Below are 72,089 nucleotides of genomic sequence, written 5' to 3'. Positions count from 1 at the left end.
GACCAAGGGAAAGAGTGCAGAAACAAAATATGTGGCATTGACAGGGACTGGGGAAGTGCGAAAGATACAGTCAGATCAGAACATGCACTGCTGGGGCCTGCTTTTTGTGAAGCTGGTTCTGATGGCTATATTTTTATGTTGCAATACAGTTTACAGAATGGCATTATTGTTACAGACTCAGCAAGCCAGAGGTTCACATTGTTTAAGCACATATTCACCCGTTTCCCATTTTTCAGAATATATTTTTGTGATTTATGGACTTTCTTGAATCAAAGACAGAATTTTAAGCAACTATTATAAAGTGCTTATTGAAAATGAATTTCAAATTTGTTCAGACAAGGAGAAGAAATATGCTTGGAGGAAATTTGGGACATGCACAAACATCCCTTAAGACCAAACACAGTCTGAGAGTTGGAAATTACACAAGGGACTAAATAGAAGTTCTTCAGCAAATACTTTTGTGGATAATTGATTAATAGGAAAAGTGCTAGAATCTCATTCATTAACAGGAAAACGTATTTGCAATGATATATTTACCCAGGTCTCTTCAGGATTATACAGCAGCATAGCCTTTAATATGATAAATCGAATTGTGCCCTGCCTAGAGGGACCTACTGTATGCAACAGTGCAAAAAATTCAGGTGGTATTTCTTGTCATCTTACTGTACTCTAAGAGGGGCACCAAAAGATGGAGGGATCATAGTATAGGCTTCTCAAATGGTCTCCTATTTAAGGAGAATACTTAATTGAGCATATGTCTTGGAGACTCTAAACAATTTAACCTTACATTTTTGGACTAAGAAAGAACAGCATGGCTACTGAAGGTTAATACCCCAATACTGTGATTTTTCAGGGTTGCTGCAATAGCAGTAGAACTGTTCATCTGTTCAGGAAGCCTTCACTCTGAATTGGCTTCATTCATCCTAGATGCCCTCTGACTGATTATGGATTAAAATGTAACCATTCCCTCAGTCTAAATCAAGATGGTTTCCCTCAGCAACATCAACCTTTAGAGATTTTTTAAAAAATAGATATATGCAGATTCACATACACATATGTAGATTGACTTTCAAAGCCTTTTGTTGTCTCTTCTCCGCCTCCCCCCCCCCGGAATCAATAACTGTTTATAGCAAATAATTCAGAAGCACAGAGTTTTAGCGTAACTGTGATGAGGTGTTACCATTCACCATCAAACTACCAAAAGGTGAATGCTTTGTGTCATAAGGACACTGGAGTTGGTTACTAGTTCCCAGTTCCCAATTTGCTTGAAACTTCAAAATACTAAAAAAAGAAGAAAGGTTCAGAGGTACAGCAACTCCAAAGCAAAGTTAACTTTGGTGAAGATGAAGAGGGAATCCCGTCGGAAGCCTCCTCCTTCCTGCAAGATCGAGCCGTCAGTCTAGAAGCCGTTCTCCTTAATCCCAGCAATATCCAATGGTGAGGGGAAGACACTCTGCACATGCCTGTGTGGTGTAGTGGTCAAAGCACTAGACTAGGCCGGGGGGGAGCAGGGTTGAAACCCCCGCTTGCCGCCCCTTTGTCACTTGCTGCTGTGGTCGGGACGCCGTTGCCGTTGCCGTCGCGTGTGACCTGCGTCATCTTGTGTCGCCGCGGCCCCTGCTTGCTTGCTTGTTGTTGGGGGTTGTGCTGCCCCGGGGCCTGTTGTTTCTCTTTCGCCACGGCTGTGCCCTGCCTGCCTGCTTGCCTGGACTTCCTGCTCGTGCGTTGGGCTGCCATCGCGGGTTGGCCGCTGCTGGGGCATCGGGGCGTTGCTGTCGCCGTGCTGCTTGCCTTTTGCCTGTTGCCTGACGCCATCGTTGCTGCTGTGGGCCGTCATGATCACGGGGTGCGCTGTTGGTGGGACGCTATTTACATCGCCATCGTGCTGTCGTCGTTGCCGTTACTTGCCCGCCCATGTTGGCTAGGACCTTATCGCCGTGACCCGGACCAAGTATTCCACAGACCTGTTATTACAGCTTCAATGCTTTTGCTCTGATCTATCATTGCGGCCGGCTGCGACTACTATTCTGGCCGGCTATCACAACCCAATTCCTGTTTTAAATTGGTGTATGTATGGATGTATAGTTGTATGAATGTGTGAATGTGTATGAATGTGAATTGGACTGAATTATATTGATTTAGTTAATTAATTTAATTTGATGTAATTTAATTAGTTTAATTAATTAATTAATTGGTTTAATTAATTTATTTTAAATTAGTAAATACTGCTGCTATAGGGTACGGAGGCGGGTCTCCGGACTAATTTTATTAGGGTGGGTGGCCTGCTGATAAGCAGATAGGGATAGAGGCATGTGCAAGCCGGAGAGGGAGGTGGGGGGCCAAGTTATAGGAAGTTTGGGCGGCAGGCGCTGGAAGGGTGCTGCTAGCAGACCACGCCGGAATAGGGGGACACGGGACAGATGCATTATATCCATCCCATGTTCTGGGTCTGCTCAGAACCAGACGAAAACTGGGGGACGCAAGGTTCCTACTGACCTTCGACTGCTGTTATGTAATGCCAGGTCTGTGGCTCAGAAAACCTCGCTCATCCATGATATGATCTTGGATGGGCGCGCAGACCTGGCATGTATTACGGAAACTTGGCTGGACGAAGCCTCTGCTCCAATTCTTGAGGCCATGTGTCCGCCAGGTTTCCGTTACGCACAGCAGCCGAGGGTGGGAAGGCGGGGAGGGGGTGTGGCAGTCATCTATCGAGAGTCCTTGGTTTTTGCCAGACCTCCCCTCCATAGGACTCAATTTGTTGATTGTATGTACTGGAGGTTGGGCCCGAAGGGCAGTTTAGGGATCTTGCTGGTGTACCGCCCACCCCGCTGCACGGCAGATTCCCTGACCGAGGTGCTGGAGGTGGTCTCGGCTGTACGGGCATTGTCCCCAGAGCTGTTCTGGGTGACTTTAACGTGCATGCCGAGGCCGCTCTCATAGGAGCCCCTCGGGATTTCCTGGAAACCATGGCTTCCTGGGAACTGTACCTAAGTAATACTGGGCCCACCCATATAGCCGGTCATGCTCTCGACTTAGTATTTGTCCTGGGAGAGGAGAGAAGTGGTCTGAAGTTGGGAGTGATTCTTGCCACTCCTGTGTCATGGTCAGACCACTACCTGGTAAATATGGACTTCTCGTTGCCATGCCCCCTCCGCAGGGGTGAAGGACCTATTAAAATGGTCCGCCCCAGACGCCTGATGGATCCGGATGGATTCCTGACTGCGCTTGGGGAATTGGAACCTGCTGAAGGTCACCCGGTCGAAACCCTGGTGAAGGAGTGGAACATGGGGATCACCAGGGCATTAGACCGGGTGGCTCCGAAACGTCCTCTCCCCCTGAATAGAACTCAGCTAGCACCATGGTATACACCGCGGTTGCGTAGTCTGAGACAGGAGGTGAGACGACTAGAGCGCCGGTGGCGGAAATCCCGCTCCGAAGATGTCCGGACACAGGTTAGAGCAGCAGTAGCTGCCTACCAAGTGGCAATAAAGGTAGGAAAGAAGGCTTTCTTTGCTGCCTCTATTGCATCTGCGGAGTGCTGTCCCAGGAGGCTGTTCCAGGTGGTCCGAAGCCTGGTCGGTCCAGTTGCTCAGGAACCCTTGGAACAGTCAAAGGCCTCCTGTGACTTATTAGCAAAACACTTCGCCGATAAAATCGAACACTTACGGAGCTCGATCCCGTGCGCCGTGGACACAGTGGATGAACCAGAGTTGGCCAGTTGCATGCCGGTAAATTGGGATCGGTTTCGGCTTCTCCCTTCTGAGGAAGTGGACAAGGTGCTTTCATCTGTGAAGCCAACCACTTGTCTTACTGATCCTTGCCCTTCATGGCTCCTTGTGAGCTGCAGAGAGAAATTGGGCGAGGGGATCAAAGCGGTGGTAAACGCATCCTTCAAAGAGGGTGTGATGCCATCAGCCTTCAAGGAGGCAATTGTAAACCCCATCTTAAAGAAGCCCTCCTTGGATCCCCAAGTATTCGATAACTTCCGCCCAATTTCGAATCTACCATTTCTGGGCAAGGTCATTGAGCGAGTGGTGGCCAACCAGTTGTCAGCACACTTGGATGAAACGGATTATTTGGATCCATACCAATCGGGTTTCGGGACTGGTCACAGAACTGAAACAGCCTTGGTTGCTCTGGTAGATGATTTGAGGAGGGCATTAGATAGGGGAGAATCCACCTTTCTTGTCCTCCTCGATCTCTCAGCGGCTTTTGATACTGTCGACCACAGTATCCTTCTGCTTCGCCTGGAGGGATTGGGAATTGGAGGCACTGTATTACAGTGGTTCCATTCCTTTCTCTCCGACAGGTACCAACAGGTAGCGTTGGGGGAGGAGGTGTCAGACCCTTGGCCTCTCAATTGTGGTGTGCCACAGGGCTCTATCCTCTCTCCCATGCTATTTAACATCTATATGAAGCCGCTGGGGGCAATCATCAGGAGATTTGGGCTGCAGTGTCATCAATATGCGGATGACACTCAGCTCTATCTCTCGTTTAAATCTTCACCAGAGTTGGCTGTGGAGACCTTGTCCAAGTGCCTGGAATCCGTGAGTGGATGGATGGGAAGGAACAAGCTGAAGTTGAACCCTGATAAGACCAAGGTACTACTTGTGGGGGACAAGAGAAGGTTGGGCGACATTGACCTGAAGTTCAACGGGGTGAGTCTACCCCTAAAGGACCAGGTCCGCAGCCTTGGGGTTGTGCTTGATTCCAGACTGTCCATGGAGGCTCAGATTTTGGCAGTGAGCCGGGCAGCCTGGTACCAACTACACCTCATACAAAGGCTGCAACCCTACCTTCCTGTTCACCAGCTCCCACTAGTGGTACACGCCCTGGTCACCTCTCGTTTGGACTACTGTAATGCGCATTACGTGGGGTTACCCTTGAAAACAGTCTGGAAATTACAACTGATACAAAATGCGGTGGCTCGACTACTTATGAATAGTCACCGCCGAGATCACATCACACCAGTGTTGTTCGACCTACACTGGCTACCAGTTGCTTTCCGAGCCCAATTCAAGGTGTTGGTATTGACCTTTAAATCCCTACACAGTTCCGGCCCAGTTTAACTCACGGAGCGCCTTCAACGCCACCAATTATGCCGCCTAACAAGATCGGCCACACAGAGCCTTCTCTCAATCCCGCCAACAAAAACAGCCAGATTGGCGGGTACAAGAGAGAGGGCATTCTCAGTGGCGGCCCCCACTCTTTGGAACTCCCTCCCACAAGATCTCTGGCACGCCTCTTCCCTAAATGTGTTTCGGAAAGCCTTAAAGACCTGGCTCTTTCAGCAGGCCTTTGGGGTATCCGGGGAGGGTTAATTGTTATAACTGTAATGCCTCCTGCCCAATTTTAATATTGTTGCTGCAGATGTATTGTTTTTATATTGTATTACTGTATTTTATCAATTGTATTTTAACAATTTTGTAAGTCGCCTAGAGTGGCCATTGGCCAGATAGGCGACGAAGAAATTAAATTTATTATTATTATTATTATTACTTATTATTATTATTACTTATTATTAATATATATTTAAACCCACCCGTAGTATGGAAACTGTCAGGGTAGCTAACAACAAAAACAAAGTTTTAAAAAATCCATAATAATTTTTAAACACAGGAGACTTAAAAGCAGAGCAGCAGATAACATCAGTTTCAGGTAGTGTCAACAAAAGCTGCTGCACATAAAAGTGTTCTTTGCCTGATGTCAAAAAGACATAAGGGTAGGTGCCAGGCAAACCTTTTTAGTGGGAGCATTCAATAAATGGCTCATCACAGCTGAAAAAATTATTTCCCATGTTGCTACCTGCATGCTGCTACTGACAGCAGGGGCTCCTGAAGAAGGGCCTCTAATGATGATTATAACCGTAGACAGTTAAATACAGGAGCCATAGCAAATCAAACTACCATGTATTATATCAATATTATTCCATTGAGTACATGATTGTTGATTGGCTGGGATCATTTTAGGAAGAAAAAAAAAACCCTAGACAGGAAAATAACGGTACCAAAGCAACAGTAGATACAATTAGATCCAGTGCCTGCAAGGGGAAGAGGACCATCACCGCCCAGGGAGGGAGAGCCATCTGCCTGCTTGTGCTGCTGCTGCTGCTTGGCTAACATCTCTGCTCTCTCCTTCTTGGGCTCCTGCTCTGCACGTGGGCACCTTGCAGGACCAGGCCCCAGGTACTCAGCCAGCTGTGCCTGATACTGTTCCACCTGTCCCTTCTTTGGAGGGGATATATAAGCCGGGTGGCTGAGGGGGCTTGGGAGACCCACTGCCTGCAAGGGGAAGAGGACCATCACTGCCCAGGGAGGGAGAGCCATCTCCCTGCCTGTGCTGCTGCTGCGCTGCTGCTGCGCTGCTGCTGGATAACATCTCTGCTCTCTCCTTCTTGGGCTCCTGCTCTGCACGTGGGCACCTTGCAGGACCAGGCCCCAGGTACTCAGCCAGCTGTGCCTGATACTGTTCCATCTGTCCCTTCTTTGGAGGGGATATATAAGCCGGCTGGCTGAGGGGGCTTGGGAGATCCAGTGCCTGCAAGGGAAGAGGACCATCACCGCCCAGGGAGGGAGAGCCATCTGCCTGCTTGTGCTGCTGCTTGGCCAACATATCTGCTCTCTCCTTCTTGGGCTCCTGCTCTGCACGTGGGCACCTTGCAGGACCAGGCCCCAGGTACTCAGCCAGCTGTGCCTGATACTGTTCCATCTGTCCCTTCTTTGGAGGGGATATATAAGCCGGCTGGCTGAGGGGGCTTGGGAGATCCAGTGCCTGCAAGGGAAGAGGACCATCACCGCCCAGGGAGGGAGAGCCATCTGCCTGCTTGTGCTGCTGCTTGGCCAACATATCTGCTCTCTCCTTCTTGGGCTCCTGCTCTGCACGTGGGCACCTTGCAGGACCAGGCCCCATCTGCTATCATCTGCCGTTTGCCTGGAACTGAACTGCCGCCGGTGCTTTGGCTGTGGGCGCTGTTGCTGTTGCTGCTACAGCCTTTGATCGCTTTGCCATTGACCCGAGTGTGAACACTGCCATCATCATTTGTTATTTGTTATTTATTGTTGCTGTGTTGTATGAGTGAGGATTGTGTTGTGTGTATGTTAGTGTGTGTATGTGTATGAATTTTTTGTGTTTTTAATATGTGCCTGGGAGAGAGGATTTTATGTGTACTGGGGGGACTTTTGGGGCCCCCGATTAACGTAGTGACGGGTAATGGGAGGTATGGCGTTAGGAGGAGAACATGCCAGGTAAGGGGAACTCGTTCCAGACAAGTCGTGTCTATACCTTGTTCCGGTTCTCCTCATATCCACAGGATTTCGGGTTGTCCTATCAGCCAGCTCTCAGATCTCCAAGTGCTGCTTTTAAATGCCAGATCGGTATATAATAAAACCTCCCTTATCCATGATATAATTGTGGAGGAGAGTGCCGATCTGGCATGTATAACCGAGACCTGGGTGGGGGAGCAGGGAGGAGTTGCTCTTTCCCAGCTTTGCCCACCCAGGTACACGGTGCAGCACTCTGGTAGATCCGAGGGCCGGGGAGGGGGGGTCGCCATGGTCTATAAGAGTTCTTTTCTTCTCACTAGGCACCCTGTCCAGACGGTGACTGTTCTGGAGTGTCTCCACCTTGTGTTGGGCCAGCGAGACAGATTGGGAATTCTGTTGGTGTACCGCCCACCTTGCTGCCCAACAGCTTCCCTAGCTGAGCTGACAGAGATAGTCTCGGAGGTGCTGTTGGGATCCCCTAGACTTTTGGTACTGGGGGATTTCAACATCCATGCCGAGGCTGTCTTATCTGGGGCAGCTCAGGACTTCATTGCCTCCATGACAACAATGGGGCTGTCTCAATTTTCTACTGGCCAAACGCATGTGTCGGGACACACTCTTGATTTGATCTTCGCCACTGGACATGGAGATGGTGACCTGCAGGTGGGGTGTTTTTCATCTACCCCATTGTCATGGACAGATCACCGCCTACTGAGATTTAGGCTTACGGCGACCCTTTCCCTCTGCACAGGTGTGGGACCTATTAAGTTGGTCCGCTCCCGGAGACTAATGGATCCTCTGGGTTTTCAGAAGGCTCTGGGAGATTTTCCGGCTGATAAGACTAGTGCTCCTGTCGAGGCCCTGGTCGAACTGTGGAATACGGAAATGACCCGGGCTGTTGACACGATCGCTGCTGCGCGCCCCCTGCAATGTAGAGCTCATGCAGCTCCGTGGTATACTCCGGAGCTGAGAGTGATGAAACAAGAGAGGAGGAGGCTTGAGTGCAAATGGAGGCGAACTCCAAACGGATGCAATTATGCCTTGGTAAGTGTCTCCACTAAGTTGTATATAAAAGCGGTAAGGGCAGCAAAAAAGTATTATTTTGCTGCCACTATTAGATCATCTTTATGCTGCCCAGCAGAGCTTTTTAAGATAGTACAAGGACTTTTACACTCTGGCCCTCAGGACATCACAGAGGCATCTGAAGCCCGCTGCAACGAGTTTGCGGGGCACTTCCAAAATAAAATCGCATGCATCCGTAGGGATCTCGACTCTAATGTTAGAACAGTTGAATCTATTGAGGTACCCAGATCACGATCTTGTCCTCAATTATTGGATGAGTTTCAGTTGGTGCAGCTTGAGGAAGTTGACAAGGTGCTTGGACTGGTGCATGCGACCACGTCGGTACTGGACCCTTGCCCCTCTTGGCTAGTAAAAGCTAGCCGGGCTGGAACTGCCGGATGGGCCAAGGAAGTGATCAATGCCTCCTTGAGAGAGGGAGTTGTCCCCTGTTGTCTCAAGGAGGCTGTAGTGAGGCCTCTTTTGAAGAGGTCCTCCTTGGACCCAGATAATTTGAACAACTATCGACCGGTAGCGAATGTTCCATTTCTGGGCAAGGTCTTGGAACAGGTGGTTGCCGCCCAGCTCCAGACGCTCTTGGATGAAACCGATTATCTAGATCCGTTTCAATCCGGTTTTAGGCCCGGTTTTGGCACAGAAACAGCCTTGGTCGCCCTGTATGATGACCTCTGTCGGGAGAGGGACAGGGGGAGTGTAACTCTGTTGATTCTCCTTGATCTCTCAGCTGCTTTTGATACCATCGACCATGGTATCCTTCTGGAGAGACTCGTGGAGTTGGGAGTTGGCGGTACTGCTTGGCAGTGGCTCCGCTCTTACTTGGCGGATTGTCTCCAGAAGGTAGTGCTTGGGGAGCATTGTTCGATACCCTGGACTCTCCATTGTGGAGTCCCTCAGGGATCGGTTCTGTCCCCCATGGTTTTCAACATCTACATGAAGCCTCTGGGTGCGGTCATCCGGAGTTTTGGAGTGTGTTGCCATCAGTATGCTGATGACACGCAGCTCTATTCTCCTTCTCATCTTCTTCAGGTGAGGCTGTTGATGTGCTGAACCATTGCCTGGCCACAATAATGGACTGGATGGGAGCTAATAAACTGAAACTCAATCCAGACAAGACAGAGACGCTGTTGGTGAATGCCTTTTCTGCACAGATGGTGGATGTTCATCCTGTTCTGGATGGGGTTACACTCCCCCTGAAGGAACAGGTTCGTAGTCTGGGGGTTCTTTTCGATCCTTCCTTGTCACTGGAGGCTCAGGTAGCCTCGGTGGCTCGGAATGCGTTCTACCACCTTCGGTTGGTAGCCCAACTACGCCCCTATCTGGACAGTGACGACCTCGCCTCAGTTGTTTATGCTCTGGTGACCTCTAGATTGGATTACTGTAATGCACTCTATGTGGGGCTGCCCTTGAAGACGGTTCGGAAGCTGCAGCTAGTGCAAAACGCAGCAGCCAGACTGTTGACGAGGAAAAATCGGTCCTCACATATTACACCTGTTCTGGCCCGTTTGCACTGGTTGCCGATTTGTTTCCGGGCTAGATTCAAGGTGCTGGTATTGACCTATAAAGCCTTACACGGTGCGGGTCCGCAATACCTGATGGAACGCCTCTCCCACTACGAACCTACCCGTGCACTTCGTTCGACATCTAAGGCCCTCCTCCGAGTACCGACTCATCGAGAAGCTCGGAGGGTAGTGACAAGATCCAGGGCCTTTTCGGTGGTGGCCCCCGAATTGTGGAATAGTCTCCCCGAGGAGGTATGCCTGGCACCTACGTTGTTATCCTTTCGGCGCCAGGCTAAAACCTTTCTATTCTCCCAGGCATTTTAATTCATGTTAAAGTATTTTAATGTTTTAATGGTTTAGTGATCTTAATATTACATTATTGTTATTATGTATCTGTATTTTTTATATTTTGTGATTTTTGTTGATTTATTGTATTATCTTATGTTGTACACCGCCCAGGGAGCCGTTGGTTATGGGCGGTTTATAAATGAAATTAAACTAAACTAAACTAATTAGGAATGTACCAAAAAGATAAACATCCACACATTTAAGAGTTCCATTGAAAATATTTATTTCCACCCTCCCATACTTTTAAATCAAAAATCAAAATTTGCAAACATCTGCCACAGCTTTGTGTGAAATATGACAAGATGGAGATTTCCAAAAAGTCTTCATTTCATAGGCTTACAGCGCTACCCACTGTTTCTTCATCAGTACTGAAATATAAGTTCTGGTGTAGGATTTCAGCACCAGCATGTGGGGGACAGATCATCCCTTGCTACTTAAGACATGACTCCTGTTAAAAATGGAAATGGACTGCCTTCAAGTCGATTCTGACTTATAGCAACCCTATGAATAGGGTTTTCATGGTAAGCAGTATTCAGAGGTGGTTTACTATTGCCTTCCTCTGAGGCTGAGAGGCAGTTACTGGCACAAGGTCACCCAGTGAGCTTCATGGCTGTGTGGGAATTCGAACTCTGGTCTCCCCGGTCATAGTCCAGCACCTTAACCACTACACCACACTGGTTCTCCGACTCCTGTTAAGGCAGTGTAAAATCAAAAGTGTTGGTTTAGCATGTCAGGTAAGCTTCAATTCATTCTAGCAGTGCTGGGCAAAAGTTTCTTTAGAGACTGAGGGGTAGACAGAGGATAGATTTGGTGCTAATTAGAGTCAGATTTCTTTGGAGGAGACTATTGTAGACTACAGAAAATTTATGCATGTTCCCTTGAAATGGATGATAGGAAAAATGCTAACAAAAATAGCTAATATTTAGGTCAGATTTGCAGTAGTGGCCAAGAAAATAAATGCAAAAAAATTACAAGGGGCTTTAGGCATTCCCTCTTCTGAAGCCTGAACAACCGGTAGGTTTGGAGAATGGAGAATTCCAGTGGTAGCCACATACATATCTATGTTTGGGGAATACAGGCTATGTTGCTAGAATATATACTAGTGGTGAATCAGAAACTAAACAGAGCAACACTGAACATTTCATAAAAGCTCATACCCCTTCAACTTTGGTATATGATCACTATCAGCCATCAGGAACAATTTCAATGTTATCCAGGTAATAAAGCCTCTCTCATTCAGAGTGAAGAGCAAGCACTGTTGTGGTGACCTATGAAAAGGCATTATTTCACGTCATGTAAAATAATGGTACCTGTTTTCATTGTACAAATGTTTGAGGGAATCAAGAGTTATGGGTGTTTCCAGACAGGGTTTTAATATTGTAAATGGATCACTGAGGTATCGCAAACGGGTTGTTGGCAATAGGGTTTTTAATCTTTTCTGGCATTTTGATGACATCATGTGGATGCTGCAAAAAGCTTGCATGTATAACGAGCACTGATGCCACAATAAACACGCACCTAGAAGCATCAGGTTCTATTCAACTAAGTCCTAAGTTAGTTATGTCTATTATCTCCAGTGGGTGTACTCTGAGTAAAACTAACATTGAATACCACCCATCCTACATTGCATTCACTCACAACCACTGAATACAGAAACATATAGGCCAGGAATAGGGAACCTGTGGCCTCCATGTGTTGTTGGACTCCCATAAGCCCTAGCCAACATGGTCAATGGTCAGGAAAAATGAAAGTTGTAGTCCACCAACATCTGAAGACCCACAAGTTCCCCATCCCTGACACAGGCCCTACAAAAGACAGAGCTTGTTTTTAATCCTAAGAGATATATACATGGGATGAGCAAGAATTTTATTTATTTATTAGATTTATATCCTGCCCTTCCTGCCAGTAGGAGCTCAGGGCGGCAAACAAAAGCACTAAAAACTCTCTAAAACATCATAAAAACAGACTTTAAAATACATTACGTCCTTAAAAACATATTAAAACAAAACATCTTTAAAAACATCTTTTTTAAAAAAGCATCTTTAAAAACATATTAAAAAGCAATTCCAACACAGATGCAGACTGGGATAAGGTCTCTACTTAAAAGAATTTTGATTCAGTTCGTATTAGAAGTCTCTCATGACAAGCTCAGCACACTACAAGTTCAGCATGATGATCTCTGTATCCAAAGTAGGGATGGGAGAGAAGTTTGATCCAGTTCACATTTCAAGCCAAATTATCAAATTTGTACTTTTCAAAACAATATGAGAGCCGAAACACAGCTGTCCTTCAAAATTCACTTATTTGAGTTTTGTGATGCAGTTCACAAACCAATGCATATCTTTAAAAAATGTATATATTAGTGGAAAGTGCACATAAAAATGTATATATGAGTGAAAATAACATGCAAAATGCATTATATCACAGAAAATAGCTTGCAAAAATGTGTACACTAGTCAAAATTGCCTATAAAACTTGTTTATTAGGAAAAATTCACACTAAAATGCTGGACAATTTTCATTAGGATTTTTTAAAAAATAAATTTGCAAATTGCTGTAGAAATTTGGAGAACTGAATTTAAGATCAGAAAAATGAGAAACTAAAAGAACTGAAATTGACAGATCTTTCCATCCCTGTATCCGTATGTATATGTATATCTTTTTCATTTATTAGTCAAGATTTTTCTGTCAGTCAATCCCCTTATTTTATTTTTTAGATTAAGAAAGGTTTAAAAGCCCATAAAGAATAAATCTTTAATCAATCATGCTTTGTTTATAGCTCAACTGGTGATCACACATACTGCAGTCTGAAAATAACTTCAAAGTGCTCCAGCACTTTCTACCCCCACACATAATGACCTACAGGGATAAATGTGCCAAATGTGCCAGTCTAGGCATTGCTTTTGATTTACAACACCTTCTATGTGTGTGTGTGTGATGGGGACAATGAAATAGCAACAGAGTGTACTTGTAAAACCTTCAGATAATTTTAAACCGGCTGAATCATGAAGTAGGGGAGATACTGTGGGGAGATATGATAGCACTCTTCAAGTACATGCAAGGTTGTCACACAGAGGAGGGCTGGGATCTCTTCTCAATCATCCCAGAGTGCAGGACACATAATAATGGGCTCAAGTTGCAGGAAGCCAGATTTCGACTGGACATCAGGAAAAACTTCCTAACTGTTAGAGCCATACGACAATGGAACCAATTACCTAGAAAGGTAGTGGGCTCTCCGACACTGGAGGCATTCAAGAGGCAGCTGGACAGCCATCTGTCGGGAATGCTTTGATTTGGATTCCTGCATTGAGCAGGGGGTTGGACTTGATGGCCTTATAGGCCCCTTCCAACTCTACTATTCTATCATTCTATGATTCTAGGTGCACTTCTTTCTAAAGTGAAATGATTATAATGCAGCTTATGGCCGACCTTCAGAAAGTGTGGTAGCAAGCAATTCATTATCTCTCCAGCTCCACGTTACTAATTTCTCATAATTGTAGTATTTGTATTTCTGTTTACTGGCATTAGTAAAGTCTGCTGCCAATTGTTTTTGCCTACCTTGAGCAGCAAAGTGCCTCTAAAAAGTGCTACAAGTTCTGCCCACTATGCCAAACCACTTCCACTATACCTTTCCACGGCTCCACTCAGCCAAAGGTACTCCTACAGGCTCCACCCAGGCTCCACCAATGTCCATGGAAGGTCTTCCTATATGTTTTGTTCAGAAAGTGTAAATGTGAGCATCCCAGATGCTGGTGACAGAGAGAGAGAGAGAAAGAGATTTCAGACATGTAAGTGCACCAGTGCATGCCACTGCTCAAATTACATGATGATACCATGTAAGATCAAATCTGGATATAAGCAGAATATAAAGCATGGCAAATGGATTAGGAGTTGGAATGAAAGAACAAAATTTAAAGAGGACACCACACCTCAAACTTCGAGGATCTCTTTGCAAAGTCTGAGATGCCTGTTTTGGGTCAGCCCTATTTAAAATAGGCAATTGCTGTCTCATCCCATTGACCAGTATCATATTAAGTTATAAGCCTGCCTCCAAGACTCATCTCTATTCCACAGTGCAGGTACTTTTATGCCATTCAGTTCTAGTCTATGACTCGCGTGGCAATCCTTGAGAGTTCTTTTTGTGCTCCTACTGGTACAGTTTAAAAATCATGCCAGGCACATGCATAAGCTTTTCTTTATTCTGTGTAGTCACACCTCTAAGCCATCAAAAGAAGGCAGACTAAAAATTCCTCAATGATCCCTAATTAAATTAAACTGGCAAACTGTGATGACTGATAGCGGCTCAGCCTGTGAACTCACCAGCTTACTCTGTTCAGGAGTGGGGGGAAGTCACATGAGCAAGATAGCGTATTTAAACTTGCTGTCTGGAGCTGATGGGAGCTGGAATCCAACAGCTTACAGAGGGCTATAGGTTAGCCATTCCTGAGTTAGAGGGTGCAACTTAACAACAGATACAGGGAATAAACTGGATTCAGTTTGCATTTCATTGTGAACCTACCTAAGTCAGACTTTCTGTAACAGAACATGAACCGAAACACAGTTATCCCCTGAAATTTGGTGATACAGTTCTCCAGTCAAATAATGTGCACCAAAATGTATATACATAAAGTGTACATAAAACTACGTTGAGAAATGTGCACAAAAATGCAGAAAATGTTCTTGAGAACTTTTTTTTAAAAAATGTAGGGTTGTATCCAACATAGCTCTAAATAAAGGTCCTGTCAGTGCAAGGATTTCTGCTTGTGCAGTAGGACCTTCCCCCCTCACTTTCCCCCATGTGCTCCTAAATCTGTTGTAGGGGTTGCCCCAGCCTTCCAGAACAAATGTAGGGAGGGTGTGGGGCATGCATGGGGGGAAGAAGAAGTCATTAGTTGAATACTACCCAAACTGAATGTGGAAATGTGATTAACTAAACTTGATTGAAAAATGGAGAAATTGAACGAAACTGAAATTAACAGATTTGTCCATCGTTACCCAACAGGAGTGGGAAGGTACTATTCCTTACCTCCAGAAATACTTCCAGATAAGTCTTGCTTACTAGAAGACTCTGGTTTATATGCTCCACTCTGGTTATAGACCACTTTCACCTTGCTTCCCTTTTGCTTTGGTCTTGGGCTGCTTTCAGACCTGGGGCTTGTTGCGTTAGTTTAACGGATTAGAATGGTAGTGCTTCTTTCCCGATTTCTAAAATTCCTTTCACACTGCAGTACCTGTTGCATTAAGGAACAGTAGCTTTTTCAACCACTATACTGGCATTTTGCACAAATGTCTTTCACATGGCTGCAATCAACAATGTCTTTGCTTTCATCCCTCACCCATTATACTTATGTGCCCTGTAGTTCCCCACTCTGTAGGAGGTCTAAGATCTCATCCCATCACCATGCAACCCCTCTTTTTTTAGTGTCTGACATATTTTTTGTTGTTGTATAGACATAGGGTGTGTGTGTGGGGAAATGCTGCTGCTATCCACATCTAAGCTGGAATACCGGAACAATTTTTGTCATGCAAAAAAACCCCTTGTGTGCCTAAAGGGTGGGAGAACACTGCATGCTGGGATGCATGTTATGTGAGAGGCTGCAGCTGGTGAACACCCCCCCCAATCTTCCAGTTTCCCAAGCTTGCAAACAAATTATTTCTGGTATTATTTATCATGAAAATTAGCACTAAACTTTATTTATTTATTACATTTATACCCCGCCTTTCTTTTCAACATAGAAACCCAAGGCGGCTTTACATATAGTTCCCAGTCGGTCTCACATCCAGGCACGTACCAGACCTGACCCTGCTTAGCTTCAGCAGGATGCTGGCCTCATGTGTCTTCAGACCATTGCCTGGGACTTGCACTATATTCTTGCACTATATTCTACAAGATTTCTGGAACTCGTGTGAATTATCAAATATAATAAAATATAAATTATACTTCTAGGAAGGCAATCACAAGATGACTGTAAAGTTGGATAACTGTGTTAAAGAGATATCGGAAGCACAGTTTCTTTCACTTGCATTGATTTGAATTCCAGTTATGACATGACCTATAAAACAATTACATTCTTTCCCATTAGCTTAGTTTCAGCCCATCAGACTCTGATATAATTCAAAACCAAACATGGCCATATTTAGCCAGGGAAGCTTATTATGTCGCTTGATTCAGTGCACAGGCAGAATTTAATGAAATCTGCTTACCGAAGACATAACATTCTTTTTGTTTAAATTTAAAAAATGAAAATCTTATTATCTTTCCTTTCTGTTTTAGAAAGATGTAAGTCACTTATACAATGCTTTACAAAAGAAAAGCAATCACATTGCATAATGTGACTGGATAAGCCAAATGGAAATAAACAAATAACTTTAATTAAAATGTGAACACAACTTTATTCATCATATAATTATAAATAGCTAAACAAATAGTGAATGCCAGATACCCTACTGCAAGCAGAAAGGCTATCCTTGTATTATAGAATATGACCCTCATGAGGACTTGAGGAGTAGATTTAATTTTTATCTCCAGTGTCAAACCATATGACAATCCTAAAATAACAACAGCAGTGGTAGGAAAAAAAACTATTTTATAGTAATCTGTTTACAAAATATTTATTTTCTCATATGAAAAGTGGAAGCATAATTTAAATTCAGTTGCCACAATCTGAGTGTAAGATGTGCTCTGATGCACATACATGAACACTGTGCAATGTGTCCCACTGACTTCAGTGGTATCAGTAGCAATTCCACATCACAAATGGAGTATAATGCAGAGTTGTCCCCTTGACTAAAATAATGGACAAGCTTTCAATGTCAGAGACATCTACTGTGCCCATATCTGCTCCTGCAGCAGATCTTTGGATTTATTTTATTTATTTATTTATTATCATTATTTTTACCCCGCCCTTTTTCCAAAACTGGAACTCACGGCAGCTTCCAGATAAAAGCACACATATAATTAAAAACATACAAAAGTCTAGATTAAAATCAAATTAAACAATTTACAGTATTAAAACCATTCATACACACAGTTAAAATAATTCAAACTCAGTTTAAAATAATACAATTAGGCAACAGCAATGCAGCACCCTTCAAGACCTGTCCTTAACAGCTTTCAGTTCCAAAGGCTTGTTGAAATAAAAAAGTCTTTGCTTGCCGACGGAAGGACTGCAAGGAGGGGGCCATTCTTGCTTCCCTAGGAAGGGAGTTCCAAAGCCTGGGAGCAGCCACCGAAAAGGCCCTATCTCGCGTCCCCACTAGCCGTGCTTGTGAGGACGTAGGTATTGAGAGAAGGGCCTCTCCTGAGGATCTCAGGGCCCGGGCAGGCTCATATAGGGAGATACAGTCTGACAGATAGCCTGGATCTAAACCATATAGGGCTTTATAGGTCATCACCAGCACTTTGAATTGTGTCTGGAAACAGACTGGCAACCAGTGGAGCTTTTGTAACAGGGGAGTTGTATGGTCCATGTAACCAGCCCCAGTTAACATTTTGGCTGCAGCACGTTGCACCAACTGAAGTTTCCGAACAGCTTTCAGAGGCAGCCCCACGTAGAGCGCGTTACAATAATCTAAACGGGATGTAACTAAGGCATGTGTCACCGTGGCCAGATCAGACAGCTCAAGTGCGCAGTTGGCACACTAATCTTAATTGTGCAAAAGCACTCCTGGGCACCCCAGAAACCTGGGCCTCCAAATTTAAAGCTGAGTCCAGGAGCACACCCAAACTGCAAACCTGCGTCTTCAGGGGGAGTGTAACCCCATCCAGCACAGGCTGAATCCCTATTCCCTGATTTGCCTTTTGACTGACCAGGAGCACCTCTGTCTTATCTGGATTAAGCTTCAATTTGTTTGCCCTCATCCAGTCCACCACTGATGACAGACACCGGTTTAAACCAAGACAGCTTCCTTGGAGTTAGGTGGAAAGGAGAAGTAGAGTTGGGTGTCATCAGCATACTGATGGCACCGAACCTCAAACCCCCGGACAACCTCTCCCAGTGGTTTCATGTAGATGTTAAATAGCATGGGGGACAAAACTGAGCCCTGAGGGACCCCACAGGCCAACAGCCAAAGAGTCGAACAGGAATCCCCCAGCACCACTTTCAGGGTTTGTCCCTCCAGGAAGGAATGGAGCCACTGTAAAATAGTGCCCCCAAGTCCCATCCCAGCAAGGCAGCCCAGAAGAATACCATGGTCGATGGTATCGAAAGCCACTGAGAGGTCCAGCAGAACCAGCAGGGACACACTCCCCCTGTCCAGTTCTCTGCGTAGGTCGTCCACCAAGGCGACCAAAGCTGTCTCTGTCCCATAACCAGGCCTGAAACCAGACTGAAATGGATCTAGATACTCCATTTCATCCAGGAATCCCTGGAGCTGGGAGGCCACCACACGCTCTACTACCTTGCCCAAAAATGGGGTATTGGACACTGGCCGATAATTATCCATTATGGAGGGATCCAGGGAGGGCTTTTTCAACAAAGGCCTTACAACTGCCTCCTTTAGGCACACTGGAACTCTGCCTTGTTGTAAGGAGGCATTGATCACTCCTTTCACCCACTCAGGCAGTCCCTCTCTGGTGCATTTAATGAGCCAGGAAGGGCAGGGGTCTAGAAGACATGTGGTGGCTCTCACCTCTCCAAGGATCCTGTCCACATCCTCGGGCTGTACAAATGGAAAAGAATCCATTATTATTGGACAGGCAGGAGCCAAAGTTACATCCACTGAGACTGTATCAACTATAGCATCCAAATCGGAACGAATCTGAGTGATTTTATCTGCAAAGTGCCATGCAAATTCTTGGCAGCAGTCTGTTGAATGGTCTATATTATTCCTACGGGGGCCAAGATGTAAAAGACCTCTGACCACTCGAAACAGCTCCGCTGGACGGCTCCCTGCAAACACAATAGTGGCAGAAAAGAATGCTTTCTTTGCTGCCCGTACTGCCACGGAGTAGGCCTTCAAATAAGCTCTAGCCCGTGGTCGATCAGATTCTCTCCGAGTCTTCTGCCAACATCGCTCTAGTCTCCGTCTCATTCGTTTCATCACTGCCAGCTCTTTGGTAAACCAGAGGGCTGGTCTGGCTCCACTTCATGAGAGGGGATGCTCAGGAGCGATCATGTCCACCGCTCTGGCCATTTCCCCATTCCAGAGGTCAACCAGAGCTTCGACAGAATCTCCTGCCGAGGTGACAGGAAAATCCCCAAGAGCCATCAGGAAACCATCCGGATCCATCAGCCTCCTGGGGCAGACCATCCTAATCTGTCCCCCACCCCTGCAGAGGTTTTGAGTCCCAGTGAGTCTAAACCCAACCAGGTAGTGGTCTGTCCATGACAATGGAACTACAGAAAGTTCCTCCACACCAAGATCACCATAATCCCCCTTCACACAGAAAACAAGGTCCAGGGTGTGGCCAGCAACATGAGTGGGGCCAGATATTACTTGGGACAGAACCATGGCTGTCATGCAAGGATTTTACCTGCGGTAGCTAGAGGAAAAATGCTTCAGTAGTTCCCACAATCTGTTCTATCACCCTTCTTGAAAAGAGTGATAATTATGGCATCCCTAAAGTCTTCCGGGATCTCCTCCCTCATCCAGATTTTTTCGATGAGCTTATGAAGTTTTTGTGTAAGTTCAGGCCCACCTTCTTTAAAGACTTCAGCAGGAATCCCATCAGGTCCACTAGCTTTGTTTAATTCTATTTTTAATTGTATATTTCTGTATGTTTTAATGGTGTTGTTTTTTAGTTGTAAGCCGCTCTGAGTCCTATTGGAAAAAGGGTAGAAATAAAGTTTATTATTATTATATTACCGAGGCATCTCTATTTCAGCTACCGCAGGTAAAATCCTTTCAAGGATCCTCACAAATCACCTCCTACCTATCTCAGAAGACATCCCCCTTGAATCCCAGAATGGTTTCCGCCCTTCCAGGGGGACAGTGAACATGATCTTCACTGCACGACAGCTTCAAGAAAAATACAAGGAGAAAAACTGACCTCTGTATATGGCGTTTATTGATCTGACTATGGCCTTTGATACTGTAAATCGAACTGCTGTCTGGACCATCCTTCTGAAAATTGGATGCCCTGATAAATTTGTGAATGTTTTGCGACTCCTCCATGACAACATGACGGCAACAATTTTGGATAACAATGGCGCTCAAAGTGATCCATTCAAAGTGGGATCAGTCATCAAACAGGGATGTGTCATTGCTCTTACCTTATTTGCTATTTTCATCGCCATGATTCTACACCTTGTTGAGGGGAAACTTCCCACTGGCATGGAAATCACTTATCGAACAGATGGAAAGCTTTTTAATCTCAGTAGTCTGAAAGCAAAAAGTAAGGTAATTACAACCACTGTCATAGAACTTCAGTATGTCGATGATAATGTAGTCTCCGCACATTCAGAGGAAGTTCTTCAAACTATCCTAAATGTCTTTGCATAAGCATATGAAAAGCGTGGCCTCTCGCTTAACATCAAAAAAACCAAAGTGCTTCATCAGCATGTGCGAACCAATCCCTCTGTAGTGCCATCAATCCAGCTTAATGGTGTGACGCTGGAGAATGTCGATCACTTTTCTTATGCAGCCATCTCTCTGTAAAAGCTGACATCGATGCTGAAATTCAGCATCATCTGAGCTCTGTGAGTGCCACATTCTCCTAAATGAAGCATAGAGTGTTCGAGGATCAGGATATTCGCAGGAGGACCATAATGCTTATTTACAAAGCCATTGTACTACCAACCTTACTGTATGCCTGTGAAACATGGACCATCTATAAATGCCACTCCCAACTTCTTGAAAGATTCCACCAACGCTGCCTCTGGAAAATTCTGCAAATTACTTGGGAATATAGGCAGACTAATGTTAGCATATTGGAAGAAGCAAAGACCACCAGTGTTGAAACAATGATCCTCCAACATCAACTTCGCTGGACCGGCCATGTTGTTCGATTGCCTGATCACCGTCTTCCAAAGCAGCTACTTTACTCCCAACTTAAGGATGGAAAACGGAATATTGGTGGACAGCAAAAGAGGTTTAAAGATGTTCTCAAAGCTAATCTAAAAAAATGTAACATAAGCATCGAGAACTGGGAAGCCTTGGCCCATGAGCATCCCAATTGGAGGTCGGCCATTATCAAAGGTGCTATGGACTTTGAAGAAGCATGAGTATAGGGTGAAAGGGACAAATGAGCTAAGTGGAAGGCACGTCAAGCAAATCCTCATCGTGACCATCTTCCATCTGGAAACCTATGTCCTCACTGTGGGCGGCTGTGTGGATCCAGAATTGGCCTCCACAGTCACTTACGGACCCACCATTAAAGACCTTATTTTGGAAGACAATCTTACTTGGCCATGAGTGATAGCCAATGAATACACACACACACACACACACATATAGGGAGTGGTACTAAAGGGGACTATGCTATGTTGGATACAACCATGGTGCCTGGTGTACTCTGGACTTGGTAGGGCTGTGTGGGCAAGGCCCAAGAGGTCATGTGGGCAGGGATCAAGAGGGCATGTGGATGGGGGCTCAGAGGCTTCTGGGCCCTAATAACCACACCCTTGCTATTAAAGTTGCAGAAAGTGCAACAGTACAGGTATATTAATTTAAATAAGCCTACAAAGAATGTGGTTCAAGTGTGAGCAGGCATGGCCTTTCGGAAACGATTCTAAGCATGTCCCAAACCAATGTATGATTCTAATATAGGCGAAGACTACCAAGTGGGGCTGTTCTTGAATCAGTCCAGACTCCTACCTGACTCCCCCTTGATTCTTCCCTATAGTGACTGTGTTGGATAGACCTCATAACAATAAATGGATTAGGAGCTTTGCTAGGAAGACTGACAGTCAAGCAGACCAAGGGGAGCACCTCTTTGCCATAGCTACATTTTTAGGTTAAGATTGGCTAAGTGATACAGAGAGCTGACTGGCCAGAGAACAAGAATTTGATTGACAGGAGAACAGTAAATGTAAATGTACTGCCTTCAAGTCAATTCCAGCTTATGGTGACCCTATGAATAGGGTTTTCACGAGGCTGAGTGGCAGTGACTGACCCAAGGTCACCCAGTACACTTCATGGCTGTGTGGGGATTCGAACCCTGGTCTCCCAGGTTGTAGTCCAACACCTTAACCACTACACCACACTGGTAGAACAGTAGATTCACAGAAATGTTTACAGCGCTTCTCTGAGTTCAAATGTATTTAGTTTATTTATTAAAATTTATACACCACTTGATTGTAAAAAAAACCTCTAAGTGGCTTACAAAAATAGTACAAAATGTGTGTGGAACAATAATAATAATAATAAACTTTAATTTATAGGCCGCCTATCTAGCCAGTGGCCACTCTCGGCGGCGTACAATAAAACATGATAAAATACAATAAACAATATAGCCAGTACAGTACAATGTAAAAATTACAGTATTTAGTAGATTGTTCATATTACAGTTCTAGAACTAGTTCACCTTGGAAGTCTCAAAGGTCGTAAAGGCCTGATGGAAAAGCCAAATTTTCAGGCCCCGGCGAAATATATCTAGGGAAGGGGCATGTCGAAGATCCATTGGGAGGGAGTTCCAAATCATGGGGGCTGCCACAGAAAAAGCCCTCTCTCGAATCCTCACCAACCTAGCCACTTTAGTCGGCAGAACCGAGAGAAGGCCCTGAGTGGCAGATCTTGTAGGGCGGCACACTTTATGACGTTGTAGGCGCTCCTTCAGGTATACTGGGTTGAAACCGTATAGGGATTTAAAGGTTAATACCAACACCTTGAATTGAGCCCGGAAAATAACTGGAAGCCAGTGAAGATTGTATAACACTGGGGTAATATGATCATAACGGCAGCTATTCGTAAGTAAACGAGCCGCTGTGTTTTGTACCAGTTGTAATTTCCAGACTGTTTTCAAGGGTAACCCCACGTAGAGTGCATTGCAGTAGTCTAAACGAGAGGTGACCAGAGCATGTACTACGAGTGGGAGCTGGTGGACAGGAAGGTAGGGTTGCAGCCTTCGGATGAGACGCAATTGACCCCAAGCTGCCCGGCATACCGATGAAATCTGAACCTCCATGGTCAGCCCGGAATCAAGGATCACCCCAAGGCTGCGGACCTGGTCCTTCAGGGGCAGTTTTACCCCATTAAACACCAGGTCAATATTTCCCAACCCTCCTTTGTCTCCCACGAGCAGTACCTCCGTTTTATCAGGATTCAGCTTTAGCCTGTTTCTTCCCATCCATCCACTCACGGAGTCCAGGCACTTGGACATGGTCTCCACAGCCAACCAACTCTGGTGAGGACTTAAATGAGAGGTAGAGCTGAGTGTCATCCGCATATTGGTGGCACTGCAGCCCAAACCTCCTGATGATAGCTCCCAGCGGTTTTACACCGCAGTTGAGGGGCCAAGGGTCTGAAACCTCATCTCCCAATGCCACCTGCTGGTGTCTATCGAAGAGAAAGGAATGGAACCAGTTTAATACTGTGCCTCCTATTCCCAATCCCTCCAGACGATCCAGTAAGATACTGTGGTTGACGGTATCGAAAGCCGCTGAGAGATCAAGGAGGACCAGAAAGGTGAATTCTTCCCTATCTAGTGCCATCCTCATATCATCCACCAGAGCGACCAAGGCTGTTTCAGTTCCATGTCCAGTCCTGAAACCCGATTGGTATGGATCTAAATAATCCGTTAACAAAACAAGAAAGAGTGTGTGGCTTTGAGACTTTTGGAGGATTTTTTTTAAAAATTGCTTGACATTGTCAGTAGAAGGACTGTGCCTCATTAGCCCCTGTGGACCAGCCTTCACTGGATACAGCCCATGAAATTCATAAAAACCCACAAAGCAACCTCCAATAACAGTAGAAAAAAATATTTGGCAGCACAACTAACATTAAACAACATCAGTGTAGACCAACAAAGGTCTGGGGGAAAAGGAAAGTTTGTCCCTGGCACTGAAAAGGTGTCCATGAATGTGCCAGGCAGATCTCATTGGGAGATCATTTCACAAATGAGAGCCACAGCTGAAAAGGCCTTCTCCCTTAACATCACCCTCAGAGCCTTCCTCAAAGGAGGGATGCAGAGAAGGGCATTACATGAAGATGTAAGGGTCTAAGCAAGTTGAGGAGAGGTGTTCCAGAACAGATTGGGTTCCTGAGCTGTAAAGAGCTTTATCAGTCCAAACCAGCATTCAGAAGCATATAGCTTAGATCCATAAACTTACACCTGAAGAGTCAGTGATTTATGTTGCAGATTATTTATTTATTTATTAAATTTATATCTCGCCCTTCCTCCCAGTAGGAGCCCAGGGCGGCAAGCAAAAACACTAAAAACACTTTAAAACATCATAAAAACAGAGTTTAAAATATATTAAAACAAAAATATCCTTAAAAACATTTTTAAAGCTTTAAAAAGTCTTTTAAAAAGGTATAAAAACATATTAAAAAGCAATTCCAACACAGATGCAGACTGGGATAAGGTCTCTGCTTGAAAGGCTTGTTGAAAGAGGAAGGTCTTCAGTAGGCGCCGAAAAGACAACAGAGATGACACCTGTCTAATATTTAAGGGGAGGGAATTCCAAAGGGTAGGTGCCACTACACTAAAGGTCCACTTCCTATGTTCTGCAGAACAGTTCTCTTAATAAGATGGTATCTGCAGAGCATACTGATCTGCTGTTGCATTTTGCACCAGGTGCAGCTTCCGGATCAACCTCAAGGTGAGCCCCACATAGAGCGCATTACAGTAATCCAGCCTGGAGGTTACTACTGCATGGACAACAGTGGTCAGGCTATCCCGGTCCAGAAATGGTTGCAGCTGTCTTACCAGCCAAAGCTGATAAAAGGCACCCCTAGCCACTGAGGTCGCCTGGACCTCTAGTGACAAAGATGAATCCAGGAGCACCCCCAGACTACGGACCTGCTTTTTCAGAGGGAGTATGACCACATCCAAAGAAGGCAACTGACCAATTGTCCAAACCCAGGAACCACCAACCCACAGAGCCTCCATCTTGCTAGGATTCAGACTCAGTTTATTGGCTCTCATTCAGTCCACCACCAAGTCCAGGCAGCGTTCCAGGGCTTGCATGGCCTCTCCCGATTCAGATGTTCAGAGAAATAGAGCTGGGTATCATCAGCATACTTCTGACACCACGCTCCAGATCTCCTGATGACCATTCCCAAGGGCTTCATATAGATGCTAAACAGCATGGGGGACAAGATGGTACCCTGCGGCACCCCACAGCACAACTGCCAGGGGGCCAAAAGACAATCACCCAATGCTTTTCTCTGAAAATGGCCCTGGGAATAGGATCTGAATCCTATTTCAGTGCCTCCGATACCCATCTCACCTAGAAGGATACCATGGTCAATGGTATCAAAAGCCGCCAAGAGATCAAGTATGAATAACAGGGTCACACTCCCCCTGTCCTTCTCCTGATAAAGATCGTCCATCAGGGCAACCAAGGCTGATTCAGTCCCATAAACAGGTCTGAACGCAGACTGGAATGGGTCAAGATAATCTGTTTCATCCAAGAGTACTTACAATTGCTGCGCCACAACCTTTTTAATCAACTTCCATAAAAAGGGGTTATTTGTGACCAGGCGGTAGTTGTCGGAAACCAATGGGTCCAAAGTGGGCTTTTTCAGGAGTGGTCAGATCACTGCCTCTTTCAGGGCAGCTGGAACCACTCCCTCCCACAACAACATGTTGACCACAGCTTGGATCCACTCACTCAAATTCCCTCTGCAAGCTTTAATAACCCAAGAAGGGCAAGGGTCAAGAGGACACATTGCTGGTCTCATAATCGCAAGCACCTTGTCCCCATCATCAGGTCACATCAGCTGAAATTGATCCCAAGAAGTTGCAGTAGACGTTGCACTGGACACCTCACTGGGGACCACAGTAGATGTGGATGGGGCATCAAGATTGCTATGGAGGTGAGAAACTTTACCCTCAAAGTGTCTTGAAAACAATTCGCAGTGGGCCCCTGAAAGGTCTAAAACTCCATTTTCTGGAGTTGATGTCAACAGACACCTGACAATAGGGAAAATAGCTCCACTGGACAGCTACTTGAGGATGTGATGGTGGCAGAGAAGTGGGCCTTCTTTTTATAATTGTCAGATAGATGGTCATACATTTGATACGACATGAAAAAAAGATGGATAACCTAGACCCCCTTGCAGGTCTGTTGTGCAACTGGAACACCATAATTAGAAATCACGTAGAATATCTACCTCTGTCTCTAATAATGACTTCATGATATGTAACTCATTAATAAAGATTAGGCAACCTAAAAGTCTTTGATGCAAGAATGGAAAATAAACACATTACAAGACAGAGTAACATCTTATAATTTATCTTTAAAAATAATTTACACCCATGAATTTAAATCAGAATTAAAACTACAGTTCTTTTTAAACTCTTAAATTCTTTTATTGATTAGTTTTAATAATATGCCTGATATACATCAATCTAGAATACAAACCTTGCACTTCAATCCTAAGCAAGTGAATTTCAATGGCACTTAGGACTGAAACAAAATGATTGATCCCAACGGACAAAACAAGTGCATTTGAGACTGAGGTGTGAAGCTATTTAAATTCAAATGCTTCAGTTTAGATGGATTCTGAATTGCTCTATGAATAAGAATAAGAATAAAAAGCTTTTTGGAATGATAAGAATAAGGATATATGAGTAGGTAAATATAATCCCTATTAAAAAGGATTCTTCAGCCCTATAGCTATATTTATTTATTTTTAATTTTATTAATATTCTTTGGTAGTCTTTTCTCCCAGTTAGTCTAGATATGTTGTTGAAAAGACAAAATGACAAGAAACAAGTTGAAAAACAACCAATTAAAAGGTAAGATGAAGACCAGACCAGCCAAAGATAGGTTTTGTAAAATCTGTAATCATCATTCTACTTTCATCTACATTTAGCCAACCAAGTATAGCGTACATGACAGTGATGAAAAGTGGGACTTCAGTCCAGAATAAATCTATTTAATCAGTGTCAAGAATATCAAGAGAAAAGAACAGCTCTTCATCAATTTCTATGCAATCAAACAAAATTGCAAAGATTGGAAGTAGAAAAATTTCTCTTCTGATATTTAGAGTTAAACAAGCTTGAACTGTATATATGCTAGGATTCCACCCACCCATCCAACCCCAACAATAAATCAGAATAGTCAACTTTGACAGCTGTTGTGCACAAATGTAGAAAGAATAAAAAACTAATGGGAAATACTTGAATTCATGTTTACAGCCTCATAGACCACCAGTCCTCAAGCTTTCTGTTAGATCAGTAAACATTGTATCAGTCTTGCAGTTGTTTCATTACTTCAATGTATCAGAAGAGTGTTACAGTGAGACTCAGAATTTGGCCCATTAACCACTATCCCTGTGCAAGTCTGTCTTGTTTTTCTAAAAAATCCTAAAGTATTTTATAAAACTGGTACCCTTATACTAAAGATATTTACTTGGAAGTAAATCTCATATATTTTATTGCAATTTCTACACAAGATTTACAAATGAAATTTCACCAAACTTAAATTTGAGACAAATTTGGTTTCTCTCAAGCATATGAGAAATAAGGATAAGACTAGCAAAATGTCTAAGGTGGTATTGCATATCCCTACATTGAAATAAATATTAACTGCCATTAACCAAGATGGCTGCCAAGGTTTCCCTAAGGGACTAAAGCCTTCACCACCGTTTTGGTTGATGGCATGCATGCGTGCTACGCGTGCTCATCCCTGCCATCAACCAAGATGGTTTCAGGGGCATCAGCACCTTAGGAAAACCTCAGCTGCCATCTTGGTTAATGGTAGCCCTGCGCGCACAGCCGCAAAAGACAGGAGAGACAGGTAAGTGGAGCCAGTGGACGGGTGGGTGGCTTGGAAGCTCCCTCCCTGTGCAGATCGTAGAAGGTGAGTGCTACTCTTCCCCCACCCTGTCGAGAGGCCCCTTAGGGGCCCTTGTGACTCAGGGGCCCTCAGCCAGGGCCCTACCTGGCTGCCCTTTGGTGCCAGCCCTGGGTGTGTAGACACATTAATTAAAGGTATCTTATGTTCTTAAGCTATGTCAGTAAAGACCATGCCATCTTCCTTTTTTTATGCAGCATCTCAGCTCACCCCCCTCTTAGGGAAGAAACACACCCACTCTTCTGCCAGTTCCAGTGTGTTTTGACCTCTCCTTTCTGAAACCAGGACACACGGTACTAGTCAACCCCCACCGCTTTTTACTGTAAAACCTGGTGGGAGCAGCTCTAGTGCATTTTTTTAAAAAAAAATCAGCTTCAAAGAGATTTTGCAACAGATCACCAGATCAACCCATTCCCCCTCCAGATGTGGCTAATGGACACTTTGTTCTGGCAACTTAGATAGTTGACTTACTGACAACAGAATTAACTCTTAAGTTACACACTGAATGATCTCTGCTGTTGCAGTTGCAATACCCCTTCTTAGTGGCAGGTGTATCATTCTGTGAAGTTTATTCCTTTCAGGAGTTTGCAATTCATTTACAACTTTGGAGACCAGGGTTCGAATCCCCACACAACCATGAAACTCTGTGGTGACCCTGGGCCAGTCACTGCTTCTCAGCTTCCGAGAAAGGCAATGGTAAACCACCTCTGAATATCACTTACCATGAAAACCCTATTCATAGGGTCACCATAAGTCAGAATCGATTTGAAGGGAATCCATTTCCATTTCCATTATTTATTGAATTTATATCCTGCCCTTCCTCCTGAAGGAGCCCATGACAGCTAAGAAAATAATTTAATTTAGACCAGCAGAATAAAACTAATCAGTTTTTTACTATTAGTAGCACGTATTACAATCACATGTTTTTGGAAGGATCTTGCAGGAGCAAATGCCAAATTTTGATATCGGACAGTTTGGGACATAGCACTCCTAGAGAAACATACAGATAATTTTAGGTTGATATTAGAGCAAGGGAAGGGAGGTAAATTCTTAATGACTTGGCTAGATTTTATTAATACACAAGATGGAGGACCAGCCCTCCCTGTAGCATTCATTCAAATTTGGAATTACTAAATAATTATTCCTCACCCCTCACTTGTTCATGAAGTGAAGAAAGTAAAGAACAGAAATTAATGACTTTGTCAAAAAGAAATGTTATTAGTTTTCAAAAATGTAATGAATTGTTAAGCCTGGTATTAATGGAATGTTACTCTTCAAAGATGATGCATGTGAAGTTTTTGGTTTTAATGTTATGTAATCATTGTTTTTCGTATGAATAAAAATGAATACAAATTTATGGAAAAAAAACAATTTAACAACAAAAAAGCACTCTAAAAACAACTAAAAACATTCTGAAAACAAATTGCAAATAAAAATATTCTTCCATCCAGTGATATCCAGGTTGCTAGGAACAGTCTCCTTCAGCCATCAAATGCCTGTTTGAACAGAAAAAAAAAATCAAATTCATCCTAAAAGTCATTAATGATGCATCTGTAGTTCCCTGGGAAGAGGAATTGATTGTTAAACCACTATGGGAATTGTACTTCTGTGATGAGTACAGGAGTCTCTTAACAACTTTCAGTATCCTTAACTACAGCTCCAGCCATGCCTGCTTAAATTGAATAAAAACACTTTAAATGAATAGTGCAGATGGAGCCTTAGGCCACATTCACACTATGTTTATTCCACTATTACTCCACTTTAAACAGTCATAGGTTCCCCGAAAGAATCCTGGGAAGTGTAATTTGTGAAGGGTGCTGAGAGATGCTAGGTGATCCCTATTCTCCTTACAGAGCTACAATTACCAGAGTGGTTTAACAGTCAGTCCTTCTTCCCAGGGAACTCTGAGAAGTGTAGGTCTGTAAGGGAAATATGGCTTTCCTAACAACTCTCAGCACCCTTCACAGACTACATTTCCCAAGATTCTTTGGGGAAAACCATGACTGTTAGTGGAATAAGAGTGGAATATATGTACAGTGTGAATGTGGCCTTACTAGCACCTTGCATGTCTTGGGCTGGAGAATTCTATAACCTTTGCCCTTCTCACTGTACTCCACCAGTATGCCTTCAATTCCTCTGTCTTCGAGTTATGAGTGCTTTTTACATAAGACAGGCATGTAGGCACAGCATCTAAACACTTTGATGCAATTTGCACTTGGTTTTGGTTCTAATGAGGTCAGGCAGAACAAAGGGCACACCACCCCGCAGGCTTCCCTATACAGTAAAAAAACAAAGTGCCACCTTTTAAGTGACTTACAGGAACAAGGAAATATAGAGCACTTGTATTGTCCACTGGAGGAAATGGCTGCAGATATACTAACTAAGCCAGCCTTTCCCAACTAGCGGGCCACCAGATGTTGTTGGACCACAACTCACATCAGCCTCAGCCAGCATTGCCAATGGTCAGGAAAGATGGGAATTGTGGTCCAACATCTGGTGGCCCACTAGTTGGGAAATGCTGGACTAAGCCATTACTGAGGGACTACTATTGCCATTTCCAAAAAGGAATGAACCTTACAGAAATACTGCTTTGTCCCTTATACACCAGCCATATCGCTGCAACCAGCTGAAGAAGCCCTCCTGACTATCCTACAATTATAACACATTAATTTATTTTTTATGCAAACTATTGGTTTTTAGCATAGTGGCAACTGTGTTTCAGAACACTGTTTCCATTGAAATCAGATAGGTACCCATAATCCCAATATTTTGCCTCTTACTGAAAACATTTCTGTTTGTCAAACATTTTTAGAGAATAAATTGGAGTTGGTATTGGTCATTTGTTCTTTATTTTATTGGTTTATATTTTGTGATGTTTTGATTTTTTTATTGTACATCACCATGATTTTTTAATGAGTTGATAGTTTAGAAATACTTCTGTAAATAAATAAATATTTAATCTTGCTAATTTTAATATCCTTAGCTCTATATCCTTTCTCTGAAATGCTACCGGTTCCACGCGCAGGACCAGCCAGACAGGCCCAGCTTCGCAGTCTCAATGCGTGGATGAGACGATGGTGTCGGGTGGAAGGGTTTGGATTTGTTAGGCACTGGGGAACATTTTGGGACAAGCCGAGCCTGTACAAAAGGGATGGGCTCCACTTGAACCAGAATGGAACCAGACTGCTGGCACTTAAAATTAAAAAGGTGGCAGAGCAGCTTTTAAACTGACTGAGGGGGGGAAACCCAACAGGAGCTGAGAAAGGTCCGGTTCGGAATAAACCTCCCCCCTGGGATAAAAACCAAAGAAATGATGAAATTTTAAAAGGGGTAGGCCTAGAAGTAGGCATTGTGAGAGCAGGGGCACAGGATATAAATTCAGAAGAGCAAAATTACCACAGGCCTAACCACAAGTGCCAAAGACACTTGAAGAGAGACACTGCTTACAAGTGCCTGTACGCTAATGCTAGGAGCCTGCGAACCAAGATGGGAGAACTGGAGTGCTTGGTCTTAGAGGAGAGCATTGATATAGTGAGCATAACGGAGACCTGGTGGAATGGAGAAAACCAGTGGGATACGGTTATCCCTGGATATAAACTATATCGGAAGGACAAGGAAGGACGTATTGGTGGCGGAGTCGCTCTATACGTGAAAGAAGGCATTGAATCCAGCAAGCTCGAAACCCCAAAAGAGGTGGACTCCTCCACAGAATCGTTGTGGGTGGTGATACCATGCCCCAGGAGGGACTTAATACGGGGAACGATCTATCGTCCCCCTGATCAAAATGCTCAGGGAGACCTTGAGATGAGATATGAAATTGAGGAGCATCCAAACTAGGAAATGTGGTAGTAATGGGTGACTTCAACTACCCGGACATAGACTGGCTGCATATGTGTTCCAGTCATGACAAAGAAGCAAAGTTTCTAGATATTCTAAATGACTATTCCCTAGATCAGTTGGTCATGGAACCGACCAGAGGGACGGCAACCCTGGACTTAATCCTCAGTGGGGACCGGGACCTGGTGCAAGATGTAAGTGTTGTTGAACCGATTGGGAGCAGTGACCACAGTGCTATTAAATTAAACATACATGTAACTGGCCAATTGCCAAGAAAATCCAACACGGTCACATTTGACTTCAAAAGAGGAAACTTCACAAAAATGAGGGGATTGGTAAAAAGAAAGCTGAAAAACAAAGTCCAGAGGGTCACATCACTCGAAAATGCTTGGAAGTTGTTTCAAAACACTATATTAGAAGCTCAACCGGAGTGCATACCGCAGATCAGAAAAGGTACCGCCAGGGCCAAGAAGATGCCAGCATGGTTAACGAGCAAAGTCAAGGAAGCTCTTAGAGGCAAAAAGTCTTCCTTCAAAAAATGGAAGTCTTGTCCAAATGAAGAAAATAAAAAAGAACACAAACTCTGGCAAAAGAAATGCAAGAAGACAATAAGGGATGCTAAAAAAGAATTTGAGGAGCACATTGCTAAGAACATAAAAACCAACAACAAAAAATTCTATAAATACATTCAAAGCAGGAGACCATCTAGGGAGACGATTGGACCCTTGGATGATAAGGGAGTCAAAGGTGTACTAAAGAATGATAAGGAGATTGCAGAGAAGCTAAATGAATTTTTTGCATCTGTCTTCACAGTGGAAGATATAGGGCAGATCCCTGAACCTGAACTAACATTTGCAGGAAGGGATTCTGAGGAACTGAGACAAATAGTGGTAATGAGAGAGGAAGTTCTAAGCTTAATGGACAATATAAAAACTGACAAATCACCGGGCCCGGATGGCATCCACCCGAGAGTTCTCAAAGAACTCAAATGTGAAATTGCTGATCTGCTAACTAAAATATGTAACTTGTCCCTCGGGTCCTCCTCCGTGCCTGAGGACTGGAAAGTGGCAAATGTAACGCCAATCTTCAAAATGGGATCCAGAGGGGATCCCGGAAATTACAGGCCAGTTAGCTTAACTTCTGTCCCTGGAAAACTGGTAGAAAGTATTATTAAAGCTAGATTAACTAAGCACATAGAAGAACAAGCCTTGCTGAAGCAGAGCCAGCATGGCTTCTGCAAGGGAAAGTCCTGTCTCAGTAACATATTAGAATTCTTTGAGAGTGTCAACAAGCATATAGATAGAGGTGATCCAGTGGACATAGTGTACTTAGACTTTCAAAAAGCGTTTGACAAGGTACCTCACCAAAGACTTCTGAGGAAGCTTAGCAGTCATGGAATAAGAGGAGAGGTCCTCTTGTGGATAAGGAATTGGTTAAGAAGCAGAAAGCAGAGAGTAGGAATCAACGGACAGTTCTCCCAATGGAGGGCTGTAGAAAGTGGAGTCCCTCAAGGATCGGTATTGGGACCTGTACTTTTCAACTTGTTCATTAATGACCTAGAATTAGGAGTGAGCAGTGAAGTGGCCAAGTTTGCTGACGACACTAAATTGTTCAGGGTTGTTAAAACAAAAAGGGATTGTGAAGAGCTCCAAAAAGACCTCTCCAAACTGAGTGAATGGGCAGAAAAATGGCAAATGCAATTCAATATAAACAAGTGTAAAATTATGCATATTGGAGCAAAAAATCTGAATTTCACATATACGCTCATGGGGTCTGAACTGGCGGTGACCGACCAGGAGAGAGACCTCGGGGTTGTAGTGGACAGCACGATGAAAATGTCGACCCAGTGTGCGGCAGCTGTGAAAAAGGCAAATTCCATGCTAGCGATAATTAGGAAAGGTATTGAAAATAAAACAGCCGATATCATAATGCCGTTGTATAAATCTATGGTGCGGCCGCATTTGGAATACTGTGTACAGTTCTGGTCGCCTCATCTCAAAAAGGATATTCTAGAGTTGGAAAAGGTTCAGAAGAGGGCAACCAGAATGATCAAGGGGATGGAGCAGCTCCCTTACGAGGAAAGGTTGCAGCATTTGGGGCTTTTTAGTTTAGAGAAAAGGCGGGTCAGAGGAGACATGATAGAAGTGTATAAAATTATGCATGGCATTGAGAAAGTGGATAGAGAAAAGTTCTTCTCCCTCTCTCATAATACTAGAACTTGTGGACATTCAAAGAAGCTGAATGTTGGAAGATTCAGGACAGACAAAAGGAAGTACTTCTTTACTCAGTGCATAGTTAAACTATGGAATTTGCTCCCACAAGATGCAGTAATGGCCACCAGCTTGGACGGCTTTAAAAGAAGATTAGACCAATTCATGGAGGACAGGGCTATCAATGGCTACTAGCCCACAATGGCTGTGCTCTGCCACCCTAGTCAGAGGCAGCATGCTTCTGAAAACCAGTTGCTGGAAGCCTCAGGAGGGGAGAGTGTTCTTGCACTCGGGTCCTGCTTGCGGGCTTCCCCCAGGCACCTGGTTGGCCACTGTGAGAACAGGATGCTGGACTAGATGGGCCACTGGCCTGATCCAGCAGGCTCTTCTTATGTTCTTATGTTTATGTTCTTAGCTGCACCCTATTCTGTGTTGGGACTGTGGCTATTGTACTGAGTATAAATTATAACCAGTGACTCATGTAGTCCATCCTAAAATCTGGAGGTGCCCCAAAGTCTTACCTTCAGGTGCAACAGAGAAAATAAAACATGCTATTCAAAGAAAGTTGAATCCCAAACTGTTTTACAGTAGTGGAGTTTTTAATTGTGCTCAGAGACCTCTATGAATGGACTTTTGCCATCATCTAAACAAAAATGCAATTTCATTAGTCTTTAAAAAGCAATTTTCTTCATAAGAATTTTAGGAATCAATGTCATTGTTTTCTATTTCAGGAAGTAATTTTTGAAAGGCATTTTTCTACTAGTTGCAAATGCAAAATGAAATTACTTCTTTAATGTTTTCACTCTGCTCTAACACAGATAGAGAAAACTGTTGATTATGCCAATGTCATTTCCTTCCAATTACACCAAATACAGAAGCACTCTTTGAGGGCAATTCACAGGCCACAAACAATGGTATAGTCACACAGACTACAAAGGAACTACATAATGACAAAGTGGTCAGGGAACAGAGTCGAAATCTGAGCATTATTTGGGAACACTAAAACTGGTGCAATGTTGTGAGAATGGTTACAAAATTAAATTTTGATGAAAAATCGTATTCCGTTTTGCTGATTTTTGCTTTCTTATACCTTGGAGCCTTTCAGATGGAACAGCTATAAATCTAAATAAATAAACAAATATATTTTGATTTGTCTCTTTAGAGATACTGAAATTCACCAAAAACATTATTATGGTATAAATATTTGTGGACTAAAATCTACTTCATCAGATGTCTGAGGTTAGCAGGTATATATAAACATTGGTCTAGAGCACTGTTCTTCAACCTTGGGTCCTCAGATGTTGTTGGACTATATTTTCCATCATCCTTGGACATTGGGATTGATGGGAGTTATAGTCCAACAACATCTGGGGACCCAACATAAAAGAAAAATGATCTAGAGCAACCTTGTAAATAAGCCCCCCAAGCCTTAGTTACTAGCCTGCAAAAAAGAAAAAAAAATAGCCTGCTAGCAAATAGCCTATGGCAGCATGATGCATTTCTACACTGAGCATGGAAGAGGGGAATTCCCTTCTCTAGCAGCCCACTTTCTGTGCTGGACACAGAAGGGGGAAACAGCATACTTTCCTTCCTCCTCCAGCATGCTCACTCACCTGCATGAAATCCCTTGTCATCTATGTCTACCAGGCTAGTGGTTAAATGCAGGGTGGACCTAGACTTGAGAAAATTTATTTATTATTTATTATTATTTAATTTGTATCCTGCCCTTCCTCCCAGCAGGAGCCCAGGGTGGCAAACAAAGCGCTAAAAACACTTTAAAACATCATAAAAACAGATCTTAAATTACATTAAAACAAAAGTTAATTTTTTTAAAAGAAAAAACAACTTTTAAAAAGGGTTAAAAACATTATTAAAAAAACATATTAAGCAATTCTAACACAGACGTAGACTGGGATAAGTGTCAACCTAAAATGCTTGTTCAAAGAGGAAAGTCTTCAAAAGGCGCCGAAAAGATAGCAGAGATGGCGCCTGCCTAATTTTCAAAGGGAGGGAATTCCACAGGGTAGGTGCTGCCACACTAAAGGTCCATTTCCTATATTGTGCAGAATGAACCTCCTGATAAGATGGTATCTGCAGGAGGCCATCACCTGCAGAGCGCAGTGATCGACTGGGTATATAAGGGGGAAGATGATCTTTCAGGTATCCTGGTCCCAAGCTGTATAGGGCTTTGTACACCAAAACTAGAATCTTGAACTTGGTGTAATCCACTGAGGAGAACTGCAGAGGGAAGCAGATTTTTGCTTGTTGATATGCAAATATTCGCATTATGGCAGCTGCAATACACAGGTAAACTGATTGCATGTGGTTTATAATTAGGGCTCAGCCATGTTGGCCTTCTGGGACTTCATATGCCTGTTTGTGGGTTTCAACAGTATTTCACTGGGAACTATGAACCCATTATGAGGGTGAAACAACTACTCCAGTTATCTAGACAATGTTGCCTTCTCCTCTTGTGTTGACTGTAGCCTTGCAACACAACCCTGGAAGTTAGGGAAAGCACTGCCACTTTGCCTTGCAAGACTTTTCCTCCAAGCTCCATCCACAGCATGTTATATAGGAAAATTTGTATAGTTGCCCTAGACCAGCCTTTCCCAACCAGTGTGCCTCCAGATGTTGTTGGACCACAACTCCCATCAGCCTCAGCCAGCATTGCCAATGGTCAGGAAATATGGGAATTGTGGTCCAACAACATCTGGAGGCACACTGGTTGGGAAAGGCTGCCCTAGACAATGTAGGATAAATTCTTTCTCTCCCCCATGAAGGGACTGCTTGCCTTCAATAATGATGGCATGCAGACAACTCTGAGTCGCTACTTGTGATGGAAGTAGTCATCCCTCCTAACTAGTTTTGGAAAGCACCGATTCTGAGCTTTCTTCTATAATCCTTGAAAAAAATATTGGGATTTGGTAAAACAAAACATGGGGGGAAATCATCTCCAGCCCTCTGCCACTTTTCATGTCCCTGCAAGAAAACCTAGTCATACAAAGGAGTGGGACAGAACCAGTGGTGGGGAGAGATTGCTGGAGCCAGGATTGGCCTTGCACAGCGATCCTAAATATGCTAAGAGGCATCATATCTTCCAGGGTTCATGGGATTTCTAGTTTTCCACACCTCCCAATTCAAATGACTGTGTATGAGTGGGGGCAATTGTCAGGATATGCTAGATGGCAAGAAGGACATACCATATTATGAGGTGAGCCTGGATTTGGAGGGAGTTTGTTGTGGGGAATGGATTTCCAAACTGGGAGTGTTTGTCATTTGACTCCTTTAATTTGAAACTGTCCCATCACTATAGACTACAAAACTGTGTGGCTTACTATATTATCTTTGACTGTGATAAGGGAGGGAACCCAAACATTCTCAGATGAATTAGGTTATTAGAACCAAATTTTGCTGTAACTCAAAATTTGCCCTCAAAGCTGCCTTGTGTGGCATCTTGTCATCCAATGAAGTGTACTGAATACATTAGAAAAAGATTGGTATCAATAACATCGAGCTATTCCAAACAAAATTTAAAATACAACTGCAATGAGGAGACTTAAAGTTGAGACCCATTAACCTTGAGGAACATTCCAATTATTTATTTATTTATTTATTTATTTATTACATTTATATACCACCCCATAGGCGAAGCTCTCTGGGAGGTTTACAGCAATTAAAAACAATACAAACAAATATACTAATTTTAAAAAACAAAAAACAATTTAAAAACACAATTAAAAAATAAATAAATACAAGTTAAAACACGTGCTTTCTTGGAGGCCAGGACTGGCAACCAAGAGGTCTTCTGTATCTTTAAAAGTTGTGCAGGGGGGGAGGGAGAATTCCACCTTGTGGTTTTTCCAATTACAGAGTTGCAAGAACACCTGCAGTTGTCTGACTTTCTCTTCTAAAGATACAGGATCAGTCTCAGCCCATGAACCTGGCAACCCTAGTATGTTATGTACACTTACTTTGAATATTTGCTAAAGTACAGAATTCCAGAGTGGAGTCCTGCCTGACCGTTAATGACAAACTTAGGCTGCAAACCCAAACACACATCTGGGGGAGTAAGCCCCACTGGACACATTGGAATGTACTTCCAGGAATAACAGAGGGGGAAAGGAGAGGAAATATTTTTAATCCCCTTTTTAAATTGTTAATTACCCTTGTGACTGGCATTTCTGACTGCATTTGTTTTACATGTCAGTTGTTTCACAAGTGGATAGCATTCTCAGGAAAAGTAGCTCAGCTCCAGCTCCAGCTGCAAAACAAGCAAGACCTATTGCCAAAGGTGAAATGCGATTCTCTTCCTAGAATGTGGAAGGACTGTGGCTCAGTAGTAGAGCATCTGGTTCACGTACAGAAGGTCCCTGGGATGTAGCTGGAAGACACTTCTGTCGAAAGCCCTGGAGAACCACTAACAGTCAGTGTAGGCATTACTGAGCTAAATGAACAAGTGGTCTGACGTGGTATAAGACAGTTTCCCATGTAACAGTGAGAGTGTGAACTGCTTGCTTGGAAACATTCCCACTTCCTGATGCACTAAGCATCTGCAGGTCTTGAAAGCCACATGTGGTTTCCACCCTTTCCCTGTGAAAGCCACATAAAACACTTGCAGAACAGAGCTGTCCCTGCCTTTCTTTCTTCATGAAACCCAAGGTGGCTTATATATGGTTCCCAAGCGGTCTCCCATTCAGGTACTGACCAGACCTGACCCTGCTTAGCTTCAGCAGGGAGCTAGCCTTACATGCCTTCAGACCATAGCCTGGAACCAATGCCAATAGCAGTTTGTGTCCTGGTGCACAAATGCAGAGACTGGGATGGCTTCTAGCACTAGCATGGGGGATGAGTTGTACCCACATGTTGGTCTTAGAATACATATGCTACATCTCTTGAACTGTTGCATTGAGTGATAACATTTAAAAAGCACATGTAACAAAAAGTTATTTGGGATGGTTCATACAGTATCAGTCCCTATGTATTTGTGCCAAGGAGCATGCAGGGCTGCTGGAGTGCTTACAGTCTGTCTGGGATTATGGCAAGGCAGGGCCAAAGCACATTTTTTTGGCCCACTACAAGCTTGTAACAAAAGTCTCCACACGACTCACGATCCTATCCCATACATACAATCTCATGTGTTATGAAAGAAAAACTTGTAATTAAATTCCGAAGTTATAGTTACTACATCTGTGTTTACCTCTGTGCCCCCAAACACTCCCCTTTTGCTATCTTTGTTTAACATTCAGCCTGAAAAAGTCATATATAGCTTGCTGACCGTTTTGCAACTTTGGGGCTGGTCCTAAGATTGATATTATTCATAGATTCTGGGATTGTTTTGGGATAGCTAATGGACTAACACAGCTAGAAACATTTTAAAAATAGACCAATTCACTGGAAAGCATTGAGTTTTTTGTGCACTTTTTCATCGCAAAATCATAAATTACCTCCACAAAGGCAATCTCTCTAGCAAGTCTACACTTGACAGCCCAAATAGCTAGGTGGCTTACCCATTCTTGTCCAATAGTAGAACACCTACAGAAAATCCTTTCAGCAGCACTGATCCCACTATCACTGAGATCAATGGCCCTGGTTATTATGGTATTTATTATGGTGGTAGTAGTAGTAGTAATGTGTCACTTGCGTTATTTTATTTTATTTTATTTATTCATTTATATCCCACCTTTCTATCCAGAAGAAGCCTTTGTAAAAGGCGTATGCATACTTTTGGGGTTTTAATTCCTGGGTTCATCTTAATGCCGAGCTTGGAAAAGTTACTTTTTTTGAACTACAATTCCCATCAGCCCCAGCCAGCATGGCCACTGGATTGGGCTGATGGGAGTTGTAGTTCAAAAAAGTAACTTTTCCAAGCTCTGTCTTAATGGATCTGGGCATAGTTGCTCAAGTTATAGTGCAGTCTGGAAAACAGTCTCCTTCAATGAATGTTGAGCTATTTCTGAGTTGGAAGGGTCAGAACAGACTTCCTGGCTTAGAAATGTTAAGAATTCTAAAAGTGAACAGTGCCAGAGGAAGATCCCTTCAACCAGAACCATGGTATCATCCTGGCAGAATTTATGACACCATCTGGACTTCTCAAAGATAAGGATTAAGGCTGCAATCCAATACACACTTACCTGGGAGGAAGTCCCATTCAACCCAATGGAGCTTACTTCTGAGTAGGCATGTACTGGTTTGCAGCCTAATTCTCCCCAAAACAGGAATTTACATCACATAACACACTGCAACTCTCAGCACCCTTCACTAACTACACTTCCCAGGATTCTTTGGGAGAAGCCATGACTGCCTAAAGAACAGTCTGGTGTGGGTGTGGCCAGGGACAGCTTTGGTTTAAATTTGGGTGGGAGGCTACATGTGTCTGCTGTAGAATAAAAAGGTGGGGGAAAGCCTGAAAAAGAATGATTCTGTTTACGTTTTCCTTTTGGAAAGGAAAGGGGCTTCCCTTCTGCCCAGTGCCCACACATCCAGTCCCCTCCCCTTCCTGACCTCCTCCTCCCTCCCTGCCCCTCCCCCAGGTCAGTTTCACCTATCCTAAGCATGATTGCACAGAACTCATAAAGCATGCAAATGATCAAACCTGCCCTTACCTCCTCCTCCTCCCTATCCCCTCCCTCTTGCCTCTTCCCTCTCCCTTCCTTCACCCCTCCCTTCCCATCTCCTCCTTCCCCCTTCTCCTCCCCAATGGTCAGTTTTACCTTTCCTAGCACTACAATCTGGGAGACCAGGGTTCAAATCCCCACACAGCCATGAAGCTCACTGGGTGATCTTGCCCCAGTCACTGCCTCTCAGGCTCAAAGTGCTGGTTTTAACCTATAATGCCTTACATGGCTTGGGACCACAATACCTGACGGAATGCCTCTCCCATCACGAAGCCACCCATACACTATGCTCAACATCCAAGGCCCTCCTCCGGGTGCCTACGTGGAGGGAAGCCCAGAGGATTGCAACAAGGGAGAGGGCTTTCTCAGTGGTGGCCCCCAAATTATGGAATGATCTTCCTGACGAGGTGTGCTTGGTGCCAACACTGTTATCTTTTTGGTGCCAGGTCAAGACTTTCCTCTTCTCCCAGGCATTTTAGCATATGTTTTTAAATTGTTTTTTTCAAAAAAGTGTTTTTAAATTTGTATATTTGTGTATTTGTTTTTAATGTTTTTAATTGTTGTAAACCAGCCAGAGAGCTTCAGCTATGGGGCGGTATACAAATGTTAATAGTAATAATAATAATAATAATAATAATAATAATAATGGTAAACCACCTCTGAATACCTCTTACCATGAAAACCCTATTCATAGGGTCGCCATAAGTCGGAATCAACTTGAAGGCAGTCCAATTCATTTTCAAGCATGATTGCATGGGAGTAAATCCCACTGAACTCACTAAGCATGCAAATGATCAAACCTGCCCTCCCCTCCTCCTCCCTCCCATCACCTCCCTTTTGCCCCTTCCCTCCCCTTCCTTCACCCATCAACCCTCCCCTTCCAATCTCCTCCTTCCCCCTCCCACTCCTTCTGCTCCTCTCTCCCCCTTCTTCCCTCCCTCTACTCTCCCCCTCCTCCTTCCCCATGGTCAGTTTTACCTATCCTAGCCATGATTGCCCAGGAGTAAACCCTACTGAACCCAATAAGCATGCAAAGGATCAGACCTGCCTTTCCACTCCTTCCCCTCTCCTCTGCCTTCCTCCTCTCCTCCCCTCTGCCTTCTTCCTCCTCCCCTGCCCACTCTAGGCTTATCTTCCCATGGTCAGTTTTACTTAACCTAAGCATGATTGCACAAGAGTAAATCCCACTGAACTCAATAAACATGCAAATAATCAAACCTGCCCTTCTCCTCCCCCTCCTGCCTGTCAGCCTCAGTGATCTTCCAACGTCTAGCAGCAGTGTCAGAGCCCTGGTCCAACTCCTTAGCTGGAGAGTGCAGCCTCCAATTCTGTGTCATGATTTCTGCTAGACTCTGGAGTCATGACACATATTGAATCATCCTCCATTCCCCACAGATACCTGCAGTATATGAACATACGACAGTCCATATGAAATACAGCTCTGCTTCCATTCCTGTTCTAATTCCTAGCATTAGACTGAAAGGCAGAAGATATATGCTCTCTGTTGAACAACCCTATACTGTGAGAATGCTCACCTACTCAAAGATTTTAAGATATTAATTATGCTTCCATTATTCACAGGTTTGATTTCTGTGACTTTGGCCAGATAATCTCTGTTTAACTAGCCTGTAAAGGCTGTCAACTAGATTCCAGGTGGAGAATATCCAAACAAATGTTACATGAGTTGTTGCCTTGAACAAAAGACATACATGCTCAGGAGAAGCTGATTTTCCATTCAAAATGACCCTCTCCCAGAGCAGCTTTTCGTTAAACAACAACAACAAACAGCACCAGGGCTTGCTTGCTTGTTTGCCTAATATGTAGTTTTCCCCTTAAAATTCTAATCTATTAGCATCTCCTCCCAGCGTTCCTTTAAATCAAAATTTCATGACAAAAGCATGAAAAAAATGGAAATGAGGTTTGAGCCTTGAGATGTGAAGGCCAAGAAAAAACCTGAAAATGTGCAAAAAAAACCCTGTCTCCTCATATTCTCCTTTTTTTCTTTTTTTTGAGGGGGGGACAAAAAGTATTTTAAAAAAATAAAAAATGGGTTTTCCCAAATTTTTCTGTTGTGTTTTGGGCTTTCACATTTCTTTTGTGCTCTGGTGCAGACTAGGGACAAATGAATCTGACAATGTCTGTTTCTCTCAGTTTCTCTTAAGTTCAGTTCTCCACATTCCATATCATTTGCATTTGTTTAAAGAAGTCATGAAAATTCATCAGCATTTTAGCGTGCATTTCTTCTAATATACATATTTTGTCTGCAATTTTGCCCATTAAACACATTTTGCAAAGAAATTATCAATATAATACATGTTTGCATGTTATTTTCACTAAGACCTGGTTTTTTGTGCACATTTTACCCAAGTACATTCATTTTTGTACACATTACTTGGCTGGAGAAGTGCACTGAAAAAAATGGAGGCAGGCAACTTTGGAAAGATGACTGTATTTTGGTTCATATATTGTTTCAGTAAGTATTTATTAGGTAGCTTCACCTTTAAATGTAAACTAAATCAAATTTCTCTCCCATCCCTAGGACTCTAGACTAAGGGCTCATCCAGACAACTGTAAAATGTGTGATATGATCGCTTTGAGTTTTCATTATTTTTCGGTCGTCCATATGACACCGCATGTTTTTGCGCATTTTCGCACGGTTAAATCCACTCCTGCAATACTGCAAATCATGCGATTTGCTCTTGTAAACCAGGAATCATCCGCTGTACTTTCAGGCGCTCAGATGCAATACCATGGAGTTTATAGCTGTGGGCGTTTGATGGGCGGTTCTTGGGCAGTTCCCCATATCCCTTCCCTCATTCTTAGCCAATCACATATTTCCACTGTTGTGCATGTGCGCGAATGTCCGGGGAAAGCCCTGGAAAAAGGAACCTATCAGAGCAATGGTGTGGTGTTGGGAGGGGCATGCAACTTCTACTGTGCAGATGCAAAAAAGTGCATTTACGCAGAAGCAGCAACAGCGGTTAATTTTTAGCCAGCCTGCAAACTGGGCAGCCACTCAGGGTGAGATCTGCAATTGTGGTTGTTTGTAAACTTTTTCAAGGCAGAAAATATTTATCTTTGCCTAACCTCCACCTCCCACCCCTCATCCCCACAATCAAATGTCCTCCTTGAATGTATTGGTCATTGCTTCCAGGCATCCAGGGTCGAGGGAGAGTGGGGAGAAGAGAAATAGAGGCTTTCCTCTTGGATTACAGACACTCATGCACCCTTAGTCAATTTCACTTTCCTGCCTGCAAGGCTACTCTCTTTGAGTCTTGTCAATTTCAGCCACAGCCTGCAAGTTCTCTGCAGCCCAGCTGAGCTGAAAAGCATACAGTCGCTTTTGCGAAATATCACAAATACAAGCAAAATACCCACAGGAATTATTGGCATATAAGTGGTTTGCTAGAGCGTCTCAGCCACCCGCAACCATAGAGACTGGTGGTCTACCTTCCTAGACATGACACATCGTTACTTGCTGTTCTGGAGAAAGAAGTGGAATTGCAATCATGTGTATCTCCAGAAACATTAAAGGTAGAAAAGCATACAGTCGGTTTTGCAAAATATCGCAAATACAGACAAACAAAAATACAGGAATTATAGGCATATAAATGGTTTGCATGTTTCTTTTATCAGAGGGAACACCGCAAAGCCTGTGCTGGTCGCTTCAGCGCAGATTGACACAGCAGCACGCGGGACTGTTTGCCTGCATTCCCTGCCCGAGCCAAGAGTGGCCACCCGTGGGGGGGGGCTGTTTGCTTCCCTGAGGGGCAGCATTCCTGCCGCCGAGCCGCAAAACAGTCCGGGGATGAACCCTGCAGTGAATGAGCCCAAGGGTTACAGGGGCGATTCGCCCGGTGATTACAAGCACTGATCCCTTGCACTGCCCACAATCCCCCTGGATGGTCAGGGTCACCTGGAGACACCCCTCCGGCCGGCGCTGCTCCAGAGTGGTGAGCAACAAGGAACTCCATTACCATCAGGAAATTCAAACTTTCGTGCTCGTACGTTCAAGCGCATGTGCCTTGTTGTGCATTGTTGCGAAGGGGGAGAGGAGCATACGTCATATTTTTGAGGACCAATTGGCTGATGGGGGCAGTGTTATGGGCGGAGCTGGGAAAAAGCAAGAAGAAGTACGGGTCCTCTCGCTGCATGTGTGGGCACAAAAAAAGCAGGTTTTTTTATTGGGAAAGAGCAAACAAACAGGCAAAGTGAGGACTGTCAGATGACGAACCGGATATGGAAAACTTGGATTATCCCGCTCCGTTTGGATGAGCCCTAAGATGTACTGCATGTTTAAGTCTATTTCCAATGTCCATTAATTATTGAAAAATACAAATCTAACTTTTTGGTTTCAACTCCGCCTTTCTGCCTCTGCATGGTGTGGTGTACTATACCGACAGTGTTCAAAGCCAAGCTTGTTGTGTGTTGTGTCCTGGGCAGACAATTTAATTTTCTTTTTACCTCGAGTTGCCAGTGTAATTCTGCTAATAAAAGCTTCCATGTATAATTTCCTGTTTCTGGGTGGCATTAAAGTCCCATTCCCTGGTCCTCTGCCACATATACAATATTCTGACATATTTCAAAATAACAAAAAGCAGAAAATCACACACTTTGCCCAAGCTGCTGCTACTATTGATTTGAGGATTTCAGTGACAGCAGTAAAAGTGCAAAGGGGCACAGAGTTTCTGATTTCTTTTGTGATACTGTTATGTCAATGGCAGTAAATCAAAGGCAAGACCAGGCTCCTGCTGCAGTAAATATCCTAAGGCCAGTACAATTTATATTCTGGTCTGGTTTGTAGAATAACACTCTATTAAATTAACAGATTTTTTCAGTCATATTCTACATATCTACAATGTGAACAAATTCCAAAAAACGTGTGACAGAAAAACAAACTTTTTGCCTGTGAAGCATTTCATTTTGGGAGTACTCAGTAGGTGAAGGAATTGGACTTTACTGTCCTGGACTGTTAATATGGACTATATCTTTTTATGGAATGCTGTGTATAATATGGGGATGCATGTTTTTACCTTTTTGTTCATCAGGGATTATAGGATTAAACTGCTCAAATCATCTGGCCTGGGGGTACAAATATCAAGACATTGAGAACTCCATTGTGTATGTGGGAAAAGTCACATCTCAGTATGGAGGATTCATGACTTCCTGTGACCTACTTGGGTGGACATATGATTGACAAGGAGATTCTTCATCAAGGAGGAGCCATCGTGGAGTTTTTTTATATCAAGATGGATCTCATTGTGAAAAGGTGCCTAGGAGATAGGCAGAAGTTTGCTGAGTTTGGAAGGAAGGCAGAGCTTGGAAGATTACTTTTAAAAAGTAATCAGTTACAGTTATAGTTACATGGCCCAAAAAAGTAGTAATTACTGTTACAATTACAATTGTTCTGAAAGTAACTGATTACTCTCCTTTTTCTCAAAAGTAATCACTACAGTTACATTTCAGTTACTTTTTTTTAAAAAGTCTACAAGGTGCTGGCCTTGGCTGCTGCACATCTGAATAGCCTAAAACAACATTAAAAATAAACACACACACATACAGACAGAGTAGAATAATTCTTTTTATAGCAATGGTGGTCTCTCCACTGGTAAGTGAGGGAGGCAGAGGCCACTACTCAGATCTTTGCATGTCAAACCAAGTGCAACTCCCCCACTCAGCCAGCCAGCATAATCTCTCTCACTTAACCACCTCCTGGACCCTGCCCTGCCACCAACTAAGTGACACTCACTCAAGCAAACATTTTCCCCTGAGATGCAAAAAAGTTAAAATACTGCAAATGCAGCACAGTAACCAGAGAGGGTGGTGGAGGCCACTTTGTGTGCCAAGTGCAAACACACACACATGCACGTTGTCATCTTTCACCTCCACAATTCTTTATCTCCATTCTGCTTCTGCCTCCTTCTCCTCCTTTATCCATGTTCTTGCCCTCTGGTTCCTTTTCCCCTCCACTCCATTTTTTAAAACAATTGTTTTCTCCACTCCACCCTGTCTCACTCTCCACATCCTCCCTTGTTGCCTCCTACCCACCCACAGATCATGACGATAATGAAAGTTGAAGAGGAAAGCACAAAAGCAGGACTACAGCTGAACGTCAAAAAGACTAAAGTAATGACAACAAAAGATTTATGTAACTTTAAAGTTGACAATGAGGACTTTGAACTTGTCAAGGATTATCAATACCTCAGCACAGTCATTAACCAAAATGGAGACAATAGTCAAGAAATCAGAAGAAGGCTAGGAATGGGGAGGGCAGCTGTGAGAGAACTATAAAAGGTCCTCAAATGCAAAGATGTATCACTGAACACTAAAGTCAGGATCATTCATACCATGGTATTCCCGATCTCTATGTATCATACTTTGGACACATCATGAGAAGACATGATTCACTAGAAAAGACAATAATGCTGGGAAAAACAGAAGGGAGTAGAAAAAGAGGAAGGCCAAACAAGAGATGGATTGATTCCAAAGGAAGCCACAGACCTGACTATAGCACTCAAAGCTAATTATACAGGCCACTAGAAAATAAAGATGTAGGGATGGCTTAAAAATGTAATATTTGTTTCCTGTTATTCTGGCACCAAATTGTTTGGTTAGTAAAAAGTATTTTTTTTATAATGCTACATCTCAACATGCACTTTACATATGAATGCTTTACTATTTCCAGAATAATGAGTCCCTAGGAATTCTTATAATATATTTTCCTTAATATCATATTCTTCAGCTTAGAAACTAATCAGAGCAGACATCATAGCTGTTACCTGCCTATTCCCAAAATATCTGAACAAATATTTAAGGGACTTTTGGCGTGATGAAACTAAAGGTCAGGGTCATAGCAAAGGACAGCTGTTAGAGGGCGAGACTTGAAATTGTCTAAGTCATGTCTTGTCCTATCTATTTTTTATAACCTTCCAATAAACAGACCTCTCTGATTTCAAACACATTTCTGAAATTCAGCAAAGCCATCAGTTCTCTAAAAAGGCAGCATTTTTCTTGGCTCATGCAGCAGCTACTCAGCCTTTTCTCTTCAAATGCAGATTGTATGTGTGTGCATGCATGCGTGTGTGTGTGTTGATAATACACAAATATCTCAGTAAATTTTACTCAGCATTAATTTCTTGCACCAATGTTTCCCTTCTTCCAGCCAAGAAACCTCATAGTTTATTAGTTTTGGTGGAATGTATAAGAGTGAATATAAGCAAATGGACTATAATTGAGTTTTGGTCTTTGAACTCTAAAATTCCATCACAAAAACTGATGAGTGATTACTTTTATCCACTGATCAAAACCTTTTAATGGTTATTTCTGCTAGTGGCAGGGCATTTATCTCTACTTGAAAAGCTAAAGCTGCTAATATTCTTTGAAAACTATACTATGGGCTGTACTCAATGTAGCACTATCACAAGCATTTTGTCAGCACAAGGACTTTTTCTTGCACAACAGAACGTTTACTCCTTCTCTCCCATGCACTCCCTAAATTTGTTCTGAGATTTCCCCCACCCTCCAGAGCAGATCTGGGGTTGTTATGAAGCACATGTGGGGGAGAGGAGGGGGAAATCCCCTTGCACTAGTTGGAGTTGTTCTGCTGGCCCAAGGAGTTTGTTGAATACCACCCTATAGGCAGGCAACTCATGGACTGTGTGCACGAGGGGGACTCCCACCAATTCCTGCACCCAGAAGCTGCCTCCGGTCCTCATCAGCTTACTCCTAGAAGGGGAGCCTGTGCCCGTTTCCTCAGCCACTTATCTTGATCAGCCCCCAACTCAAAGCTGACCCCTTGCACCTCTCTCACCCCAGAAATAATCCCATCAGCTGCGTGTTCCTTGCAGGAGAGACCAAAACGCAGAGTCTCGCCTCCCCCTTTCCTGTTACCCGCGCCGCCCAGGAATGAGCCCGGGGAGACCTCCAGGAGAGGTGATCTTACATTTTCATCAGTTTCACTTTGCAATTGACAAGAACATGCGTTTTGTTCAAGATTCAACTACTGAGATCTATCCACGTGGTGCTTGCCTGAAAATGTTTCCTTAAAAAGGTTGAGTGTGGGAAGCAGCAGCGGGGGGGGGAGCCACCGACAAGCTGGAGGGGAGAGGAGGCGGCAGGCGGGAAGGAAGGCGGCAGAACGAGCAGTGGGGGCACGCACGCACACACACCATCGTCACTCACCTCAGCTCTTCACCTCCATTCTGCTTCTGCTTTCTGCTTCTGCCTTGCCCTCCAGCGCGGTCTGGCTCTCCACTTCCTCCCTCGTGCCTCCTAACACAGAGCACGAGGGAAGAGCAACAGTGCGCAAAAGCCTAGTGTGAGGCACATGTCTTTTGCTCACCAATCACAGGAGCAGACTTCCTGTTCCCCCCCCAGTAACGTCCAAATGTAACGCGGGAAAGTTATAGTTACAGTTGAAAAGTAATAAAATTACCACTCGTTCTGTTACAAGTAAAATGTAACTAAGTTACCCACTCGTTACGCAAAAAAGTAACTAATTAAAAGTAACTCGTTATTTCTAACGAGTTACTTCCAAGCTCTGAAGGAAGGTGTCAAGGAACAAAGGACTTATCGTGTGCAAGGAATCCTACTGAGAGCCTGGTGAGTTTACCAACTGTTTTAAACTAGGGCAAGTGAATTACCTTTAACTAATTTCAATTTGCTTTTGTTCAAAGGGGAATATACTGATTTTCTGTAATTTTTTCAGTATTGCATGTCTTTCCTCATATCTCATATTTTTCTTTCTGTTTTAGTAAACTTTAGTTCATGTTTCATAAACCTGGTGTGGTCTCTCCTTATTTTCACTACTCATGCTGGCAGCCAAATCACATGCTACCTCAAGAGGCTTCAGAGTGACCCCAGGGAAATTTGGAGGATGTTTGACAAGGGGTGGCCTTGAGAAAGTATTTAAATCCTTATCTGGTGGCAGCAAGCTCTTAAACAGGGAAAGTTGGGTTGAGCAGAAGGGAAAACTGTTATTATTTATTTATTTGATTTATATCCCACCCTTTCTCCCAGTAGGAGCCCAAGGCAGCAAACAAAACACTAAAACACTTTAAAACATCATAAAAACAGACGTCAATATATATTAAAACACAACAACCATTAAAAACATATTAAAACAAAACTGTTCTGATCTCCTTTCCCCAGCTGACCTGTGACCCAGAGTGGCTGGCTGGTGGGCATCACAGTGACTAAAGAGAGTGAGCAAATCAACGATAGTTATATCAACTATTGTTATAATTCACAAACAGCTTCCCAGGTTCAGTCCCAGGTTCTGACCTTGAGGTTTCTGTTCCAAGTCCAAGAGCCCTTGACAATTGGTTCTTTTAGAGAAGAATGGGTTTATGTCCAGTGCTGGCTGGCTGTGTTTGACCAAACAACATATTTAAGTAAGGAGAGAGATGTATATCTGCTTTTTGCAATGGACTGAAAGCGGAGCAATGATTCATCTTTCTAAAACCCAACCCCCTCTGTGTCTCAGTTTTAAGACACAGTGGCATGGCACCACCTTATCGCAGCTAATAGAATTTAAGCGATTATTGCTTATTTAAACCAGAGTGATAACGCTAAGGATGTCTGGATATTCTTGCCTGAAGCTGGACATTGGTTAAATTAAGTAGTTGTTGTTATGTGCCTTCAAGTCGATTATGATTTATGGCGACCTATGAATCAGTGACCTCCAAGAGCATCTGTCATGAACCACCCTGTTCAGATCTTGTAAGTTCAGGTCTGTGGCTTCCTTTATGGAACCAATCCATCTCTTGTTTGGCCTTCTTCTTTTTCTACTCCCTTCTGTTTTTCCCAGCATTATTGTCTTTTCTAGTGAACAAGGCCTTCTCATTACGTGTCTAAAGTATGGTAATCTCAGTTTCATCATTTTAGCTTCTAGTGACAGTTCTGGTTTAATTTGTTCTAACACCCAATTATTTGTCTTTTTCCCAGTCCATGGTATGCGCAAAGCTCTCCTCCAACACCACATTTCAAACGAGTTGATTTTTCTCTTATCCGCTTTTTTCAATGTCCAACTTTCACATCCATACATAGAAATCGGGAATACCATGGTATGAATGATCCTGACTTTGGTGTTCAGTGATACATCTTTGCATTTGAGGACCTTTTCTAGTTCTCTCATAGCTGCCTGCCCCAGTCCTAGCCTTCTTCTGATTTCTTGACTATTGTCTCCATTTTGGTTAATGACTGTGCTGAGGTATTGATAATCCTTGACAAGTTCAATGTCCTCATTGTCAACTTTAAAGTTACATAAATCTTTTGTTGTCATTACTTTAGTCTTTTTGACGTTCAGCTGTAGTCCTGCTTTTGTGCTTTCCTCTTTAACTTTCATCAGCATTCATTTCAAATCATTACTGGTTTCTGCTAAGAGTATGGTATCATCTTCATATCTTAAATTATTGATGTTTCTCCCTCCAATTTTCACACCTTCATCCTGGTCCAATCCCGCTTTCCGTATGATATGTTCTGCATACAGATTAAACAAATAGGGTGATAAAATACACCCCTGCCTCACACCCTTCCTGACTGGGAACCAATCGGTTTCTCCATATTCTGTCTAAGTATAGGCTGCGCATCAGGACAATCAGAGGCTGTGGTACCCCCATTTCTTTTAAAGCATTCCATCTACACCGCCAAAGGCTTTGCTGTAATCTGTAAAGCACAGGGTGATTTTCTTCTGAAATTCCTTGCTCTGTTTCATTATCCAATGTATGTTTTCGATATGATCTCTGGTGCCTCTTCCCTTTCTAAATCCAGCTTGGATGTCTGGCAATTCTCACTCTATATATGGTAAGAGCCTTTGTTGTAGAATCTTGAGCATTACTTTACTTGCATGGGATATTAAGGCAATAGTTTGATCATTACTGCATTCCCTGGGATCCCCTTTCTTTGGAATTGGGATATATATTGAACGTTTCCAGTCTGTGGGCCATTGTTTAGTTTTCCATATTTCTTGACAAATTAAGTAGAGAAGGACCAAAATGCCCTCCCAATTTTTGTAAGATCGTTTGTCCTCTGGTGAAAGTGGGTGGTGGGAATGCTGGCTATTTCATTTGAATATTATTAGATATTGTTAGATAATGCTAATTGGCCTCTTGGCAATTTTGTGCTAAATTAAACTTTTGATATACTCTTGAATTGTTAATCATTTAACTTTTATATTGTAACATTCAATTTTTTACTATATATTATGGCTATTGTGATCAATGCATTTAAATTCAACTTTATTTTCGGTGAGCCACTCTGAGCACAATATACTTGTAGAAAATGTGGCATATACTATATAAATAAATTGACTATATAAGTCTGTGCCGATCCATTTTTTCTCTTTTAATAGACTCAATGTTTGTGTTGCTCTCAAGCATCAGTGTGTGCAAAGCATTTTTCTGACACTACACTTTGAAAGTCCCTTTCCCTTCGTAGTAAAGAGATTAGAGTGTGGTGTGTAATAAGTACTTCATAGGGTAAAGGAGGTTTTAGCACTAAAGTGTGACTTTGGGTGCCTTGCCACTAAAAAGAAACAACATTTGTTGTATGAAGCCTTAAAAAGTGGACTGAAAAACTAAAGTAATGGCAGACTGGCATTAGAGCTGGAACAGACCCCCATTTTATCTGCAAAATTTTGAATGTACATTTTTATAAATATTTTTCTGCCTTTCCACTTATGAAGGATATTGAATCTATAGTATTAACGACTCTATTGGATTTCCTTGCATTTATTTTAATGGATATGAGTAACATTTATGTATTTGTGCATATTGTGTGTGTGTGTTACATTTTAACAGTGGTTCACAAATGCTCAGTGTATGAGCTGCAGTTCTATATCCATTATCTGGGAATAAGTTTCATTCAACACAGTGGGACTTACTTTTGAGTAAACATGTACAGCAGCCATTTCAGCAAGAACAACACAAAGCTGTTCTGTTGTCTTTTCTCTTCTATGTCTGCTTTCACCTGTGCACTACAAACAGCAATGGTACAAAATATTATGACATTCACAACAATGCTTTCAAGAGCAACACATTTCCCTAAAATCTGTAAGAAATGTGGCATGAATATTGGAAAGAATGACATTTGTTTTCCACATTACTCAAGGTGCAGAATTCTTTGGGGCCCATCTATTATGCAGTACTTAAGTTAAATGATACAGAGGGACTTATTTCAGTTCGCAGTGGAGCATTGTAAAATTACTGGCCCTTAAGAGCCTGTAAATTGTCTAAGCGGGGAGGGAGGGAGGAGCAAACTCCGATACAATCATAAATGGCTTTCCTGTCATTGCTGGAACTCTAATTTTCTTGGTTATTACTTGAGTTGATAAAACAAATAAAAGAAGGGAATCTCAGAGAGATTTCTTTAATATGCAGAATGAATTTCAAATGTTCTCTCCTGCTGGTATTTTTATGGAAAACCTGACTAGATAGTGCACATGGAACACAGAAATCTGCATTTAGATGGAAATATTATGAAACGTGTGATATGGTATAGAGTAAGTCTTTTAATGGTGATAGTAAAGTGTTGCGTTATATGGTTGAATGGAAAGATAGCATGCCTATGGGCTTTCATGTCCTAGTGTAGCCAACTGTCCTGATTTGCCCAAAAGAGTCCATTTGAGTGTCCATTTTCTTTTAGTCTGAATCTGATACTGATTTTTTAAAAATCAGCTGGGGAAATAGCTGGTCCTTTACTCAGCTACACTTTGACACCTGCATGTGAATCATAAACTGTAAACAATAGTAGAACTCTGCCCTTACACATCACCTTTCATCAAAAGGTCTCTGAGGGTTCAATCCTGATTTAAGGAAGGCAAAGACTTTATTCCCATTGACGTACATGGAGTTGAATTCAAATATTTATGTTCTTTATGGAACTCAAATGAAAATCTAGATCTTAGAATATTTGCATACATGCTTTAAGCACTTCTTACCCTTTTTATGCCAATAATGATCATCCAAACTTTGGATAGTAAGCCAGAGAGAGCCATGTTCATACTGAATATGCATAATTCCCTGTGTAGTTTTACATGCACATTGCATATATGGGCATGCAAACCCAAACACCAATTTAAGCTACATGAGTGCTGTCACAGAAAACTTTGTCTCTGATAAAAATTTATTGGATGGGATGTAAAGCTGAACTTATTTCTTTCCAAAAGAATTTGAAGGAGGTGCAGTAGTGGAGTCAAGTGTCAAATTCAGAAGTGCAGGGTCCTTTCATGATTGCCACAGCTGCACCCCTTCTAAGATTATGCAACCTTCTAAGATTATAGAATAATCTAACCAGGTTTGAATAAGGCTTTGTGCTTCTCTGTCCTTGTTAGTGCCCTCTTCACGACAACAAGCTTCCCTAGGAGCTGTTCAGCATGAAAGGGGAGTGTGTTAGCGACTGAAAAGAGTTTTCTCAGTGGCTGACTCACCTCCTTTCAATCTGATTGGCTCAAATCAGCAGGAAAGGACAATGAAGCATGTTAGAAGATTCTTTTCCGCAGCCCTTTCATGCTGATTGGCTCATAGGATGCTAGAGACATAGGGACCTTGCTGGGACTTGGCTCCAAAAAAAATAAGGGATCTAAGACCCCGTGAGAGCCTGGACAACTACACCTCTACAGGACGTGTATTAACTGATGTGTTAACTGGAATATAATTTATTTCATTTTCATTGCTCTAATCCAGTAGGTATGTATAACTGCAGGAATTCTATGGGTGTGGCAGCTTCATCTGTTTTTGTGTCAGGGACATTGAGCAAGTTATGGATTTCTCTCTGCATGGACCATCATTAAAATGAGTGAGCAATTACTGGTCATGCACAGCTCTGCATGTATTTTGGTGCATAATCACTTTTTGGATCAGGACAGTAATTTTAAATATACATTTTCAAATACATGCCAAGAACAAAAAAATGAAAAAATGGAAATGTGCCTCTGAATACAAATTACTGGAAATCACAAATGGCAGGGGAGTGCTATTGCACGTGAGTTTTCCGTAGGCATCTGGTTGGCCCTGTGAGAACAGGACGTTGGACTAGATGGGCCTGTGGACTGATCCAGCAGGGTTCTTCCTATGTTCTGATGAAATTCACACTTCTTCAATCAAATAATGTGTACAAAAATGTGCATATTGGGGAAAGTGTACATAAAATGCATATATTGGTGAAAATAACACACACACTTGCATTATATTTTAGTAAATTGCTTGCAAAAATATATATAGTAGGCAAAAAGGCTCACAAGATATAGATAGATAGATAGGTAGCTAGCTAGCTAGATAGATAGAGATAGATATAGATATAGATATAGATATAGATATAGATATAGATATAGATATAGATAGATATAGATATATAGTAAGAGAAATGTGTACAAAAATGCTGATAAATTTTCATGAGGATTTTTTTTTTAATGCAAACTGATGTGGACATGTGGACACCTGAACATAGGGTTGGAAAATGAGGAACTGAAATTGACAGATTCATCCATTCCTAATGGTAGACAGGTGGTTCTCAATCAGCAAACACCCTACACAGATGGGTGCTATGCATATGGTTGACAACATGGTTTCCACCTAGTGCTCAAGTTTGCAAGCATAGTTAGCAATACTGGTTTGGTAATGTTAGAAACAAAGAATCAAAGGTTCTTTAAGAGACCCACAACAAAGACACTTGTGAAGCAGCAATTAAAATTTATTAAACGTTCTTGCAAGAGCGGGTGTCCACTAGGTAGGCACACCCAAGTGACATTGGTACAGTTCTTTTATCCTATAGCCCGACACTTCGTTCCCTCTCTTGTTTCCTCATTGGTCGAGTACTCCAGGGTTTACAACCTATCCGTGCCGCCTATTCATGTCACATGAATCTCCACCCCTGTTTACATCTCCCATTACTCATATTTTAGCTCCCCCATACCCTTATTTATTATTACCCATATTTGGTATATCTCCTCCCTCTTAACATCCCCCTTCTTACGTTAGTCAAAGAAAAAACCCCTTCTATGTTTGTCAAGCAAAAATCCCCTTCTATGTTAGTCAAGTGAAGCAGAATCTAACCACAAACTGTCTAAGTTGCACCTGTTTTCTGTTACTTATGTCTATTTTTGCTTGCCTCTTAGTTTCGTTACCAACTGTCTTCTCTATGTCTATCCTGCTTAACTGAGTTCTTATGAGATTCTTTTTCTAGCAACTTTTAACTACAATCTACACAAAGTCATATTCCATAAAACATTGCATCAGGAGCTATTTCAACTTTAGTCTGGACAAACTTATAAAGCATTCTGCAAAAGCAACACATTTTGTATATATCACAGTAATTGCATGCTTAAGCCAAGCCAAAATAAACGAAATGGCAGGGGAATTAATGTAGCCCTATTTATCCCTTGCCTTTTCTTCTGGAGCAGAGGAGGAATCTTGGATCAACTCATCCCCATTTCCCCTGTGAAACAGTTGATGAGTGCTTTTAAAAATTTGCAGTGCTGGCTGCCTACTGGGACATACACCCATATAAATATATGTGTTCAGCAGTATCTGAGCAGCACTCCCTGCACACATTTCTCTGGATCTAAGTAATAGTATTTTGTGCCCTCTTGGAGGATATGGGTCAACCCAGAGTCAACAATCAACAAGAAATATTTTTAATAAATAGCAAGAAATGTTGGCTGGCTTTAAAAGAAGATTAGGCAAATCCAAGAAAGATAAGGCTATTATTGGCTACTAACCATGATGACTATGCTCTGCCTCCATGGTCAGAGACAGCATGCTTCTGAATACCAGCTGCTGAAAACTGAAGAAGAGTGATCTTGTGTTCAGATCCTGCTTGCAAACTTCCAATAGGCATCTGGTTGGTCACTTTGAGAACAGGATGCTGGCTTATTGTCTTAAACTGGAAATCAGAATCTCCTAGAAATAAACTGAAAATGGTGACTGGTCAAGTGAAATGACACCTTTTTGCCATTTCACTTGTGTGATTATTTGTAATACAGTGGGTTAAATTCAGACCAGGTTAGTTGCACTTTGGTCTCATAGGAATCAATGGAATTTAAGTCATGAATAACGTTTCACCTTGATTTTAATAGGGTCTAAGTGCAACTTTGTCTGGCTCCAACCACTATCTCCATAGTGGGCTATTCGAGGGCTAAACTAGCCATTACTCAACGCCTTAAAGACATTGAATTCCAATCTAATCTGTGTTTGGCCGCAGCCTATTCTCCCCCCTGCTTAAATGCGAGAGCCTGTGTACTTGCCAATTATTTGATTAACTTGCACATCCCCAAATATAGGATATCGTTTGCCCTCGCAAGATTTAACGTCCTCCCTTCTGCACTTCTGAAGGGTAGGTATAAGGCTGCTCCCTTTTGTGAGCATGTACGTCCTTGCTAGGCTGGGGAGATTGAGTCCGTGAGCCATGTACTGCTGCATTTGTTCTTTCTATTTGGACCTACGTTCTCATTTTATCTCTCCAATTCTCTCCAAATATGATTTGGGCCCCAAGGCCGTCATCATACAGTACCTATTGGCAGACTAGAACCACATGATTACCGGGAAAGTAGCTGCTTCTTGTACAGCTGCTATTGCCCGTAGAAGGAAATTAGTGCCTTGTTGTTAGGAAGTGTTAAATGGGTTTACACTGTTTTAAATGACATCATAATTATTTTAACTTGTTCTATTTTTTTAAAAAAATATTATTTTTAATAATCTGTATGGAACTATGTTGTATTTTCTGGTCATGTACCGTAATAAATAATTCATTCATTCACTGTCTCCATTGAATATCAATATATTGAATGAAAATTAGTGACCACTTTCAGAAGACAAGCTTCAAGCCTCCACACGGGGTGCTAATTGTGGGGTGGAGCTCACCCCAGGCAGCTACGGGAGGGAGGAGTTAGAACCCTTCCATCTATGACCCGGCTCTCGTGAGATCACCCACAATCCTGGGCAGTCTTGCAAGAGCAGCCAAGGGGTGGAGCCAGACCTGGTCCTTTAGAGGCCCCAGTCTCCTGAGAGCCGGCCTCTTTCTTCGTGTGCCGTCTTTCCCACACACACTCCCTCTGTCTTAGGGCATCACTGAGCTGTGTTTATCTGGGTTGCTGGTTGACAGGTCCGGATAGGAATTTTTCCTCTCAATGAATCTGGCCCCATGGTTGAGCAGGTTTTTTCACCTATCCCTCAGTGGTTCGCTGTGCAATTATTAGGCATTCACTCACTTCTGTCACAACTTTAGGCGGAAATGGCATTGGGAAGGATCAATCATAAGGGGGACTCCCATAACGAGTCCAGTGGGGGTACACGATGGCCATGCCCCTAGCTCGGGAGGGGTGCTGCCTCATCCAGCTCACAACCCCTCCCACTGGTTGGTCAGTGGGACCACAGGTGCCTTGGGTTCACACGCCACCTGGGTCTAAAGTGAGCCAACTCCCAAAGGTAGTTCCCAACTGCTTGTTGGTTGATTCAGCATTCCTCCAGCATGGGCTGCCAGAATGTAGCGGATCCTTGCCCTACTGCCATGCCAACCCCATTTTACTTGCTCTTATCAATAAAGTTGTGGCCTTACTTCACCCATAAATCTGTGTCTGGCTGTGTTATTCCCATTGCTAAAGGGGGCGCAACATGCTCCTACCATACAGTACAGTTTTACTTTTTGGTTTACAGTCTTGGTAACATTTTATTAGATTCAGGAAAAAGCCTGCAGAAGAATGTTGGTGGAAGCTGGTGAAAAGCTCATGGATGTGGCCTCCATCCAGTTTGGGGGGATGCCCATTCCATTTGCCATGGCTCATCCCATTCAGTAGGGTCCCCTGGGAGCTAAAATCTCTGGCGGGGGTGGGCAAAGTCAGCTTCTGTCAGCCTCATCCAATGGGATTTTTTCTAGATCTAACCTATTATAATGTCATATGGAATCTGATGGATTCCTGAATGTGCTGGGGGATCTGGAGCTGACTGAAGGGCACCCGGTCGAAACCCTGGTGATGGAGTGGAATAGGGAGATCATGGGGGCATTAGACCGGGTGGCTCCAAAACGTCCTCTCCCCCTGAATAGAACTCAGACAGCACCCTGGTATACACCATGGTTGCGGGTCTGAGACAGGAGGTGAGACAACTAGAGCGCCAGTGGCGGAAATCTTGCACCGAAGACGATCGGACACTGGTTAGAGCAGCAATAGCAGCCTACCAGGTGGCAACAAAGGCAACGAAGAGGAAATTCTTTGCTGCCTCTATTGCGTCGGCAGAGTGCTGTCCCAGGAGGTTGTTCCAGGTGGTCTGAAGCCTGGTCGGTCCAGTTGCTCAGGAACCTATGGAACATTCTAAAGCCTCCTGTGACACATTTGCTAAACACTTTGCCGATAAAATCGAGCGCCTGAAGAGCATGATTCCATATGCCGTGGATACAGGAAGTAGACCAGAGTCGGCCAGCTGCATACCGGTCCATTGGGATTGGTTTCAGCCTCTCCTCACTGAGGAAGTGGACAAGGTGCTCTGTACTGTGAAACCAACTACCTGTCTGCTAGATCCTTGCCCTTCATGGCTCATTGTGAGCTGTAAAGAAAGACTGGGCGAAGGGATCAAGGCAGTGGTAAATGCATCCTTGGAAGAGGGTGCAATGCCATCAGCCCTCAAGGAGGTAGTGATAAAACCCATCTTAAAAAAGTCCTCCTTGGATCCCCAAGAGCTGAACAACTTTCGCCCAGTCTCTAACTTACCATTCTTGGGCAAGGTGATAGAGCGGGTGGTGGCCAAACAGTTACAGGCTCACTTGGATGAAGCAGATTATTTGGATCCATTCCAATCGGGCTTCAGGACTGGACATGGAACTGAAACAGCCTTGGTCGCTCTGGTGGATGATATGAGGAGGGCGTTGGATAGGGGAGAATATACCTTCCTCGTCCTCCTGGATCTCTCAGCGGCTTTCGATACCATTGACCATGGTATCTTGTTAAACCGCCTAGAGGGATTGGGAGTGGGAGGCACTGTTTTACGGTGGTTCCATTCCTATCTCTCAGGTAGATACCAATGGGTGGCATTGGGGGATGAGGTTTCAGACCCTTGGCCTCTTAATTGTGGAGTACCACAGGGTTCTATCCTCTCCCCCATGCTTTTTAACATCTATGTGAAGCCGCTGGGAGCCATCATCAGGAGTTTTGGGCTGCAGTGCCATCAATATGCAGATGACACTCAGCTTTATCTCTCCTTTAAATCCTCACCAGAGTTGGCTGTGCAGACCATGTCCAAGTGCCTGGAGTCCGTGAGTGGATGGATGGGTGAGAACAGGTTGAAACTGAACTCCGATAAGACCGAGGTGTTGCTAGTGGGTGACAAAAGAAGGCTGGGAGACATCGACTTAGTACTTAATGGGGTGAAATTACCCCTGAAGAACCAGGTCCGCAGCCTGGGGGTCATTCTCGACTCCCAGCTGTCCATGGAGGCTCAGGTTTCGGCAGTGAGCCGGGCGGCTTGGTATCAATTACATCTGATACAGAGGCTGCGACCCTACCTTCCTGTACATCTGCTCCCACAGGTGATACATGCCCTGGTCTCCTCTCGTCTGGACTACTGTAATGCGCTCTATGTGGGGTTACCTTTGAAAACGGTTCGGAAACTGCAGCTGGTACAAAATGCGGCGGCACGCTTAATTAAGCATAGCTGTCACTGGGATCATATCACCCCAGTGTTAATAGACCTACACTGGCTACCAGTGGTTTACCGAGCCCAATTCAAGGTGTTGGTTTTCACCTTTAAAACCCTATATGGTTTCCGGCCCAGTTTATCTGAAGGACCGCCTCCAGTATCACCAAGTTGGCCGCCTCACAAGATCAGCCACACAGGACCTCCTCTCGGTCCCGCCAGTCAAAACAGTCAAAACAGCTAGTCTGGTGCGGACCAGGGAGAGGGCGTTCTCGGTTGTGGCCCCCACCCTCTGGAACTCTCTCCCTTATGATCTTTGTCATGCCTCCTCCCTAATGGGTTTCCGCCAAGCTTTAAAGACCTGGCTATTCAGGCAGGCCTACAAGAATTTTGGGGTAGATCAGCTTTTTGATATATTATTGATGGTTGATGTTAGAGTAATTGATGATTGTGTTTTTATATTGTATATTGCATTTTATTGTATATTGTATTTTATTTTATATTGTGTGAGTCGCCTAGAGTGTCCGTCAATTCAGACAGATAGGCGACTAACAAATAAAATTTATTATTTATTTATTATTATATCTGCTAGGGAATACCTTCAGTTCATAATTACAGGTTTCAGTTGCAAATCACTTCCATTTTTAACCAATTTTCAAAGGGGGAGATAAAAATGCAAAATACACTGGGTTGTATCCAATTGTAGCTTTAAGAGAAAGTGTTTCTACTCATGCAAGTTTGGGCATCCAATTTTCTCCACCACCTTTACCTTCTCCAACTGTCCGAACCACAACCTTCTCTTCCAGAGGTTTGCCCAACCCTCTGGTTTTGGGGATATGACAGACAGTTAAGCGTGGTGGAGGGATCAGCAAAAATCAGGTGCCCCAACCTCTTCAAGGAGAAAGTGTATTTCCCTTAGGCAGAGGTGAGGAACCCTTTTCAGACTGAGGGCCACATTCCCTTCTTTGAAACTTTCTGAGGACCACATGCCAGTGGTGAGCAGGGCCAAAGGCAAAAATGGGCAGAGAACGCATGCATGCATGTATGCACGCACACACACACCTCTCTCTGTATCACCATCCAAGCAAGGAAGAAGCATTATCAGAGTTTGAAGCATTATCAGAGTTTGACATTCTAGGCAGATAAAAACACACACAGAGATCGCACAGCAGGGTTGATGAGGAGTCTGGCATGGGAAGTAGGGGTGTGGCTGGGGAGGGTGTGTGGCTTAGGGAGAGTCCAAAGGGCTGGACAGAGAGTCCTGGAGGGCTGTCTGAGGTTCCACTAAGACAATGCCACACTGGATACAACACACTGTAATGTGTTATCTAACATGGAATCCCTTGAACTATGTGCTTTCATTGGTGCATACAAATTCTGCAAAATTTGATCTCTTGTAATCAACCATATAATTGCTTATTAACCCATAAACCTCTTTTGAAATGATTATTTATGGGATCAGTATTTTCTTTTCTAAAATAATGGGATAGTCACAAGGAATGTCAAGTTCTAAGAGGAAATGATTTTTTAACTTGAATGTACTTTCTTGTTTCTATCTAGTCAGTACAACTTTTTAATTATATTTACAGAAACAAGAAATGGTTTAAGCATCAAGTGCCTGCTTACTTTTATGAAGACTGAATACCCTTGAATTTATATTATGTGCCTAATCTAATCCAACTGAAAATATTTCAGTTTAGCTGAGTTTATCCTTGTGGTAATACATACTACCCCTTCTATAGAAAGGACAGTAGAGTGACCTTATAGTGTTTTGGGATGCCCTGTTGCTACTGCTGTATCATTGAAATAATGGGTTCACATGAAATGATATGGCCTTAGGTGTGTGATAGGGACATAGTTCTCTAGGGGTTAATGGATGGCTATGGTTTACTTGAGTAATCAGATATACTGCATTTCAGAGACTGTTTTCAAAACACGTACACATGCTGTAGACTAATAACAATTACTTTAATGTGCTTCCAACCTTGAATACTTTCAAAAGGCATGATTTTGTCTGGCCAGCATATAACATTATGACAAATAAATAAGCTTTTATTTCTGAGAGCATATTGTGATGAGAGGGGCACAGATATATGATTTAATCAAATGTGTAAAGGAAATCATGTATTTTGGGAAAAGTAATAAATATCTTTCAAACACCACAGTGACTACAAACTCTGATACCTTTACATTACTACAATATTTTCATATAGAAACTAGTGTTATAAAACCTGATGATACCGCCCTGGGCTCCTACTGGGAGGAAGGGTGGGATATAAATCAAATAATAAAATAGATAAATAAGAATAAGTGAGACCAGCAACAAAATGTTGCAGTGTGCAGTGTTCTTGTTCAGTCAACCCTTCCCTCCTCCAGAATTCTTCATTACGTTGTTGCCTCTGGTTTTCTGTCTCCCCACCACCACCACCTGAACTCAGCATTGGGAAGTCACTGAACCCTTATTGGGTTGTTCCCCTGCCCCATAGATCTGCTGATCTCTTTCTCTCTCTCTCTCATGCATGGATGGTGCCATTTTGGCAACATAAGAATCAGCATTCACATAATTAGTCACTATTCGTATATAGAATACTGAATGCAATTCTTTGGAGTGGCGACATTAACGATTTTGCCAAGGAACTACAGCTGAGATGAGTTCACCCACTATTTCTTTATTGTTCTGTGGGCTCACATTGCCTTGTGGTCCACACCTTCTGAATTCTGGATTAGCCAGAATAATTTCTAAAATTAATGCCAGAATTGGAAGATACACTATTTGCTGCACATTTCTGTATTTCCATCTCGTTTGCATATATTTCCTCTGATGCTCATTTTTATTGGTGCACATATGTGCACTGATGTCTCAATGTGATTGTAACTATGATTACATCCCATTTCTTTTTGTGCAGTTTTGAAAACACTACACAAGAATGTCTTGATACAACCATACATATATAAAAAATAACAAGACTGCTCCCCCCCCCGTTTTTTCTATGTGCACATGTGCATTAATAATGTGGAGGGAGAGGAATGAGGACAGAAATGAAGAATCCTGTGCCTGCAACCTGGGCATGAACAGTTCTGTTTAAAAAAAAAACAGAATTTTAAAAAATGCAACAATGGATAATTTTGGAAGCATCCCTATAGAGAACAAGCACTAAATATCACATAACTTTTTCTTTTTTCTTTCAGTCACCTTGCTTCACCCCCATCCCTCCTGGTACACCACAGCTACACAGATGACGGGAGGTCAGGTGACCTCTGCTAACTGCCTCACCTATCACTTCTTCACTGGAGTGAAGGAGTTTTAAGTTCTCTTTCTATGCACCTGCAGTATGGAGGGCACCACTTCCCCATCGTGTGATCCCACAGGGCTAGGGAGTGAGAATGAATTAAGCAGCTATATGGGTGGGACAAAGACATGGTCATTTCCTTCCCATCATGACTCTACTAGGAGGGAGAAAGAATAACAATGTCATTGCAGAGAAGTTGGCAAAATAAAGCCACCAACATGTTTGTTATTATTTATTTATTAATCATCATTACACATCGCCCTCTTCCATCCTAAAATCCATGTTCACACTGGCCAATGTCCTGTTAAAACAATGCTTCCTAGTGACTTGGGATTGTACTATGGGAAACTGGATCCCATACCTCCTTGGGTGTATGTAATGGGGTTCAGCCTTCCAGTTCAAACACAGAGATAGGATTAGATGCCGTCTTCTCTCTCAATGTTCTGGTTTCATTCATAGAGAAAACATTAAGCCATCCTTCATTACTCTCTCCAGTGAAGATCCCCAGTGCAGCCTTTTCACTAGGTCAAATTCATCCAGGTTACTACTTCTTGGCCAAGTAATCCTCACAAAAAAGTGTCCTACTTTGCCGTTTCCAGAGTCAGAAGAAGGTTTTGTGTCAATCAGTGTCACATGAACAGAATATTAAATCTATGGATTAACATATAATCAAATCCATGGATGACTTTGTCAGCCTTTTTTACAGTATCTCCAGAAGAAAGAGCTTAAGAAGCAAAAAAACAAAAACAAAAAAAAACCCCAAACCAAAAAAACCCTACCTGTGTATTACTTTAAAATTACTACAGCAAACAACTCTTGCATAGACAAGAATAAACTGTTCTTAGCAATTTAATTCCATAGTTTAGCTTTGACATGCATCACTGGGGTGAAATGCAGCCTATGAGTAATAGAACAGATGGGCCAGCTTTAATAATACAGGCAATTTCAACTGAGCATTCTGCTCCTCTTGTTAAGTTATTCAGGCTCCAGTATTTGGTAGATTAGATTATCCAGCGCAAATCTATCTTTTAATGGTAAAATTCTAGTGTGGTTTTAAAAAACACACCAAGTGGGTTATTTTTATTTTATTAATATATTGTCTCTTATATAGTTTTTAAAATGTTGTAACCTATTTTGAGTTTACATAGGATGAGGAGGATATAAATATACTAAATATTTCAGCAGCTGAAATAATCACAGATATTCAGTGACTTCAGTGCCCTAATTGATTACTATGGGTCATTGTGCTGACTGCAAGTAACCATGCCTTTAAGAGCCGCTTACTATCATAACTAACTAGCTTAAGAGCCAAACTAGACATTATGTTTGTTCAAATAAGTTGGTGTTACATAGTTGATTTTTGTCAAACACATAGCCAGCACAGGGGGACCCTTAGTGAGATCAGGATCATAGTGTTCTGTAGGGTCCAGTGATGGGAACAAAGGGTTAAAGTCTGCCCTACTGCAATCCCAAACAGAATCACCCCTCCCCCATGTTTGCTTTTTGCTATGGGAGACAAACTCCCATTGGATCAAAAAAGACTTTTCCTCCCATAGCAAATAACAAGTGTGAGAGCAAAGGGTTAAAATACACACATATCATAGTCCTGATTTGGCTCTGGATCCTCCACCTCCGGCTACTGTCAAATTACATGACAAATGTAATGCCTAGTTTAGTACAAGATACTCTGGATAGAGGATGTCTCTCTAGCTGAACAGGCCCACAGTTTATATGCACTTATTTTGTGTAATAAACCTTGTCCACTTCACTGATACCCTCTCCATGTTCTACCTAATATTATATTTACCAGCATAAATACAGCAGCTCATAAGATTGAAGGTAGAAACACACTCAGTGTTCTGCCAGTTCCAGTGAGTCTCCACCTCTCTCTTCTGAAAACAGGGACACACAATGTTAGTCAAACTCTGCCCCTTTTTACTGTAAAACCTGGTGGGATCACCTTGAGTGCATTTTTTAAAAATTCAGCTACAAACAGATTTTGCAACTAATTGGCAGACCAATCCATTCCCCCTCCAGAAGTGGCTAATGGAAGTCTTTGCTGTCGGTGACTAGTGTATACACAGCCTGAGTTGCAAATTGGCTTTGAGACTCAAGTCCTGCCCAAGTGCCTATACAGTATCTTATAGGCTTAAACCATGAAAGTTCTATGTATGTTATTAATGGGAACATTATTAATATTTTTAGGAACAGAATACTCATACCACCGTGACAGAATGAATTCTGAACATAGTAAAATGCTGCTGTTTATGACTTTTTGTAAGAAACCTTGCACTCTCCATTACTTTTCTGACATAACTTGAAATACTCCTTTTTAACATGCAAGCTAACAAGAAGGAAGGTTTTTGGCATAGTAGTCTACTAAGATGATCCATTAGAATCAACCATTAAAGCTATTTCATTTTTAGAAAACCCATCCCAAATCCATGCTAGTGCAGAAGGCAAGTAATAATCAAGAATGGCAAATTTAACATTCTTTGATGGATTAATGATTGATAATTTTTCACCCCAATATTGGCAAGCTGAAACATATATTATTCTTCATTCTTCCCATCTGTCATATTGAACATAAGAAAACTTGCTTTCCTTTCTTCTGTTTAATGGGCTGTAAGGTATTGACCTGGACCTACAGACCACTCATTTCTGTGATTGATGAAGTTCTCCTAAATAACATATAGTCAGAGTTTCGTGTGTGTGTGTGTTTGCATGCCGTGTAACTGCTTTGAATGCATTAAAACAATGCTTGACATCTCATAAATTCTTCCTTTGTTTTTTTTTGGGGGGGGGGTTGATAAATATGTCAGTTTTAAAAAATAAATAAAAAGACAATTTAGAAATTATATATGTGTAAATAGCATTCTGTTTCTGAGGAGGATAAGGAACAGTTCTGTAAATCTATTCCGTAGTCATAAATGGCAAAGATAAAGCTTTTTGGTTCACCACAGTGGGTTAAATTCAACATAGTCATGCTCAGAGACCTACTGAAATCAGTGGACATGACTAACTTAAATCCATTGATTACAGTGGGTCCACTCTGAATTTGACCTTAGGGGCCCTGCTCTGAGTGTCCTTGCCAAATGAAGAGAGGGAGATAATCACCAAGGAGAGGGCCTTTTCAATAGTGGCATCCTGGTTGTACAACAGCCTCCCAAGAGAGGCTCACCTGGCACCATCTTTGAGGGTTTTTTAGCACCAGATGAAGACCTTTTTGTTCACTCAGGCCTTTTAAATAATGCATGTAAGCTAGTCAGTTTTTAAAATCTGCATTTTAATTCTCCTTTTAGTTTTTAACAGCTTTTTTGTTTTATATTGCATTTTAATTATATTTGTTTTGTCAGCTGTCCAGGGGATTTATATTATGGGTGGCTATATGAATTCAGTGTATAAATAAAATAAAATAAAAGAGTGATGTCATCATACCAGGATATCTCAAGGCTTCAAGGTAATCCATGAGTTCTAAAATGGTCCACGTCTTGCTGTTATACAGTGAGTTTTTGAAAATTTAGGCCAAATCTGGGCCACTAATAGAGTGAAGGAATGATTTTCATATACAAATCATTATTCAGGTAACTTATAGGTATAGGAAGTTCATGCCTGCCATAAAAATGTCAAAACCTAATAAGCCTTCCCTACAAACCTGGGTTCATGGAAGAATGCTGTAGTTACTTACTTGTTAAGGAAAGGCATTCTGCACATTATTAAAAGCACTCATGCATTTATGATTTTTAAATAAAATAAATAAATTTACCCTGCGCCTTGTCTCTGGCAATGAAAACAGGTTATAGGGCTGAATTCAATCCTACTGAATTAAATTAGATTTTATCCTAAGAAAGCGTATGATTGTAGTATTAATGATAATCCATGTTCAACAGCTTCCTCTCTCTCTTTGTATCAGGTCCCAAAAGAAGGGACCAAATGTTGCATTTCTTGTTCATCTAGAACAGCAGTGGAGAACCTCTGGTCCACGGTCCTACTCCAGCCCACCACGTACCTCTATATGGCCCACCAAGCCTGTCTCAATGATCCCATTCTCCTGCCAATCATCCCATGTCACTTTATGGAGACTGGAGATAAGCTCTTAAGGAACAGGCAGAGGGATCTCTTATGTATGAACTTAGCACAAAGCACTCCAGTGCTGGAGTTGGGATGCCTTTTACTCTTATCTCCAGTCTTAGGGATGTGGTTCTTAGTGCTAAGATCAGGAGATAAAATTTCTGCATGCTCTTTAGATACTACCTCTAAAGAGCAGGCAGAGGAATCTTTCTAGCCACCCCCATACTGACACTGGAGTGGAGGGCTAGAAATGCTACGTGTGTGTGTGTGTGTGTGTGTGTGTGTGTGAGAGAGAGAGAGAGAGAGAGAGAGAGAGAGAGAGAGAGAGAGAGAGTTGTGTGCTACATGTGACTTTGTGACAATAGGGTAGGTATGTGCATTTTTCTTTTTCTCTGAAACTTCCTTGAAAGTTCAGATGTGGCCCTGAACATTCAAATGTGGCCCTGAAAGTTCAAATGTGGCCCTCAGGATGAAATGGGTTCCCCACCCCTGACTTATAACCCTACAGACTTTTTTTTGCTCTATCCTCTGAGCTATCACTTTACTTTTTGATTTAGTGTTTTGAAATCAATAGCACAGAAGTGCAAAGGTGCCCACCTGTTTATCTTTATCTCCCTCCCCCTGTCTCTTAAAAAGATAGGTAAGAAAGTAGAACAATGGCTCAGATAAGGAAGTTATCCAAAAATACATTACTAATGCTGTATCTGACCTAAACATTTAAAGCACTATTAAAGTGGTAACTTTAAACGGTCATTACTTCCTCCAAAGAATCCTGGTAACTGCAGTTTGTTAAGGGTGTTGACAGTTGTTAGGAGACCCCTATTCCCCTCCCAGAGCTACAATCCCCAGAGTTCCCTGGAAAGAGGCCTTGACTGCTAAACTACTCTGAGAATTGTAGCTCTGTAAAGGGAATTGGGGTTGCTTAACCACTCATTTACATTGCCAGGTTACCTAGGCTGCTTTCAGACATGAGGCTTATTGTATTAGTTTAATGGATTAAAGTGGTATTGCCTTTGTCCTGATTTCTAAAATTCCTTTCACACTGCAGTACCTGTTGTGTTAAGGAACAGTACATTTTTCAGCTGATATACTGCTATTTCGCACAGCTGTCTTTCACACAGTTCCAATGAATGTCTTGTTTTTGTCCCTCACCTATTATACACACGCAAACTGTAGTTCCCCACTGTGTAGGAGGTCTAAGATCTCATCCCGTCATCATGCAACCCCTCTCCCTTTAGCATCTGACAGATATTTTGTTTAGTTGTATAGACACAAGGGTATGTGTGGGAAATGATGCTGCTACCTAGGCCTACATTGGAATACTGGTACAATACTCATCGGGGGGGGATGTGCCTAAAGGGCTGGGATGCCTGTCATGTAAGCAGCTGCAGCCCAAAAAAACCTCCTGCAATTTTCCGAGTTCCCAAGCTTGCAAATGGATTATTTCTGGTACTATTTATCACAAAAATTAGTGCTAAACATACAGTATATTCCACTAGAATTCCAGATTATATATTATGTGAAAGATCAAATATAATGTGCAAATTACCAGGTAAGAAATCATCAAAATAACGGAATAAAGTGCAGGATGAATGCAGCCCTGGGTCAAGTAAAAGGGGACACCATTGGAGAATTTACCTACCTATCGAGCCGAGGAGGATCAACAATTGATTTTTTCATTGTATCTCAGGAATTGTTCCAAGCAGTGTCCTCATGTTCAGTTGCAGAACGACCAGAGAGTGATCATCTCCCCTTGATTCTTACTTTTGAGTGTGGCAATCAATGTGTATATACGGATCAAGAGCCAACCATTGAAGCAGATCTGGAAATACGACCATCGCACATTAAATGGCTTCCCAAAACAGAAATGGATCTAAAAGATACGTTGAACTCCAGCCAGTGCTGCTCTCTTCGAAAATTTATACTTGATGCGACCTCAGTAGAAACAGCGTTTTGGGCTTTTCAACAACTGACTATTGCCCTTCAAAATGTATTATTTACTAAATATAGAAATAAGACATGGAATAGAGCCTCTAAATCCAAACCTTGGTTTGATATCGAATGTATAGAGGCAAAAAAAAATCTAATAACAGCATATAAGAAATATAAATTCAATAGTTCACGGACTATACTCCTGGAATATCTGGAATTGAAGAAAAGGTACAAAGTCCTAATCGCCCGGAAAAAGAAAGTCGCATTAAAAGAGAATTGGCAACGCTTGCTAAAAGCTTCCAGATCAAAGGATTCCTCTATGTTCTGGAAATTGGTTGCTCAAGGATGGCCTGTAGCCCCTTCTAATTCTACTTGCCATATTACAGCTACTACCTGGGAAAACTACTTCACAAAAATTTACACACAAGACCAGGTTCACAAATCACCATGTAACCTGACTATGAGTGATATACCGGAGTGGTTACCTGTATCTGTTATGGAAATTGTTAATATCATAACTAGAATGAAATGGAATAAAGCCCCAGGCCCGGACAATATACCAGCAGAAGTTTTTAAAGCAAATCTAGACTGGTGGGCTCCGGTATTAGCAGTGTTATTCACAAGGATAGATCAATGTATGCAATTCCCGCCAGATTGGGGTCTTGCAATAATAGTCCCTATATATAAAAAGGGTTCAAGATACAATCCGTCGAATTATAGACCTATCAGTCTACTTAATACCATTTGTAAATTATATGCTAGTCATCTATATGACAAACTGAAAGACTGGTCTGAACAAGGTAATATCATGGCAGAAGAACAGGCTGGCTTTAGACCTGATCGATCCACTATAGATCATGCTATTGTCTTACAGCATTTGGTGAATAAGTACACTGCTTATAAGGGAGGGGGCTTATATGTGGCTTTCATTGATCTTAGGACAGCTTTTGATTCAATCTCCAGGGAGCGGTTATGGGAGAAGCTAGAGGCCAAAGATATAGATAAGTGTCTAATAAGCTTAATATGTAGATTATATGCAAATACCTGCCTACGAGTTAGATGTAGCAATGTAGGGCATTTAACAAGACCTGTACCTACCTATAAGGGGGTTAAACAGGGTTGTATATTGGCCCCTCTCCTGTTTAACCTCTATATTAATTCTCTTGTGGACAGTTTACAGCAGGTTTGTTCTCATTCGCCTAGAATAGCGGAAAGGCCTGTATCAATCCTTTTGTATGTGGATGATATAGCCTTGATATTGCGTTCTTGTATTGGCTTGAGACGCCTATTAATAGCACTTACAAACTATTGTAATACTGAGTCCCTACTAATTAATCATGATAAGACTAGTCTTGGTGTTTACTAACAAAAGATCCAAACATCTATGGAGGATAAACAACTACCCAATTGAACAAGTGGAATCCTTTAGATACTTAGGACTGATATTTCATAGAAAGGGCTCTTGGGGTCCCCAAGTAAAAGCAGCTGTGAGTAATGCCCAAAGAACTATGAAGGCTCTCCTTTCCTTCTACTATAATAGAGGAGGGCAATATCTTCCGGCAGCCATACAAGTCTTTGTGTCAAAGATCATTCCACAGCTATTGTATGGGGCTCAGGCTAGCACTTACGAGAACTACTCTCCTTTGGAAATAATCCAAAATAGTTTTCTTCGATCTGTACTGGCCGTTGCCCACTGTGTCCCCAGTTATATCCTTCGTTTAGAAGTCGGACTCCCTACTATAGAAGCTCGGTTCTGGACTTGCAGAATGAAGGCATGGCTGAAATTGATTTTTGCACCTGTGGGTCTGGCCCCATATGTCCTAACTGATGTCTTCCAATCTAAGTGGAAGAAGATGATTGATACTAAAATATTAAGTCTTGGGTTCTCCTTGTCCGAGATTCTTAAATTGGGCTATGTAAAAGCTGAAGAGAGTATCCTTCAACGGATCCGAGATGTAGATCTACAAGGCCATTTATTATTAATCAAAAAATGTAGGTACAATCCAAGACCGTTTATATCAGCCACATATTTAAACACACTGACTGTATTTAAATACCGAAGAGCATTTACATGGGCTAGATTTAATGTCCTGCCCTCGGCACTTTTAGAGGGCAGATACTAAAAAATACCCTATAAGGAGAGACTTTGCCCATGTGGTGGAGGAACAGTAGAATCGGTAGAACATGTGCTACTACACTGCCCTTTCTATCGAGACCTCAGACTTCATTTAATTACTCCAATACTACAAACTCTTCCTGGTAGAAATGAAGCCTTTTATGTAAATTATCTTTTGTCTGATCAGACCCCACAGATAACAACTAAGGTTGCTAGTTTTTGTTATGCTGCTACTCAACGTAGAAGATCTAAGACAGCTGTTCGCTAGAGATAATCCTAGTTTAGGTTTTATTGAAGTTT

Source organism: Rhineura floridana, chromosome 4 (genome assembly GCF_030035675.1).
Source record: "Rhineura floridana isolate rRhiFlo1 chromosome 4, rRhiFlo1.hap2, whole genome shotgun sequence".
Classification (NCBI taxonomy): Eukaryota; Metazoa; Chordata; class Lepidosauria; order Squamata; family Rhineuridae; genus Rhineura; species Rhineura floridana.
The sequence above is the reverse complement of the archived record's forward strand: the minus strand, read 5'-3'. Positions refer to the sequence as shown.